The following is a 71,786-nucleotide window of genomic DNA, read 5'->3' on the forward strand; positions in this document are numbered from 1 at the left end:
TCGGCGGCATAGCCGGCTCCCACAACGACCGGGCGCACTCCAAGGCCTCGGCGTCCGTACATGCACCGCGCCCATCTCAGGAGGCGCGGGACTGGCAGTGTCATGGTACTCACGGTACCATTCGTTTGTTGGACCAAGATCGAGCCGGTGGATCTCGGAGTGCTCAGGACCAGCATGCACGCGAACATGCTGGCACGAGCGAGGCACGGTCGCCTGGACAGGATACTGCTCCTTCTAACATAGTTAGAAGTCCGAGCATATCCCGCTCCTTGCACCGTTCGCCACCACCACCCGCCACTGCAGCAGAAGCTTTGGTGCGAGCTCAACTGCTCCTAGACTACCCTCCAATAGCAGACAAGATCGACGACTGGAGGGCCACCATTCAGAATCTCATCGGCTTCGCCAACGGCGACACTCAGCGGCAGCCGAGCACGTCGCAGCCGCGGCAAGTCAGCCAGGCACGAGGCGGTGGCGACAAGACCGGTGGGGGTGCAACCACTGTGCACTCTCCGCCCCGAAGGCCAAGATTGCCAACTCGCCGGATCCACCTCGACAGCGACTCCACCGCGTCATCAGATCCACGAGCTCGTCGTGATCAGCGCCAAGTTCTTCACGAACGACAGCAAGAAGACGCTCGTACTCGCATCGAGCGCCGAAGAGAAGCGCGACGTCAATCAGACCAGTGCGCTGGGCCCTCTGTCGACATGCATGCGCCAGGGGAACCAGGCGACTTGCCATACGCGGTAGGTTGCCCTGCGTTCACTCGTGAGCTGCGGCAAGTCCAGTGGCCCAGCATGAAGAATTTCAAGCCAGACGTACCAGAGAAGTACGATGACAAGTCGCATCCGTCGGAGTTCCTCAGCATCTACACCATCGCGGTGCATGCTGCCGGGGGGCGGGACGACAAGATCCTTGCCAACTACTTCCCGCTGGTGCTCAAGCCCAACGTCAGGTCCTGGCTCATGCACTTGCCGGACAACTCCATATCCTCGTGGGCAGACCTATGCCATCAGTTTGTCGGCGCCTTTACAGGCGGCCACAAACCTCATGGCCAAGAGAGTGACCTTCATCTACTCGCCCAGAAGGAAGGAGAGCCCCTGCGCAAGTATATTCAGAGATTCAGCCGTGTGCAGCACAACATCCCAGATGTCCACCCTGCCGCGGTCATCAGCGCGTTCCATCAGAACGTGCGTAACCGCAGGATGCAGGAGGAGATGGCGATGTGCAAGATCAGAGACGTCAGTGAGCTGTATGCCCTGGCTGACAAGTGTGCACGTGCTAAAGAAGGGAGGAAACTCCCCGGAGAAAATACAGGAGCAGGAGGATCTGACAGTGAGGATGCTGCCCCGGCGAAGAAGAATCGGCGGCGGAACAGAAAGAAGAAAGGCAAAGATGTGCTAGTCGTTGAGTAGTCTGGCAACGAAGGTGACGCCAAGAAAGCCAAAGTTGGTAGCTCCGGCAAGGAGATTGCCGCATGCACCAACTGCCAGGCTGTGGCGGTCGCCGACAAGCAGGACGGCACCGACAAGCAGTACTGCAAGATTCACCGCACCAAGGGCCATGACCTCCAGAGCTGCAAGAAGGTCGAGCAGCTTGTCCAGCAGCAAAAGGCTGAATACGAGCGACGCGACAAGGAGAGGGCCCAAGGAGGCGCTGGAGAATCTGGCAAGAAGCGCGCCGGCCAGGGAGGACGCCGCGGCAAGGCCAAGCAGTGGCAAGGAGACAGACCTCCCCGCGGCCGCGACAAAGATGAAGACGACAACGACGAAGACATGGATGATGTTGAGACCAGTGAGCAGGAGTTCCAGAAAGCCATAGATGTCTTGTGCGTTGACGGAGGTGCTTCTCTGCATACTTCGCACCGTCAACTCAAGCTGTGGGTGCAGGAAGTCAATGCAGCAGAACCACCTGTCGAGTCATGCAAGCTTCTGAAATGGTCCAGCACGCCTATCATCTTTGATATTGAGAAAAACCCTGACCGCACAACTGCGGTCGGGTGCTTGCCGATGTTGGTTTCACCAACTATCCGCAACCTCAAGGTCACTACGATGTTAGTTGACGGCGGGGCCGGCTTGAACCTGATCTCCTCCGCTGTACTCCAGAAACTCCAGATCCCTGACAGCGAGCTTGAAGAGACCGGCACATTCCAAGGAATTAACCCAGGAAGGAGCAAGCCGAAGGGGAAGGTCACGTTGCCAGTAACATTTGGCAGCGAGCTCAACTTCAGGACTGAGAGGGTCACTTTTGACGTCGCCAATATTCCATTGCCTTACAATGGGATACTTGGCCGTCCAGCACTCGCCAAGTTCATGGCAACCTCTCACTACGCATACAACATGCTGAAGATGCCAGGCCCGATAAGCGTCATCTATGTCCCCGGCGACAAGAAGGATGCTCTTATCTGCGCCGACAAGATCTACCGGGAAGCCGCAGCCGCAACAGATCGCAAGTCACTTGCCGCTGAAGCTCCCGGGGGGAAGAAAAAGACCAAGTCCGGCAAGAGTTCTGATGCCCACTCTGGCAAGTGCACCTCTTCGGAGTGCTGCGCTGCCGTCGAGGACGCACCATCGAGCTCCACCGGCAAGTGTAAGAAGACAATGGCAGCTCCGCCAGAGACGAAGAAGGTGTCCACCAAGGAGGACGGCACTGGTGGTACCTTCACCATCAGTGCCACTCTCGACCCTAAATAGGAAAGCGCGCTCATTGCTTTCCTGCGGGCGAATGTCGATGTGTTTGCGTGGCAACCGTCTGACATCCCCGGTGTTCCCAGGAAAGTAATTGAGCACCACCTTGCCGTTTGTCCTCATGTGCGGCCCGTCAAGCAGAAGGTCAGGAAGCAAGCAGTAGAGCGCCAAGAATTCATTGCAGAAGAGATCAAGAAATTGGAAGCAGCAGGCCTTGTCAGAGGAGTGCTCCATCCTACGTGGTTGGCCAATCCTGTAGTCGTGCGCAAGGCAAACGGGAAATGGAGACTTTGTATCGATTTTACCGATGTTAACAAAGCTTGTCCCAAAGACCCATTTCCTTTGCCGCGCATTGACCAGATTGTTGACTCCACAGCCGAATGTGATTTGCTTTCATTTCTTGACGCATACTCAGGATACCATCAGATCTTCATGGCAGAAGAGGATGAGGAGAAGACCGCATTCATTACTCCATGTGGCACGTACTGTTTCATACGGATGCCTTTCGGATTAAAAAATGCTGGCTCAACATTTGCAAGAGTAGCCCATGTCGCCCTTGAGCCACAAATACACAGGAATGTGGAAGCCTACATGGATGATACAGTGGTCAAGAGCAAGGACAAGGCAACTCTGATCCAAGATTTAGACGAAACCTTTGCAAATCTGCGCAAGATCAGCCTCAAGCTCAATCCCGAGAAGTGCGTGTTTGGAGTCCCCTCCGGCAAGCTTCTCGGGTTCTTCGTGTCTCAGCGGGGAATTGAAGCCAATCCCGACAAGATCAAGGCCATTGAGCAGATTGAAGCACCAAAGCGCATCAAGGATGTACAAAGACTTGCCTGTTGCGTGGCTGCTCTCAGCAGGTTTATCTCTAGGTCTGCTGAGCGCGCCCTGCCATTTTTCAAATTATTGAAAAAGGCAGGTCCAATGAAATGGACTCCGGAAGCGGAGGCTGCGCTGCAAGACTTGAAGAGATACCTGTCCTCTCCTCCAATACTTGTCGCACCTAAACCACAAGAGAAGTTGCTGCTGTATATAGCAGCAACCAATCAAGTGGTTAGTGCTGCGTTAGTAGCAGAGAGGGAGGCAGATGACGAGCCAACAACCACGGCAGGCACATCCAGCGACAAGCAGGGCGCTTCCCCGACAAGCTCTGGTCCCGACAAGGATGGGTTTGCGCAGGCGCGTGAGGAGATACAGAAGAGAATGGTGCAGCGCCTAGTTTACTTTGTCAGTTCCCTTCTGCAGGGGGCTAGGTCAAGGTACTCTGGCATGCAGAAATTGCTTTTCGGCCTTTTCATGGCCTCGAGAAAGCTGCGCCATTACTTCCAGGCACATGAGATCACAGTTGTCACTCGCTTTCCGCTGAAGAGGATACTACAGAATCCAGAAGCGACAGGCAGGATTGTTGAGTGGGCACTGGAACTGTCAAGCTTTGGCCTCAAGTTTGAGAGTACTTCAACTATCCAAAGCAGAGCATTGGCAGAATTCATAGCAGAATGGACGCCAACACCAGATGAAGAAATTCCAAAAATGAGCATCCCCGTCGAGGAAGCAGGCAAAGAGTGGCTGATGTACTTTGATGGTGCCTTTTCGCTGCAAGGCGCCGGCGCAAGTGTGCTGCTTGTCGCACCCACCGGAGAGCACCTCAAGTACGTAGTCCAGATGCACTTTCCCAAGGAGCAAGCAACAAACAATAGTGCAGAGTATGAAGGCTTGCTTGCCGGTCTCAGGATTGCGGCAGACCTTGGGATCAAGAAGCTCATTGTCAGGGGTGACTCACAGCTTGTCGTCTGCCAAGTAAACAAGAGCTATTAGAGTCCGTTGATGGAAGCCTACGTCGACGAAGTGAGAAAGCTAGAAGAGCACTTTGACGGCCTACAAATGGAGCATGTTCCAAGAGCTCAGAACGCCATTGCCGATGGCCTGTCGAAGTGCGCCGCACTTAAGTTACCTGTGGAACCAGGGATCTTTGTGCTCAAGTTGACTCAACCGTCTGTAACGCCATCAACTGGACAGAACAAGAAGAGGAAGTTGATTTCTGGTGGCTATTTGCCGGCAGAGCTTCCCAAAGCCGCCGCCAAGAAGGTCCCCAAGATCAACGCCAAGAGTGCTGAGGAGCAGTCTGCTCCGGCAAGCCCTAGGGTTTGTTCCGTTGAAGCACAAGCCCCCGACAAGTTTTGCTCCGGCAAGCTTGCCGGGGAACGTCAAGCTCCGACAGAGCCGCAGGTTCTCGCCGTAGAAGCGGATGTTCCCGCAGCAGCAGATTTGCCTTTAGTCCTTGTTGTCGAGCCACAAGCTCCAGCATGGGCGCAGCAGATTGTCCGCTTCCTTCAGACAGGAGAACTTCCCGAAGAGCAAGAAGAAGCAGAAAGAGTAGCCCGGCAGTCAAGTATGTACCAGTTTGTCGACAAGACACTGTACAGAAGAAGACTCAACGGTGTGAAATTGAAGTGTATTCACCGGGAAGACGGACAAAAGCTGTTGGCAGAGATACATGGAGGCATATGTGGTCACCACATTGGCGCAAGAGCACTTGTCGGCAAAGCGTTCCGGCAAGGTTTCTTTTGGCCGACAGCCCTCCAGGATGCAACTGCACAAGTAACCAAGTGTGAAGCGTGCCAGTTCCATTCCAAGCAGATACACCAACCAGCTCAAACTCTCCAGACGATCCCTTTATCCTGGCCATTTTCGGCCTGGGGGCTCGACATCCTCGGCCCCTTTCCCCGAGCAGTCGGGCGCTTTGAGTACTTGTACGTTGCAATCAACAAGTTCACAAAGTGGCCGGAAGTGGAACCAGTGAGGAAGGTGACAGCACAGTCAGTAGTCAAGTTCTTCAGGTCGATTGTTTGCCGCTTCGGGATCCCTAACAGGATAATCACCGACAACGGTACGCAATTCACGAGCCGCACCTTCATGCAGTACGTCCAAGATCTTGGCGCTAAGGTCTGCTTCGCTTCTGTTGCTCACCCGAGAAGCAACGGTCAAGCGGAGAGGGCAAATGCTGAAGTGCTGCGTGGGCTCAAGACCAGAACTTTCGACAGGCTGCACAAGTGCGGAAGAAACTGGATCGAGGAGCTGCCGGTGGTTCTTTGGTCGATCAGAACGACGCCAAATCGAGCCACTGGCCAGACACCTTTCGCTCTAGTCTATGGAGCAGAGGCAGTTATCCCCACAGAACTCGTATACGGGTCACCTCGAGTGCTCGCTTATGATGAGCTCGAGCAAGAGCAGCTGCGACAAGATGACGCGCTACTCCTTGAGGAATACCGTCTTCAGGCTGTTGTGCGAGCTGCTCGCTACCAGCAAGCTTTGCGCCGCTACCATAGCCGCAAAGTTAACACCAGAAGTCTCGAGGAAGGCGACCTTGTTCTTCGGCGTGTTCAGTCCGCCAAGAATTCCAACAAGTTGACGCCGAAGTGGGAAGGCCCTTACCGGGTGAAACGAGTCACTAGGCCTGGCGCTGTCCGCCTTCAGACCGAAGATGGCATTCCGGTGAGCAACTCCTGGAACATTGAGCATCTTCGTAAGTTTTACCCGTAAGGCGCGGTTGCCGGAACCTGTTTCGGCAACCACCTTTTGTACAAGTCTTGCCGCTGTTGCATGTAATCCTTTGTACAAAGCCGGGCACAGACCCCGTGCATAAGTAAAGCTCATGTGCTACGCACATTTTGTCATTTTCATGCTTTCTATTTTTTGCATGTGTTATCTGACACTTTGTGCAGCACCTACTCCCCGGTAAGCAATAACGAGCCGTAAGGCTCCATGTCTTTATTTTCTCTTCTTTCTTTTTTCTCAAGGAAAGGAAGGTTCCCTCGCCCACAAGTTTGCCGGGGGGGAAAGGAGAAGATAATGGTATGGGCCAGGCGTCGTTCAAGAAAGTTTCGCCTTGCCGGGAAGCAAACAACAGAAAAGCTAAGTTGCCAAAGTTTGAGCAATCAGATTTTTTAAATTTTTAAGTTATCTCCCTTGAACGACCACACTTTGTATGGAAAAACCTGTGCGCGGAGGAACCAACTCGTAGCTAGTTGCGCCCTTACTTTGTTTCGAGTCCGGTCAACAACTTAAGTGAGCTGCAACTAGTTGCGACAAGGTTTCTTGTCGGTAGCGGCACCGCCAGCAGGCTGCTGACGTCCCGCACTCGGCGCTCGCGGCTCAGGTGCCTGCACCGGAAAGTTCCCTAAAAGCGTAGGGTAAAAATACATACAAAGGGAGGAATCAAGTAAAGGGAATAACATTGCAATCATTACCCAGAATAAAGTTATATTACAAAGATAGCTTGTCGCAGCTCTAACAGATTGTTTTCATAACATGATAAACAGTGACAAGAAAAGAAGAAATGGGCGGCCTAATCTACACGATCGCCCTCGACCCTCTTGATCCCGCTCACCTTGTCCACAATGGGTGCGACAAGGGCCTTGAGCGCCTCCAGATCAGCATCCGGTGGCAGGGTGTTGAGGACGTTGGTGAGGTTGAGGTCCGGATTGCGGAAGGCCACCTTCACCAACACTTTCTGAAGAGCTCCCGCGCAGATCTTGCGCGACTCGTCGGCCAGCTGCTTTGGGATCCTCTCCCGGAGTCGCTGGAGGGCCGTCGCCACGCCCTTGAAGAATAAGACGAGCTTGGCGCTGGGTTGGAGGTTCTCGTCGGAGGGATACCCGAGGTCCTCCATCCCCAGCTGCGCCAGCTCCTTGTCGATGTCTGTGGCAGCATTCACAAGACTCTCCGGCCAGTGCTCCATAGTCTCCCGGAAAGCGTTTTGAGTGGCGGCGACACTTTCCAGCAGCGCCTTGTCGGCCTTGATCTCCTCCTTCAAGGCCGCCTCCTGCTTCTTGGCGCCGTCCAGCGTCTTGGTCAAAGCGGTCAACTTCGACTCAAGATCTGCATTGGAGTCCTTGGCGGCGCTGAGCTCTTTGCCCTTCTCGGCGAGATCGACCTCCAGTTGCGCCACCTTCGTCTCCAACTCCTTCTTGGAGGCCTCGGCGGCGGCGGCAGCGTCCTCTGCTTGCTTGAGGGCTCCGCCGAGTTTTTCCTCGCGCGCGGCAAGCTCCTCCTCGTGGGCGTCAAGATTGACCTTCCGCTGCGCCAGCTCGCCCTCTTCCACGGATAGCTTCACAGCGACAAGTCGCTGTTGCTCTTCGACTTCGGCCTTCTCAAGGAAGAAGACCTTCTGCGCTTCGGCGAGCTGCTCTCGCTCCTTCGCCAGGGATCGGAGGGCTTCCCGGTGGAAACCCCCGAGCTCTTCCGCGCGCTTCTCGATATCTGCTCCCGCCTTCACGACAAGCGCCTCGCGGGATTCCAGCTTGGCTTGCCGCGCGCGGTAGAGCGACATCAACTTTCGCAGCAGCCGCTCTTCTTCGGGCTCGTTGCTGCTGCTGCTTGGCGCGTCAACCAGCGTCAGCCCCGCGGAGGCGAGCACCTCCCCGTCGAAGATCTCCCCCTCGACCGGCGCCATGGAGCTTGACGCCCAGGGGAGGTTGATGAAGATGCCTTCGCCGGCCTTTAGGTAGACGCCTGGCTGGGGCTCTTCGGAGCCTGGCGCTGCGGCAGCGGCGGACGGGTCGGCGGTCGGTGTAGCGCCTGGCGCTCCTGCGGCCTCAGGGCCGTCAGTGCGATCGCCAGACCCCTCACCAGTTGCTGCGGCGGCAGCCTTGGCGGCCTCTGCGCCGGCGGGATCGTCAACACCGGCCGCTTCTTCGGCGGCAACCTCGGTCTCCATCGGCTCCACAGCAGATGGGTCTGGCAGCCGGAAAGAGGAGAAGAGTCAAGCAAATATTCAACAAGAAGAAGAACCCAAGGGAAGCCTTGCAGCGAAAGGATTACCTGTGCCGGGTTCTGCAGTCGTGGTCTCCGCCGTCGGGGGGCCGCTGGTGCTGTCCCTTGCCGGAGAACCCTCCCTTGCCGGAGACTTCTCCCTTACCGGAAAACTCTCCCTTGCCGGAGAGCTCTCTCTTGTCGGGGGATTCTCCCTTGGCTCCTGGTGAGGCTGCTCTGCTCCTACACAAACCAGCAGTTAGATATCAGCAAAAACAGAGTATCCATGCGCACCTCACAGCGGAAAGCAAACCATATACTTACGCTGGGGGCTGCTCTGGAGAAAAGTTGTCGGGTCCGGCAAGGTTGTCTCGGGCGCACCCCCCGCTGTCGCAGTAGGTTCGTCCTCGATGACAATCACCGGGACCTTGGCTCTCTTTGCTACTCTCTGGGCCAGAGTCCTAAAAAGGAACAAGTTTAGTGCAAAGCAAATGAGATACAAGACAAACGGCAAGAATTGAAGAACAGCAAGTACAGCAAGAGAAGCTTACTCTTCTTCTTCTTCCTCGTCGGAGCTAAACACGGAGAAGTCGAAGTCCGGCGCGCGCCCGGCGCGAGGAGGCGGAGGAGAAGCTTCCCTTGGCCGCTTGACGGGAGCAGTGGCGGCGGTCTGAGACGACCCCGCTCCATCTATCGTCGCGGCATGAGAAGCGGCAGGAGCAGAAGCGGTGGTCCGGGAGGGCCCCGCTCCAGTTGTCGTCGCAGCGTGAGATGCTCCCGCGGCAACAGTGTTTGCCGCGGTGGAGCGTGTCACGCGGCGCGGCGACTGTTGACGCGCTTGCCGCTCCGCTACGTCACCAGCCTTGCGGAGACGCCTTCTTGGTGGGGATGGAGGCTCTGCTTGCGGCGAGCTGTCTGAAGATGAAGTGGAAGATGAGTTGATCTCCAGCGAGCCGCTCGTATCCTTGGCGGGCTCGCTCGACTCGATGTTCTGCCCGGCAAGCTCTTTCTCGTCGGCAGGCTCCCTTCGCTCGGCATGGCTTGCCGCCTTTGCTGCATCTGCCTCCTCCACGGTGAATCCAAATTCGCCCGCGGCTGCGGCTGCCGCCGCCTCTTCCAGCCTGGTGGCGATGAGTGCCATCTCCGCATCGGTGGTGTCGCGAGTGAGGCTATCCTTCTCGTCGGAGCAGATAGGCACTTCTACCAAGTCATCAAAGAATTGCTGCATGACGTCGTCAGCAGGCTCTTGCCAAGTTGGCACAATTCCATGCGAGTCACACAGCGGCATCATTGCACGGATGCGGTCGAGCGCGGAATTGTTGCACAACGGAACGACACCCCCCGGCAACCTGAACACTTCGGGATGTTGGGGGTCATACTTGAACAGTTCTTGGAGCATCGCGTTGAGCTCCAGAACAGTAAAGTTGTAGTTGAGGCCCGGCCGCAGCCTCATGATATCCGTCGCATTCTTGAACTCTCAAATGGGTCTCCCCTGTTCCTGCAGGGGGGCGATGCGGCGGCGAAGAAAATCTGCGCCAACGGCGCCTATAGTGAGCCCGGCAAGCCTGAGGCGCAGGATCCGGGTGACAGCAATCTTCAGCCTATCGTCTTCCGGGGCCACGTCACTCCAATCGCTGCCGCGTGCTACTGGGGTTTGGCGTCGGGTGGTGAATGGCTGCGGGTTCTCCTCGTCAATCCAGCACCAGTCTGCCCTCCACTCCTCCCACTTGCCGCAGAATTCTCCCTCTAGATAAGTTTCCTTCTTGCCGGCCCTTGAGATCCAGGCGATTCCGCCGGATAGAGGCTCTCCTCTCTCTACTCGGGGTATGAAGAAGTGGCGAAAGAGGGCTACATTGGGATGGACTCCGACAAAGTTTTCGCAGAGATGTGCGAAAACTGCCATGGTCAGAACGGCATTGGGGGTGAAGTCAAGGAGGTGGAATCCATAGGTATTCATGATGTCGCAGAAGAATTCAGAGAAAGGCGGGCAGAGCCCGCAGTAGAAGAACAAGGCAAAGAAAGGGTATCCGTTCGGAGCCTGCTTCCAAGCGGCGGCGGGAAGTACCTTCGTGCGCGGATGCGCTCGCGTCTCCACCGACCAGAAGAGGTAGTAGTTCTCCCTCAGCTCCCTCGCCGCAATCTTGGGGGGGAAGACTGCCCGCTCCTTCCACAGTGCCGCAAGCCGCTGCGCCTCGGTCGACTTCACGACCTTCCCCTTGTCGGCTTTTGGAGCCATGGCGGAAGTAGTGGAGGAGGTCGACGGCGTTGGTGATGCTGGTAGCGATGGGGGCAGAGCGCTGCTCTCTTTCGGCTTTGGGAAGACGAGGGAGCGGCGGAGATTTCTGAGATTGGAAGCAGCAACGGGCGAATGGGTGGACTGCCCCTGTTTCCCCTGCTTATAAAGAGGGAGGGGGCGGACGTTCCGCATTTCCGAATAAAGTAACCACCCACGATCTCTCCCACGACGCCGCATTCAACGCGTGCTGTTCGGGGAGGGCACGGTGGATACGGAGAGAGATACGGCGTAACCTAGGCCGCGCGTGCCCGTGCCCTGTTTTGGGCCTGGCCCAACAGCGCTCGGCACCGTGTATGGCCCAGGCCCGAGGGCTCCTGTCGGTGTACTAGAGTAGGGGTACCCTAGTATCCCGAACTTGTGCACGGGCAGTTGCAGCATCCCGCGGCAAGGCTTGCCGGGTGACCGCCAAGGTCCTCCGTGGTTCCCCTGGAGCCATTCAAAGACACAAGACCCCAGCAAGAGGAGCTTGCCGGGAAGGCCAACCAAGGCATCTCAAGGAACTTGCCGCGACGCACCCCGCGTCCCGGCAAGACCCGGTGAGCGACAAGCTCCCGGACGCTACAAGACAACGACCGCGGCAAGGCGCTTGCCGCGGCAAGCCACCACTCCGTGCCCACGCTCCAGCACATCCACCAACGTGTCGCTCTGGGACCCTTCCAGGCGTGCATGGCGGGAGGCTGTGCAGCTAGCGGTGCGCGGTGGCAAGCGGCGCTGACAAGATTGCCATCGTGACGAGTGGTGGCGTCCCTGACGGTCCCTTTTACACTGTTTAGGCGACGCAGATGGGCATTTAAGGCCCTTGTCCCCTGTCGTCAGGGTTAGGTATGATACACTGTAGCAGGTAGTTGTACCTACCGCATCACCCTTTCCATTTTTTACCCTTTGTCTCCGTTGCCACCTGTCGGTGACCCCTTGAGCATATAAAAGGAGGCCCATGCGCAACGTAGGGGGGGTTCGAACACTCACGCTCGGTCTCGTTAGCTGCTGGTGTGTACTGTAGCACTCAGCACTCCCGAGCAAGAACTCAATACAAACCACAAAGCAGGAGTAGGGTTTTACGCATCCGTGCGGCCCAAACCTGGGTAACTGCTCATGTGCTTCGCCTTGATCCGCTCTTTGCACGACCTCCGCCCCCGCCGAACCGAAAGGGACTTGGTCCGCCGGTCCCATAGGTGTTTGTGGATCGGTCCCCCGACACTAAGCGTCGCAACCGCACTCTTATGGATATGGTGTGTAGCATGCTTAGTCATGCAAGCTTACCAATAAGCCTTTGGATGGAGGCATTGAAAATAGTTGCACACATCCTGAATCTTGCTCCAACTAAGTCAGCACCGAGCACACCTTGTGATATGTGGGCGAGAAAGAAATCGAGCTTGAATTACTTGCATGTGTGGGGCTGCCCAGTTGAAGCTAAAGTATTCAATCCACATATTAAGAAGTTGGACCCAAAGACAGTTAGTTGTTTTTCATTGTGTACCCTGATAGAGGAAAAGGATACCACTTTTATTGCCCAGGTCATACCGCCAAGTTTGTGGAAACCAGGAAAGCTGTGTTTTTTAGGATAATGAAGTCACTAAGGTTAGGGCGATTGATCTTGTGGAGAAGTAGGTGTATGTTCCATCCCCGACTATCTAAGAGAATTTTATCCCTATGCCTAATATGTACGAGACACCTACTGGTGATCCCGAACCTGAAGTGGATCCTCAATCTGGTGAGGAGCCTCAGCATAATGAAGATCCTCAGCATGATGAGACCCTCAGCCAAATAATGGTCCTCAACCTTCTTGGGCAAGGAATGCACATAGTAATGAGCCTATGAGAAGATCACAACGGGAAAAGAAAAAGGCCATCTCCAGCGATTATGTCACTTTCATGTGTGAGGATGAAAATGACATAGGGAAGGTACAAGATCCGACCTCATATAAGTGAAGACTCGTCCAAATGGTTGGTCGCCATGGAAGACAAATTGAAATCTATGAGCTCGAATGATGTTTGGGACTTAGTAGAAGTTCTTGATGGAGCCAAAAGGGTAGGCTGGAAGTGGTTTTACAAAACCAAATATGATTCCAAAGGGAATGTTGAAAGGTTGAAAGCAAGAGTTGTAGCAAAAGGTTTTATACATAGAGAAGGGATCGATTATAAGGAGACCTTCTCGCCTGTGTTGGCCAAAGATTCTTTCAGAGTTGTCATCCAGAAGGTAGCTCATTGTGATTTAGAGCTGCATCAAATGGATGTCAATATGGCATTTTTGAATGGTGACTTAAACGAAGAAGTTTACATGACTCAACCTAAAGGTTTTGTAATGGAAGGAAAAGAACACATGACATGTCGTTTAAAGAAATCCATATGTGGCTTGAGGCAAGATTCAAGGCAGTGGTACCTCAAGTTCGACAAGATTATTAGAACTTTTGGTTTAAAAGAAAATGAAGTGGACAACTGCATATATATTTAATTTAAAGGCAGTAGGTTCACAATTTTAGTCCTATATGTGGATGATATTCTATTGGCTTGCAGCGATAAAGATATGTTGCATGAGACCAAGAGATTTTTGTCCTCAAATTTTGACATGAAGGATCTTGGTGAAGCCTCCTATGTCCTTGGCATTGAGATTCATCAAGAAGGTCCAAAGGAACATTCAGACTATCTCAAAAGGCATGCTTTGAGAGAGTACTAAAGAAATACATTTTTTTTGCGTAAGTGCTCTTCCTCACCTGCTAGTCATGGGTGATAAGTTTGGGACATTCTAATGTCCAAGGAACCAAAATGAAACTGATTAGATGAAGTCGGTTCCTTATGTTTCAGTTGTCGGAAGCATCATGTAGGCTCAAGTATGTACACACCCTGACTTAGCTTTAGTAACCGGGACGCTTGGCAGATTCCAATCTAATCCAGGATCGGACCACTGGAAGGCCGCAAAGAAAGTCTTGCTTATATGCAAGGTACTAATAATTTCATGCTTACATATAGAAAGTTCGATAACCTGGAAGTTATTGGGTACTCATACTCTAATCTTGTCGGGTGCGTGGATAGTAAGAAATCCACGTCCGGTTATATATTCACACTTGCTGGAGGAGCCATATCATGGAAAAGCTCCAAGCAAATGATAGTTGCCTCATCTACGATGCAGGTAGAATTTATAGCATGTTTTGATGCCACTGGGCAGGTTGTATGGCTAAAGAATTTCGTTCCCGGACTTAAAGTGTTTGATAGCATTTCCAAACCACTGACATTGTACTACGATAATGAATCTGCAGTTTTCTATGCAAGTAACAACAAGTCAAGTGTTGCTGCCAAGCACATTAACCTAAAGTATCGTGTTGTTCAATATAGCAAGGATCAAACTATTAATATTAAGCATATCAGCACAACAAGTATGCTTGCGGATTGGCTTACTAAAGGCTTGCCACCCAATATTTTTCGCAAGCATGTAGCAGGCATGGGTTTAATGGAAGCCTTTTGATCCTAGAATTATGGGACCGCTAATATAAACCACTCCAATTAAGTAAAATGTTTTTCATTTCAAAATAGGATGCGTGTTATGATTATTGAGGTTTAATGGACTTCCACCGGCTATTATAACACCTTACTCTGGTATATCATTCCTATGGAGAATGGGCAAAAGCTATTGGGCCTAATGATCAAGGGGGAGAATGTTGGTATTGATCTAAGGCCCAATGGGCCAAAAGGGATAAGCCAGAAATAAGTTATGTTAGGGGGAGGAGGTCACGAACCAACGTTCGTACCCCCTCGACCCCAATTAACGCACCCTGATCAGGGGCGACCCAAACCAACATGGTTTAGGTCCCCTGATCGCCATCACCACATATAAAGAGGGGGGCAGCTGGCCACGGACGATCCGACCTGTTCACGTGCATCTACTTTGCCCTCCTAAATCCCAACATCCTAATCCGATCTGAGGGAGAGTTGTGCGACGGGAAGGCCTTCTCCTACCTTTGCTTCGGTGCCAGTGTAGTGCCGCTGGCGCCCGGAGGGACACCGCTACCCGTTGCAAGCTCTACACCGAGCCTGCATCAAATTAAATAGGCACGCGACTTCACATCGACTACACCAATGGATGATTCCATTGGTGGTAAGATCCTAATCCATATCTCAGTTCATTAAGGCCGTGTTTGGTTGCCATTTGCTACAGGGCCTGCATCACATACACTTCCCAAACCAGCCTGCTTGAGCAAAAACAGGCCCTAATACACCATCTACCAGTTGTTTGGTTGCCTGCATCTAGTGTCCCTGCATTACGTAATGCCCAAGTGCACTTTGTTTGGTTGCCTGCATTGACCCGAGCGGCACATGAACACGGCGTTTGGTTGCATACAGCGTACATGTTGTGCTTACCTTGTACCCTAGTTGGTGAGCTTACCCACACCTAGCACACCAACGCCACAGCACAGCAATGGCGATGAACTGGGCGAAGATGATGAAGTTCTTCAGCTTCAGCCCAAACTGACGATCCACCTTAACACCTCCAACCTTGCGACTGTCAACACTGCTGCCGTGCATTCGCACCCAGTCGGAGTAAGCTTGTTCTGCTGCCTGCCTAGTCTTGAACCCTCTATGGGTGATGTTGTTATAAGATGCCACTTGTGCACTGGCCTCTTCCCATGAACTATAAACCCCTGGGACCTTACCGACGAACACAGCATACCACTTGCCCTAGCAATGCACAAGAGCAAGAGTTGAAGCAGAAAATCAATGGAGCACACAAGTAGCAAGTAAAGTAGCACACAAACAAGAAACAACAATGGAGCAGAAAATAAGTAAAGCATGCATGATCATACGGCATAGCAAGTTTTTCCTAGCACTACCTTGATGTTAACCTACCACCACATTCAAAAGAGGGTGTCGTCCTACCACCGCAAGTTCACCATCAACGTGAGGGGTTAGTATATACCACCTCACCAAAATATACAGACCATGAAATAGTTTTTGAGCCCTAGCTACACAAAATGTACGTCGTCATCATCATCGTCGTTGTCGTCGCCACCGCCATCGCCGTCGGGGATCATGCACGCTCACAGGCAGCACTACTCTAGTAGTAGTGCTTGCCCAGCCAACTCCTGAGCCACAGCACCCTATGAGCGTCGGCCATGGCAACGAAACCAACACCCTAGGCCTTGTTGTCAAGCAGGTGGCTGAGAGCTGCCATGAGAGCCTTGTCGCTGAAGCCACCCTAGGTCATGATAGCGCCATACAAGTCAGGGTGGACGTCGAGGGGCTTGCACTCCCTGATGGTTGTTGCCACCTCCTTCACTGCCTCGGTCATGCTGTAGAAGACATTGATCTCCTCCTCCATCAGGCCTCCTCTCTTCCTCTTCCTATCATGGACGGGGTCAAATGGCTTGTCGAAGGGCTTCGCAACGGGCTTGTCAGGGCCATCGAGGACCTCGACGTCCGGGGTCCCAGGGAAGTCTAGCATGGGAGAACCAAGAGGCTCCCCCGAGCCCATGGCATGCTTCCCAGTTGCCAGCCCGAAGGAGAAGATGTGCTACATCGGGTTGTAGTTCTGTATGGGTGTGTTGAGGAACTCAGTGTCCCTTGGGTGGTCCTAAGAATGAAACACAAGTGTTGTTAGTTGCGATTAGGAGTAGGCAATGGTGGACAGTATGAAAAGGAAGAGGGATGTGAGCTAACCGCGACATGGTCGGCGTAGTGCTCTACCTCCAGAACTATGGAGCAAGTGTTCTCATCCCATGAGGCACCGCTAAGGTCTCTCAGCCTGGACACTTGGATCCATCGACTTCTCCACTTCCTCGGGTGGTTGTACACCTGGGTGGCAGACACCTCTTAACCACAGAACTCGAACACCTGCTTCGCAACGGTGTTTAAGTGCACCTCCTTGAAGCCCTTGTCAGTCCTAACTCCACTAGAGATGAGCTCACACATCTTGTTCAGCACGAACGTGGACATGAACGGCTGCCACTTCATGTTGTTCGACCAACCATCCTTCTTTGCCTTTGTTGCTGCTAGCTTGAGTGCAGCGGCAGCAGCAGTAGTAGTTGGCTCAACAAGCACTACTGGCACATAGAGGGAATCAGAGGCAAACACCTCTGAATCAGGTGCCATCTGGGACATAGGCTGCGAGTCCTGGACAAACGATGGAGCAAACTGGTTGTCGAACAAGACAAGGGCCTGACTAAGATCTTGCGTCTGCGTGGTCATGTCCTACAATCGTAGCACGCATTGACAGTAAGCATAGCACACAACATACCGGACAATCCATGAAAGCAGAAGCACACATGTACATGGTTCATCACTATCATAGTAAGCACATGCTTCATCGCTACCCTACCAAGCAGACCGGACAATCTATGAGCAGGAACATACAACTACAACAAACAGCATGCTACAAATGGACAACCAATAGCTACAAATCACAGATCTAAGCATGATTCAACACAAGCACAAGGTTTAACTTCAAACTCTACTACTAATCTAGCCTACCACATGCTTGAACATCTAGCCCTACCACAAATTGCAACCGCGGCATAGCAATCAACCATATCAGCTCACAGATCAGACCACTAATCAACCATGCATCTAGATCAAACCCTAGCTGCAGCTCAGATCTAGCTAGAAGGAACAGAGAGAGGGGATTGAACTCACAGAGGCCATGGCTACAACTTGAGGACGAGGGGGGCGGTCATGGAAGATCAACGCCGGCCGATGAAGGAGCGCCGACGCCGTGGACCGCCGGCCGATGAAGATGCGCCGCTTACCTGCTCGTCGGTGCCGATGCGAGTCGGCGGGAAAGCTCGAACGGAGGGAGAATGATGGCGGGAGTTGGGGCGGTGATGGAGGGGCTAAATAGGGGTGGACTCGGCGGGAGGTGAGCCGAAATCCTCCGGCCGATTTTTCGGCGACGTGGGTGAGCTCGCGCCATCTCCCCTGCTCGCACGAGGGGAGAAGCGCGTCGCCCTCCCCTGCCTCGCACGAGCCAGGCTCGCGAGCTACTGCCGATTCGGGCGTTTCCCCTGGGCCTGGCCTGGGCGTGCTTTAAGTTCCGTGCGATGTGGGCCGCATAGTGAAAGCAGGCAACCAAACGGGCCACTTTATTCCCGCGCGGGCTAGGCTGGACCTAATGCGGGCAACCAAACACGCCCTAAGAAATTAGGTGATCTAGTGACTAGGCTAACGTTCCTGTTACATAAATTCTACGGGATTATTTCTAACAATAACCCATGATAGTACTTCTGCATGATACTCCCTCTGTAAAGAATAGTGATCCAAACGCTTTTATATTTCTTTACGGAGAAAGTATATTCTCAACAGATTTCAGCAATAGAATCCCGTCCTAATGTCCTACACACTGGGCCAACACCACGGATTAACTATATAGATACCGTTTCTTTAGCTTTAGGATTTTATTTTCCTTTTGTGGGAAGTTTGCTGTAACGGGTTGAGTGTAAGCAAACGAGTGCAACACAACATGGATGCAAACGAATGCCACACATTAATAAGCTTAGCTATTCAACTTGTCAAACAAAACAAAACAAAAAGTTGAGCTATTCAAAACTTCACTGCAAGAATCCACCCCGTCAATGGTGATACATACTCCCTCCTTACATCTATATAGGGCTTAATGCGTTTTTCGAGCCTAACTTTGACCAAATGTTAGAGCAATAATATATGACATGCAACTTACACAAAGCATACCAAATTCGTATGTAAAAGGAGCTTTCAATGATATAATTTTCACATTATACATCTCATGTAGTATTAATTTTGTGAATAGTCAAAGGCGGTCCTGAAAAACGGATTAGGCCCTATATAGATGGAAGGAGGGAGTGACAACTTTGGAAACAAAGGATAGTAGAACAATGCAACAATGATCATACATACTTTCCCGTATTGGTATCCTTTCATTCATCCATGGAAAACCAACCTGGCATCGTGCTTAATTGATATCGACGCAAAGATGCATATGCAAACTAACTATAGAGACATGTGTGACTTGCACTGAATTTGTAAGGAACGTAGAAACAGAACAACAGGACTAAACAGTTAACAAAGTACAAATAAAGAAATAATACTTTGAATTGAATAAAATCTGCATAAGAACCATCCATCGGTAACATCATTTACCCGTTTTACAGCATCACGTTCTGTACATACACCGACCAGAGCTTGTGTGGTTAACAAAAGCTGATGAAGTGAAGAACTCTTGCTAACATTGTCTTCTTCAATTCTTAGATCGAAAAAAATCATTTTTCCTAGTATATTACCCTTTTTTGTCTAATCTAGAATTCTGTACACATGTGTATGAGAAGAAAAGGCCAAGTGGCCAACTGACTGGTCGCTCAGATCTGCTGATCGCGATCTTCTTTCCTTTTCTTCCGAACAGTTGAGCAATGGACAAGCTATGGTGGGTGACTCATGTTACCTGGAGCAGCAGCTGCTGCAAGATCCTGGAGTAGGGACACAACTTCGCTTGTTCCCTTGAGATTGTACCGTGCTACAGAGTGTTCCCTACCAACAGTGCATGAGAAATAGTTCTTATGGTTGAGGTCAAACTTGATGCTTGAGCAATCCTCTGCTTGACACCCCTTTCCCTTTCTTTTCGCTCCAGGTTGAACATCAAAGCTGGGTAAGGTATAAATATCTTCATCCTGAAAAACGGTGCAATGCCATTCAACTTTGAGTTTGAGCATAGATAATGTTTTTATACTCCAGTAGAAATCCATCAAGGCACTGACTAAATAACATGACAAGCAGTGGAAGAGTGAACTGTAAGTGGGTTCCCACTGAATTCCCAGGATATCATACCATCCAAACTTCATATAATAATGCATAAAAGTTGGTTACATACTACTCCCTCCGTTTCTAAATATAGGAGTATTTGACTTAGGAACATGCTAGACACACATGCAATATATATACATATTACAAAATTACCATATTAAATTATACCATATCGCTGGAAGTTTATATATCTTCTACCAATTACATTTCCTAACTATGATACATGCAAAATACAGTATGTGTATGTGTCTATGAATATGGATTGCATTACTGGATCTTTGGGTATATTGCTACTGTGACACGACAGTTTTTAGTTTCTGCTGTTCTGCAAGGATCTGGACTTTAATGTACAACAGAAATGGGAGAAATGGTTTTCGCATCAAGTTGAACATTTGCCTAATTTTTTTCAAAAATAAAATTTGTTTGCTTTCTGCTGACAGGTTAAATGTTTGTGAGTGGGTACTCTCTTCTTTGATGAATAAACATAACCTGAAGGTGAGTTCATAGGTCTCATGCCTTCAATTCTTTTTTAGAACTCCTTTGACTCCAATTGTGAATATTCATATTAACTATTTATATGCTGTCTCTTTTAGTCTTTTTGTTGAACTGAGATAACATAAAAGACAACTCGGTAAAGAAAGTTCATTAATTACCTTTGCAAGGAAATGACCAATGCACAAGACATAGTCGATTGGAGTAGCCATGATATTTCTGAGATCCAACTCGCGAATAATTTCACCAACAGCTTTACCCTGGACAAACGAATGGATCAGTTTATACAACATTGCCAGCGACCAATATGTTCCCTCCTATATACAGAAAATATGGATCAGTTTACAAAACATAGCGAACAAGCATTATGTTCCATTCTTCGGGAAAAATATCTGCTTGTGCGACCAGTAAAACAATTACATTTTGATTAAAAAAGTGAGGGCAGACCTTGGTGACTCCCATAGGACGAACTTCAATTGATCGACTGCCTTGAACAACAACAGCGCTTTGATTTGATAATGAATATGCCCCCAAATGCTGCAGCAGATCTGTCGCTTGATTTCTCCCAAACTGAACATCTGTGGAACATTTGCATAAAAATTAGAAACATGGGCCATTTCGTTTGTGTTCAGAATGTATATTAAACACCTACCTGCATATTTATAGTTCCAAACAAGTGATGATTCACGCTGTTCAAAATTAGACCTCGGGGTTCTTTTGGTGAAGTATTCAAACACTTTCTGGAAAAAAATACCAGCATGCGTCAGGAGGGTAAACCAGAAATTGTAATAACAGTACACAATTCACCATGTAGATGCACCTTTACACTGCCAGCCCAGCTGATTTCATCCTGTTCATATCTAGTGGTTATCCATTCTTCACCAGGTCGCCGAAAGAACATCCCATTCTCTGCCGCTAACCACAATTTATAGTCTGCAAAATTCTAAACAAAGAAATGGGTGTCATTTTCAAATAGAGGTTTCACTATATAGTATGTATATAACATATATGAATATTAAGAGGTTACTTTATCGAGAATACTCTTGCCGTATCCACTGACAACAACGACAGTCGTATTCTCATTATCACAAAGTGTCTTCAGTGGTTGCTTAAATTCAGGGTTCAACTTGGGTTCAATGTCAGCCCCTTCCTCAAACAATTCGATCTGACCAGTCAATGTTGCATTGAAACCCTGTATAGCAACAAAGTTGTTAGCGCTATGGAGTAAAATATGTTATACCAGAGTACAAAAGAAGTTATTGGACGATGGAACAAACATGAATCATAATCTGAGGAACTCATCACGAAAATGGCTAGGCATCCAAGATCAATTAATCAGTATCATCTTTCTTTGTTCACAAGTGAGACACCACTAAACAATTTGTGCACTTCTGTTTCCTGAGCGAAACAGTTCTGCATATCTAATTTGACATAGGGGAAGGGGAACTTGTGGCTACACCCAGGCACATATTATAAGCTTTCTTATTGAAAGGAAATAAAATGAGGGTATCCAGCTAAACCTATCTATAAACCTTGTAAAAACTAATTTATAGTGAGTCACCCTCTGTTATTTTGAATAATTTCTAGAAGTGTGGCTTCAGCTTAATTTCGAACAAAAAATGAACAGGTTTGCAAAACCACATGTTCATTTAACCATGAGCGTCTACTGCACGCACCAGGAATTGTGTGTGGGGCCCAAGGCATCATGTAGCATGGGCATACACTTACCCACCCAGACAGACACACATGTGTACTCTAAATAAATAAGGCGCAGTGTAAGCCTTCAATTACAGTTGATAGAAGATGACGGGTGCAACACATATGACAACATTAAACATGTCTATTCAGAGGTTCCTTTGAATTGAAAAGGTTGCCGGTATAAGAAAGTTTTCAAGCAAATAATAGTGCAAGCAAGTTAAAAAAAATCGAACAGTCACCGGGGGGGGAGGGGTTCCCCGCCTGAATATATTGCTCAAAAGGCTGCCAAAGCCAAGAGTCACCCCTTAAGCTTTGGCTGATCCAGTTTATAAGGGAAACCGGATCAAAAACCTAAACAAATTGACCCCGTTTATGAGGGAAACCGGCCGAAAACCCTAGCAAGTAAATTTATAGTGAGGACATAAAAGAGAAACGGTGCACCATTACCAATATGAGCAAACGATTGTTGGATTGTCCATATTGTGCAGCTGCTTCTCCAATAGGGAGCACAGTAGTGTGTATTGCTCGTAGCGGAGCTTTACTAGTTGCATTATATAGGTCGCTGCAGGAAAATAAATACGATAATTGTTAAAATCACAATAGTAAGAATACTATGTGTATGGCCAAAAAGAAACCCAGTCATCTGATAAATACTAGTCTCCCAAACTCAACACCAGATTGTAAAGCATCAGCTCCTCACCAGACATAGTTTTCTGCCCAGTCTTGTGCGGTGTGTCTTGACACAAGTTCATAATTATGCCTGTGGTGCTTCTCCCTGTCTTCAGTTGGCATATCCAAAGCACATTTTATTGCGTCTGCTACTTCCGCAATATCCCATGGGTTTACAATAATAGAACCAGCCCCAAGAGATTGCGCTGCCCCTGCAAACTGAAAATAAGAATAACAGCAATTCATGTAACATTGACACCATATTTAAGAAAAAAGGGAAATGTGCAACATCCAAACATATAGTAACCACGTCAGCACCAGGAGATACCTACAAATATCGGCCAGGTCAAAAACAGCTTACCTCACTCAGTATCAGAACACCTTTATTTGATTCTTGACAGGCAACATATTCATAGCTTACAAGATTCATTCCATCTCTCAGTGATGTTATCAGAGCTACATCTGAGCAACACAGAACGGACTCACAATTAAAAAAGTAGACCATAATAGTAGAAGTGATAAACACAGAGGACTTATTCACAGGAAATGGTACCAGTGATTGCATAAAGAGCACACAATGAATCAAAATCGACGGTTTGATCCTGAAAATATAGGCAACATCAGAATTTCTCTCACAAATCATAATACACAACATACCAGAATTAAAACATCTCTATTGTAGTAGTGATGATTAAAATGCATTTCAATACAAACATTTCATTAGTACTAACCAAAATATAAAATTTGTGTGCATAGGGGAAGGGGACAAACCAGGTGTAGAATAGGAGTTGCTTTCAGTGTTCCGAATCGACCATTTACACGTGCAACCAGTTCATGCACTTGACTTGCTAGCTTCCGATCTGCTCAAGTGAACACATAAAACATTAACAAACCAGAAAACATCATTAGCTTAAGCATAGCTAGTCGAAATGGAAGCATTGTTACTATATTATTTTTTTCAAATGTTAACATATGAATTACAGTCAATAAAATATGTAATCCCATTTAGGATTGGATACCATGACTCCATGAGTGTTCTTGACAGAAACGATTTCTTGTAATCGCCTAATGGTACGTGCTAGCAGAAGTTAAATCTTGTTACTAGAAACTACCTATATAGACCATCATATACCTAAATGTTAAATCACATGCTTTTTTTAATACTGAACTGGTAGGATTCTACTAATCAATAGTCAATGAGTGCAAACTCCACTTGCGGATGTAAAATTCAAGAATGGCCGACTGTCGGTGTGTTTTAGACTGTTGGTTTAAAAATAAGAGAACAAAAATATGCATGTAAGCTTCTTATTATCTTGGGACTAGGGACCCTTAAATCTTAATGAGGCATTTTCATTTTGTCAATAAAAAGTAGAGAATTACCTAATTATAGAATAGTAATATGCGTTCAATGATTACTAAGAACAATACTTTGAAATTTTCTAAGGAACCCAATCGTGCAGAAATTTATGTTCTGGACACAACACTTCAAGCATTAGCGCATCTTCTATTTCATTCACAAGTGTCAGCAACAAATTTGGGAGTTTCATTACTTCAGCTAGTAGAAGGTATATTATTTCTGAAGCATGATATCACATTATTGTACTAAATTATAAACCCATTCAAGTAAGTAAATATTCTGCATGTCCACTATATGAGTTATTTGCATAGAAGGAAGCAAAAAATTATAAAACCATAGAAATGAATCTTACATTCGGGTACGTCACTTCTGGTTGGCACTGCAATCTGCAGTAGAACCACTTTGTATCCAGAATCCAGTTCCTCATTTTTCTCAAGAAATTTCTCAAAGGCCAACAACTTTTGCAGGAATCCTTTAATCATGTCTAGCCGGTCCACACCAAGTATTACCTATCACATTAGCAAACGAAAACGAATGAAATAACATAAAATGTTGAGAATCCAGATGTGTATATGATTGACCAAGCAAAATCAAAGAGCTAACTAAGGAGATGATACATAGAAAATATGTTCATACCTTTCGGCCAGCAAAAAGTTTCTTGAATTCGGTAATTTTCTCTTTCACTTTGGGACCCTCCAATGCTTTTGTAAAACGCTGAGCGTCTATCCCGATTGGAAACTAGATATTTTAGCAAAGTGAGTATAAAACAGAACCAATTCTTGCATGCATAAACAAATAATTTCAAATCTTCTAAATGGTGCTAAGATTCAGATATCATGATGAACAAGGAAATGAGTGTATACATAATGTTGTTGTATTAACAAGACTGAATATCATTTTGAAAATTTCAGATAAGATGATAAAAATAGAAATTACAAGTTTCCATACGTACAGCATCCACCTTGACAATCCTTCCGTCAAACTGAATGCTATCAAGGTCACCCTCAAGACCAAGCAGGCTAATGCAAGCACTCACAAAATGCCTTGCATAATCATACGCATGAAACCTGAAAAAGGAAACATCACTGCACATGAAACGACCCATGCTATATAGAGCTGATACTTCCAACAAATTATAATGGGATTAAATCACAAGGTTCAAAAAAGTAATAGGCATAAATTGTGTGTTGTCAGTGCTTAGCATCTAGCTTGCCTAGGAATCAGCAGGTGTCATGTGTGCCCAGGCATTCCGTAGAGACACTGTACAGAAGAGCTGCTGGCAGGGCTGGAAAGGTTGGAGAACAGAGAAGAGAACAATGTTGCTACAGGAAAAGATAACTTAGTGCGGACCAATGCACACCCAGTGATTCTAAACAACTGCTACACATGCATTTTGATTGTGTGGAAAACCTGGTTATAAAGAGATGTGCTCTACCTGGTGGAGAGACATGGAAAAAATCCCCAAAGCACTACATTGTATCCTAACTAGGAGCAAACAATAACAAATCATCCTCCGGAGGGTATCTACACCGCCTTGCAGGCAGGAGTGGGGACTGCAGCACCACCCGACTGGACTTATGTGGAAGCTGATCTGCTAGGAAGGAACCGGTGGCTCTCCATAACCCAAACAACACAGGTTGTGTTTCCTTTTCTCCCTTGGGTTGCTGTGTACTTGGGCTGCTCCCTTGATGTTCTGATGGGTGTTAAACTGCTGACACACTTCCAATACTGTGTGTGAGAACTGTGCTGGTGGAAGGAGTGTTAGATGCTTCCTAAATTTGAGGTGCAGAGAGTTTCCGTAGTTGTAGCAGATACACATGACATTATGATATATAAGCTCAACATTTGCAAGTGCTAACAGCGAACAATTTGAGACCATGTACAACAGCAAAGCCTTTATTCCAAACAAGTTGACGTAGGCTAGCGAGAAACCAAGTAGGAACTGCACACACCCACAAAAACAAGTTGAGGCTTGGTGGTGTGTGTGGCAATCTCTAGTAGAGAAGATGAGCACAAAAGAGAATGAAACAATGAAGAAAACAACAAAAAAGACTGCAGCTAAGGCCTGGATTTGAGTAGCAACAAAATTTAGGAAATAGAGTGAACTCACCCCACTAAGTCAGCTTTAAGCACCGCCTCCAACAACTCCGCACGGTTTGGCAGTGCCCGGTACATCTCGGATGAGGGAAATGGCGTGTGCAGGAACCAGCCTACCTTCATGTTGATATTATACTGCTTCAGCAACTTGGGAAGGCACATCAGATGGTAGTCATGGCACCATATGATATCTCCTTCCTTATAAATTTTGCACACTGTCTCTGCGAACATCTGATTTGCTTGAGTATACGCTTCGAACTGCGACTTGATACCCTTTGCCTTATTGATCTTGTACTCTTGCGGGAGCCCCAAGTAATGGAAGAGTGGCCAGAGAATTTTGTTGCAATACCCGCTGTAGTACTGGTCCATCAACTCCTCATCCAGGAACACAGGTACGCACCTCTTAAAAAACAATAACAATGTTGGTTAATAACCCAGCCAAATCACCACTTACCATCAACAACGTCAAAGACTACATGGGTTTGTGAGAATTTAACCAACCCGCTTGAATAGTTCCTCGGTGATTACTGTTTGATCGGTCTCATTGGGGACGCTGACGCCAGGCCAGCCGACCCACATCATTTGCACATCTTTAATACCTGTGTCATCACAGTTCACAACATTGCTTTAAAATTATGACTCGCAGCACATCACATTGCCAAGAAACAAATTCACTTATAATTGAGGGCTCAGATCACATCATATATAATGCCAGAAAAACAACATCATATCATGAGGGGACTCACAGCCTACGAAGCTCAGATACAGCAGAAAAACTAGCGTGCAGGGGTCATATCAATGATGATTTGTATATGACAACAGAATATATGAACGTATCACCATATCTGCGTTTTTGAAAAATGACATGTCACAGTATCCGTATGCTGGCAACCTAGCTCAGAGCATATCGCATCGCCAGAAAAAAGAGGTGGGGGTTCTCGATCAGGGGGATTACCTTGCAGGGCGCTGACGAGACCGCCAGAGCTGCTCGGATATTCCCACTTCTTAACCGGGTGGCGCTTGGCCGTGACGGGGAGCCGATTGGCCACGATCAGGACGCGACCATTCGGCCCGAGAAGAGCAGACAGGCGGCTGGCGGGGACTTGCTCCGTTGATTCGAGGGGCTGGTTGAGAGCGGTGGCGGGCGGAGTCCCTGAACTGCTAGCTACGGAGGTAGGGTCGGCGCGACCTGAGACAGGAACGAGGCCAGGGGCGGAATCCGCCGGGTCCTCGGGCTCCTTCGAGTCGGTGTCCACTGCGTCCGTCGACGAGGACCTCGGAGAGGACGAGGAAGTCAGGAGGCGGCGCGCGGTGCCGCTCTCCCGCAGAATCCTCTCGAGGAGGAACCGGGTGGTGGCCGCGTCGGCGTCGTAGAGCGCGGAGGGGTCGGCCGGCACCGCGCCATGGCCGCCGAGGTCGCGGAGGAGGCAGCGGCTGTGCGCGACGGGCGACCCGGCCGCCTCCAGCGGCGGCGGCGCGTGCAGCATTCCGCCGAGCAGTTGGCGTGCGACGGCGTGGGGGTGGGAGAGGGGCGGGTGGCGGAGGGGTTTGGCTTTGCCGCGGCGGTGGTTGTGGGGCCCGTCTCCGCGGCGCAAACGCAACGGTCTCGCCTCGGTATATACCCCCGTGGTTGTTCTGGAAGAAACGGAGACGGGTCGCGGCGCCCGGTTTCACAAATGATTGTTACGCAATTGGTAAAGAGGTATACACTAAACTACCGGTGTGGGACCGATCTGTCAGTGGCTGGGTCTGCCGCTGATCTGGTGTGCTGTTACCTTACGTGTAATTATGAGCCGGGAGGTTGCAGTTTAGTACTACTCCTAAGAAACATTTTTTACGCGATGGCTAGAGAGGTGTGCTAAACCATCTGCTGTGGAACCGCTATGTCAGTGGCTGGGTCTGCCGCTTGTTTCGGGTGATGTTATCTTACGTGTTATTATGAGCTGGCCACCAAACTTTATCAAAACAACCGGTGCGTTTTTACTTTTCCTTTTGCACAAAAATAGAACAGTACAACAAGTTGTTTCTATCGTGCCTGTATCTATGTTGTGGTTTAGTTTTCTTGAGCAAATCGAGATTGCTTTTGTTGGAAATTGATAATACTCCCTCCGTACCATATTTAGCACTTGAAGTGCTAAAATGACACATATTATGGTACAGAGGAGTAGTAACATGTTTTTTGGGGGATTGTGTACTTTTTCGAAGTCTAGTTAAGGACCTAAATCATTACAGCTGGATTCCCATTATAAGTTGTTTACCACACATATCATGTGATAACTAATAATAATGTGTTCAGAAAGATAGAGACCACACATGACATCCAACATTAATGTTGCATTATGTTTCTAAAATGATGTAGTCACCTTGAAAGACCACATGCTTTGGATGGAGATATTACCCTAAACAAAATGCACATGTACTTGAGATTGAACCATGCCCCTCCCCCCTGTCCCTCGCGACTGTTGTTTGCAAACTCCAGCCCTCCAAATGAAGGCGCCATGCATTCATTCGAACAAGGAGCCTAATGGTTCCTTGGTTAAAATGTACACCATAAGGAAAAAGAAGAAGAAAAAACATGCAGATCTTTAACATACACATGTAGAGACATAGTTATGCATCTGGAGCTTCAACTCAAATAACCACGAAGATAAAAAATGTTGACCATGCATCAAGCGAGAGCCCTCTCTGCTTTCGGGCAAAACTTGTGAACATGCGCATTGGAGATGCCTCTAGAGATGGAAGAAACAACCATTAGGGGTTCAGGCAAGCGTTGGAGTCCAGGATTGTACGAGATCACCAGCTGACTCCACCATTGACCAAATTTCGGCATGACGGTAATACGACCTGGTTGGCACTAGTAGGATGGCGAAGCCATCAAATCCTCAGTGCACTATGGTATAGCCACAAGAATGCTACTGGAGGCGGTTAGGGCATCTACAATGGGGACGCTAATGTCGGGCGCCAGGATCAAAATCATGTCCAGACTTTTTCTTTGTCGTTCTGTTATATTTTGAATTGTTGGAGCGCATGTTCTTTGTGGCTTTGCGTTGGAGGGGAAGACTCTAAGACAAGTGCTTAGCCAAAAATTTCTTCACTAAGACTTCCCATTGTAGATGCCCTTAGACCACCCAATATATCCAAAAGAGCTCGTGGATCGTTGGTGAGGCAAGTTCGTGGGCAAGATCTGTGTTGCCTTGAGATAGGGACGAGAGAGGGATAAAGGAGAAACCTCTACATTTACGGAAGAACCCATACCAAATTCACTCCGCGCTGGGCCGGACCATCTACCATTTTCTCTATTTTCAAACTACAAAAAAGCATGCATGTGTGTGGTTCATATCGAAGATGTTCTGGTTCAATGCACGCCTCAGTAACCACCCAATCACCACACGTTGATGTGATTACATACACTTTTCCGTGTTTTCTTCTTTCTTTTTTCTTCTTCATTTTCCTTTTATCCTTCCCTTTTTCCATTTTTTCTTTTTTTTTCTTCTTCCTAGTTCGATGAACCTTTTTAAATTCATGAACTTTTTTCTTCAAAATCAATGATTGTTTTCTAAAATCCAGGAACTCTTTTTCAAGTCTTTTTCAAAATCGATGAGTTTTTCAAATTCGTGAACTTTTCTCAAAATTGATGAATTTATTTTAAATTTTTCGAAATTGATGAACTTTTTTCAAATCAATAATGTTTTTTTTTTAAATCGATGAACTTTTTTCCATATTTGTGAACTTTTCTTCAAAATTGGTGTACTTCTTTCAAATTTATGATTTTATTTTTCAAATTTGATAAAAAGGAAAGTTGAGGGAGTGCGATCGAGAAAGGATGAGCGGTGTGCTTTTAAGGAGCCGGCCCAGTTGACCGCATGTGTGGGCGCCAAGAAGGTGAACTAGTGCTTAACACGTTGTATAGGAGCTCCCTTGTGAGATATAGCTACTCACGAGGATAACAACCAAACGCGCACCCTCGTCCGTGGTAATGGGCTGGTTCGTAGTATTTGAGTTTCCTCTGTTTGTTTGTTTCTCCTTTTGATTTTGCTTTCTTCAAATCAGTAATACTCGAATCGGTAACCTTAAAAAAACACATGCATTTTTTACGAAGGTTGGCCACACGTATTCTTTTGTTTTTGTTTGTGAACTTTCTTTTATGTCTCTTTAAATCAGCGAGTTTTTTAAAAACTCATGTTTTTTTAAGAATTGTGAACAATTTTTAAATTCATGGACATTTTGAAATTTAAAAACTATATTCAAATTCAAAAACAAATTTCAAATTCTTAAGTTTTTATATCAAGAATAATTTTCAAATTATAGATTATTTCTTCAAATTCGAGAACATCTATCAAACTCGTGATTTTGTTTTGAAACCCGTGAATGATTTTTGAGCTCATGAACATCATTTTGGAATTTATGAACAAGTTTTCAAATTCACAATAATTTTTGAAATCGATGAACATTTTTTGAATTTGCAATATTTTTTTATTTCTTGGGATATTTTTAATTAGCAAATAATTTTTGAAATTCGTGAATACTTTTTGAATTTCGTGATATTTATCATAATATTATAGAATTCATGAAATGTTTTGGAGTTCATAAACTTTTTGCGAATTCATGACTTTTTTGAATTCATGAACAATTTTTAATTTCGTTGACATTTTTTGAAATTCATGATTCTTAAAATTCCTGAATATTTTTGAATTCATGAACATTTTCTAAAATTTGCAACTCATGAATATTTTTCTGAAAATTGTTCATGAATATTTATATGATCATGAAGTTTTTTGGAATTCTTGGAATTGTTTTATTTTTCTTGCAAATTCTTCGAATTTCAAGTTTTCGCTAAAGAAGAAAGGCAAAAGCTGAAAAAGGAAAGAAAGAAACAAGAACCCCGCACCGGCAGTAGGCCAACCCAAAGCCGTGCGGGTGGGCAGCCGCATCGAGCATCCCCTGCGCATTTGCTCGGCCTCGATCGTTGTATGCAGGAATTAGGAGGTCCCACAATGAAAGAACGTGATATGAAAAACGATACGGGCGATCGCACAAAGGCCGCTAACACACGAGGCAGAGAAGCACGCTCAAACTCTCACGTGCGCCTGCACGAATCGGAAAGCAACTTGATCTAACGGTTTAACATGTGACAGAGACAATGGTTTAGCATGTGATAGAGACTTTGACATAGTTGTTTCTTTTATCCACTACCTATGATGAATCTACTGGGTAAAATGAGAATATGCAATTGGTCCACAAAAGAAACAACAGGGGATAACAACAAACTCAACATGCACATTTGTTTTCCAAGCTTTACCATGAGGCACAAGTAAAGTAGTATAAAAATACTTATATGTACATCTTCAAAGTGTTGTAGCATGCCAATACTGTCACTAAACTATGATAAGGACACCTTTGGTTGACATCTTCTACCGTAAATTTCTTTTTAAAAATAGACCACGCGAAAACAAAAAGGCCATCAACTTTGACAATTGACACTACGTACATTTTCTCCTTGAAAAAATGCACACACTAGTTGTTGTGGAAGTACACTAACCAAAGTTGGTGTTGTTACAATATATTACAACTAGGCAAGTGAACCCTAAAACCACGCCAGAGGCTCTTACATTTCAAGATGACTCATTGGGTCTGCATGTTTGTCTGGTGCAGGTGCCGTCTCCGGTTCTAGTTTGACGAAGCGCTTCCAGTACCAATGGTGTGCCCAGACGGCGCCCATGGCCTCTATGTGCATGCCCTTGGTCTCCGGAAGGAAGGCGATGAAGAAGGCGGTCATGATGACGACCCAGGTGGTGTTGTAGGCGAAGGAGCCATACTTGAAGCTGCAGAGCATAGCGAAGAAGGACTGCATCTGCACAAAGGTTACGTGAACGAGATGGACTCGCTCATGCTCTGTCTCCCGCCGACCTCACCTCCAACGGGAAGATCTCGCTAGGGATGATCCACTTGAGCGTACCCCAGGAGATGCCGAACCCGGCCACGAAGAGGCACACCAGCGCCACCACAGCCACCGCGTATGGGCCTCGGTATCGCCTTCCCGCCGTTGGTCCCCAGCTCGGCACCGAAGATCCACGTCATCCCCACCACGCGCATGAGCAGGACACCGACACCGAGCTTGAAGAGGAAGCAGCGGCCGGAACGGTCGACGGAGAGCGCGGTCACGAAGATGGACGCGTGGCTGGACGTTGACATGAGGATTGCTAGCCACTCCCGGGGCCCCTACTGGTATTTCTTCTTCCAATATTTTTTATTAATTTTAAAATAAATCTCCATAAATTTTTAGGTCATTTGGAGCTTTTCGAAGAATAGCTATCTCAAGTGTAGCTCTTTTCAGGTCCAGAATTCCAGCTGCCGGCAATTTTCCTCTCCATATAAATCTTGCATAATAAGAGAGAAAAGACATTAAAATTGCATCATAAAGTGAAATATTGACCCAAAACATTATAAATATCAGTAGGAAAACATGATGCAATATGGCCGTATCACCGTTGGTGTACCGGAGCATAAGGCTTTCGCCTGAATCCATTCACGCACCACACTGAGGAACCTCGACCACTTGCCTACCCAAGGGAAGACAATGCGGCCACCAAACAAGACCTCTAGGGCAAGATCTGTGACACCATTGCCGAGGCACCGCCAACACTATGATACCCACGCGCTACATCCTCTGTTGCCCACACAACCAAAGGATGCCACCATCACCGCCACTAAGACGCCTACTGAAAAGCTGACCCCAATGGACCGCCACCATAGACCATCACCATAACGAAAACAAAAAATACAAATAAAAACGAAATACCAGTGACAATAGAAAAAGGAAAAAAACTAAAAAACCCCGAAGAAACATGTGCAGAAAGAATGAAAAACAGTGAAAACTAATAAAGAAACGAAGAGGAAATGAGATTTTTTTAATGAAAACCATGAAACAAAAGAAACCAAAGAAAAGTAAAATAAAAAACAAAGTATAAGGACAAAAAGAAACCCAGAAATCGAGGAAGAAATAAGAAATTCAAAGAAAAATCCAAGGAAAAAAAAGACAAATATAAAGTATAATGAAGAAAAAAGAAAAACCAAGGAAGAAACAAAAGACAACCGAAGAAAAAAATAAAAAGGAGAAAAAAACCAGTGCAAAAAAGAAAAAGAAAAAGGAGAAAGAAAAAGAAAAAATAAAACGAATCCAAAGAAATACTAAAAGGAGAAAGAAAAAGAAAAAAAATGAAAAGCGGGTGAAAACCGATATAAGAAACAAAAAAATTAAAAGAAAAGAAAAATGAAGAAAGAAACGAAGAAAACAGTCTGAAAAAAACCGTTAGAGAAAACCAGAGTTAACACAAAAAAGAAAAAAAATCGAAGAAACCAGAGCGAAGGGTAGCATATATTGATTCGAATAAACCAGAGTTAACACAAAAAAGAAAAGAAAAACAGATAAAACTGGACTGGCCCAGTGGCAACGCGTGAGGAAAACTTATAGGCGAGTGTAGCATATATCTCGCTTCGCATGGGATAGCGAGCAAATACGGTAATTGGCTGGCCCGTTAATATGTTATTGCGTTTCTTCCATCTGCTTTCTGTATTTTTTTTGTTTTACGTTTTATGATTTTTTTGTTTCTTCAAATAACTGACTTTTTAAAAAAATCGTGTACTTTTAAAAAATGTGAACAATTTTCCAATTCATGGGCATGTTTTAAAATATCAAACTATTTTACAATTCTTGAACAATTTTCAAATTTGTATGTTTTCTTAAAATCAAGAATAATTTTCGAATTTGTATTTGTTTTCAGTTATTCAAACATTTTTTAATTTCGTGAAAAAATCAAACTCAGGATTCTTATAAGTTCATAAACATTGTTCTGAATTTGAATTTAGTTTCTGAACTTCCTGAAATTTATCAAACTTGCGGACATTTTTTGAAACTGATGAATGATTTTTGAACTAGTCAAGATTTACGTGCACATTTTTTGAATTTTCAACAAGTCTTCAAATTTGCTGTCATTTTAAAATCCTACAACGTTTTTGAATTCGCAAACCTTTTTTGATTTCATGAAGATTTTTTGTTAGCAGATACTTTTTGAAATTCGTGTCTATTTTTTGAAATTCGTGATTTTGATTGAAATTCACAATATTTTTGGAATTCACGAACATGTTTTGGACTTCGTGAACTTTTTGTGAATTCACGAATATTTTCCTGAATTTCTGAACATATTTTTATTTCACTGACTTTTTTGTATTCTCGATAATTTTTTAAATTCCTGAATATTTTTTAATCCATGAAAATTTTCTAAAATTTTCAAACAGTTTTTGAACTCACAAACATTTTTCAAAGCAGTAAACAATTTTGAGATTTCATGAATATTTATATAATTGTGAAGTTTTTTGGAATTATTAGAATTGTTTCAACTTTTCTTACAAATTCTTGAAATTTTTAAGTTTTCGCAAAAAAAGGAAAGCAAAAACTGAAAGAAAAAGAACGGAAAGGAAAAAAAGAAAAAAAAACGCACCCACAGTAGGCCGGCCCAAATCCGCGCGGGTGGGTGCGCATAAACCATGCGGGTTCGCAGCCGCAGCGAGCATCCCCTCTGCATTTGCTCGACCTCCATCGTTCTATGCGGGAATTGGGAGTTCCCAGAACAACAAGAAAAGTGAGGTGAAAAATGATACAGGCTATTATACATAGGCTTCTAATACACGAGATAGAGAAGCACGCTCAAACCCTCACGTGCGCCTGCACGAATCATAAATGTGACAGAGACTTTGACAAAGCAAACACATTTCTTTTATCCACTACCTATGATGAGTCTACTGGGTAGGATGAGAATGCGCAATTGGTCCACAAAAGAAAGAAAGAAAAAACAGCAGGGGATAAAACAAACTCAGCATGCACATTTGTTTTTCAAACTTGACCATGAGGCACAAGCGAAAACAGTAATAAAAACACTTATATATAACATGTTCAAATGTTGTAGCACACCAACACTGTCACTAAACTACAAACTATGATAAGTACACCTTTTTTAGGGAGATAAGTACACCTTTGCTTGACAGCTCCTACCATAAATTTCTTTTTGAAAATAGACCACGCGAAAATGAAGGGCCATCAACCTTTGACAACTGACACTACATTTTTTCTGAAAAAATATAGGCACTACTTGTAGTGGAAGTACAGTAACCAGAGCTGGTGTTGTTGCGGTATATTACAACAGGACAAGTCAAACCTCCTACAATCACGTCAGAGCCTCTTACATTTCAAGCGACCCGTCAGCCAGTTTGTCTGGTGCGGGCGTGGGCTCCGGTGCCGGTTTGACGAAGCGTTTCCAGTACCAATGGCGTGACCAGACCGCACCCATGGCCTCTATGGGCACGCCCTTGGTCTCTGGAAGGAAGGCGATGATGAATGCCGTCATGACGACGACCCAAGCGGCATTGTAGGCGAAGGAGCCATACTTGAAGCTGCATAGCATGGCGAGGAAGGACTGCGTCTGCACGAAGGTGAGCGTGAGCGAGATGGACTCACTCATGCTCTGCCCCGCGGACCTCACCTCGAGCGGGAAGATCTCACTGGGGATGATCCACTTGAGCGGCCCCCAGGAGATGCCGAACCCGGCCACGAAGAGGCACACCAGCGCCACCACGGCCACCGCGTAGGGCCTCGGCATCGCCTTCCCGCCGTTGCTGCCCAGCTCTGCGCCGAAGATCCACGTCATCCCCACTAGGCACACGAGCAGGATGCCACCGCCCAGCTTGAAGAGGAAGCGGCGTCCGAAGCGGTCGACGGAGAGCGCGGCCACGGAGATGGACGCCAGGCTGACGACGTCGGTGATGATGGAGCCGAGAATGGCCTTCTGGCTCGTGAACCCGATGGTGAAGAAGAGGAGCGGCGCGAAGAGCGTGACCACGATCATACCCGTCAGCTCGAAGAAGAGCGGGATGAAGATCGCCATGACCAGGTGGGGCCGGTACTCGCGCATCAGGATCCGTCGGAATGCGCCGGACTTGTGTCGGCCGCCCTCCTCCGCGGCACGCATGATGTCCTTGAGCTCGACGTCGACGTCAGCGGCCGGCCCGCGGATCCGACGCAGTGAGTGGCGGGCCTCGGCGACTTTCCCGCGCAACACGAGGCTGTTGGGCGAGTCCGGGATGAAGACGGCGCCGACGAGGATGACGACGGCCGGGATGATGCCAACGCCGAGGGAGAGGCGCCAACCCCACCCTGGGATTGTGTTGGCGCGGTAGTTGACCAGGTCGGCCACGAACATACCCACGTTGAGGAAGAAGTGGAAGATGCTCGTGAACGCCCCGCGCCACCGCGCCGGCGCGATCTCCGCCAAGTACACAGGTGCGGACTGCAAGAATCTCACAATCATTATTTTACGATTGATGGACTGGATGGAGCAAGCACACGAGGTGGTACTCCCTCCCTTCCATAATGTAGTTTTACAGATATTTTTTTTAAATCTAACCTAGCAAATGTTGACCAAGTTTATATATCTACGATGCAAGATATGTAAAATATGTAAATAAGTACATCTTATGATTAAATTACTATGTTTGGATTCTAGATAAATGTTTTTCTCCAAAAACTTAGTCAAAAGTTTGTGAGGTTGGACTTTGAAAAATTATATGCACGGTGTTAATATGTTATGAAGGCGAAGGCAATATCAATTTGCTGACGGACGGCCTCACCTGGTTGGTGAAGCCAACAGCAAAACCGAGGAAGATGCGGCCGATGACGAGCATGTAGATGTTGACAGCGGCGCAGTTGAGGATGGCGCCGACCAAGAAGAACGAGGCGCCGATGAGCATGGAGTTCCTCCGGCCCACCTTCCTCGTGACGTGGCCGGCGACCAGGCAGGCGAAGACGCCGGCGAGGTAGAGCGAGGAGACGAAGGTGGTGAGCACCTGGCTGTCGAAGATGCAGTAGGCGTCCTGCTGCGCGCTATCCACCTTCTTGATGATCTCCGGGAAGAAGGCCTCCAGGAACGACCGCATCTGCGTCAACCCGCCTGAAATTAAATTTTTACCGCATGAGTAACTTGTTAGCCAGCCACTTGACCATCAAACTACGCAATAGCCCCAGCTCCATCAATCAATGTCCACACATTAATTTATAATACATCACCAATAGTTCAGCTTGTAACTTATAACTGGACAACGTCATATATATAACTCGGCGTCTCTCTCTGCTACAAATAAATAAAGATGAAAAACCTTCTGCCATGCCTCCATCAACTCGAAAGGTCCAAAGACAATCAAGACAGATATCCCATACCCATTCAACAGGATGTATGACTCACAATCAAGTACAGTACTAGAAGAAGAACCTCGACTTTCGACTAGATGGCTCACAATCAACACGATGTACAGTATGACTCTCTCTCTCTCTTTTGCGGGTGGATGTATGACTCACAATCAAGTAGTAGTACTAAAAGTCAGCTGGACTGGATCTCAGTGAAAACAACTAGAAGAAGATCTTCCATGATTCGTTTTTGGCCGGATTCAAAGGAGTTAGCTCTCACAAAGCATATTACTTACTACAGTACTTGTCAGATACTCCGTCCGTAAAGAAATATAAGAGCGCTCTTATATTTCTTTACGGAGGGAGTAACATAGTACGTAGCTGTTTCTAAACATGATCATATTCATTTCCTTGCTAAGCGTCTCGGCGAGAAGAGGAAGAACTAACCAACGGAGAAGAAGAAGTTCATCGCAGCGCTGGCTGACCTGTAATACTGATGTCGTAGCCGAAAATGAGCCCGCCGGAGGCCGCCATGAGGCAGCTCATCACCACCGTGAACGTGATCTCGCTGCTGTAGCCGGAGGCCACGCCGGCGCTGACGCCGGCGCCCACCGCCAGAGCTCCTCCCCCTCCTGGCATATTCAACGGCGTGCAGAGCTCGAGTTTGACCAAGAGGCGATTCTACCAGGCCGGGGCGGGAGACAGCTCAACGCAGCGCTAGTGTCAGTTGGATGAGTACTTGTAGATGTACTAGTAGCCACTGGCCACGGAGTCAACCATCCGTGCTTCGACTGACGGAAGAAGCACAGCAATCCATTTCCATTTTCTAATTCTCTGGGTTTTCATTGATCCAGTTAGCAGCCGACGTCGCCCATATTCATTTTCCTTCAACCAGACTGCATGTGATCAGTATAGAGTACATAGTCTGAAAATGATGCAATGACAGCACCCTAGCGCCAGTAATACTGCGTTGTCAATGTACCATTTTTATTTTATTCCTAAAATGTTAGCATAAGAAAACACTTTCAGCAACATGTACTTGCACATTCATTTTCAGTTGTTATTATTTATTCCTAAAATACAACAAATATTACCTTCCACATTATCATTTAAAAACTTGTACAACCAGTAAGGGTGAACTGAGCATAGCTCAAATGGTTAGCGTCCTTGTGGTGGAGCCAGCACACAAGGGTTGAAGTCCTAGACTTGACACTGGCTCTCGCATTATCCTGGATTTATTTTAGCCTTTCTGACGGTGCGCGTTCAATGCAAGGAGACACTTCCGCCCACTGTGAGACGCTTGTAGTGACTTCATCAATCTCAAGAGCAATGTATGTGCCGGCTCAACATCTCGAAGGTGCTCACAGATGTTGTGTCGAGTTTGCTACGACTGGAGAATTTGTTATAACTTATATTTTATTGATTAAATCGGTAACTTATGTTAAGCTGAAAAATACTAGGGGAACTCTCGGTCCTAAGAGAGTAATATATTGTAGATGGTGTTAATTATTATTTGTCCAGATAAGTTCATGTTTCATATCCTGCAAAGTCAAATCTTGCAATTCAACTTGCATGACCATATCAAACTTGCATGGTCAAATATATGGCCGGATAAGTTCATGTGCGAGTCGGGTTTGTTAGGAGATTGGGTGAAGATATTGTCTTGGCCTTGGATCTGTGACCGGCGATGGCGGCGGCTACAGGTGTCGTAAACCTTCTTGGAGGCTCGTTGTGTTGCCGCCGCACCCCTCCCACATAGATCCTGCTCCGGGGGAAACCCCAGATCATGTGTTATTGAAAGATTGCGACGCATTGATGTCGTTTCCCCATTCGAGGGCTTCGTCTTTGGAGGTGGGCATCGGCAAGTGACCAGGGGAAGGCGTTGGTGTTGGTGTCGAGGCTTTTGTGATAACGATGGCAGAGGCGAGCGAAGTCGAAGGTGTGGCAATGGTTGCAGTAGTCGGCTCTTCTTCGGCGTGTCCATGGGATTACCTCGGGTTGTTTTGTTGCGGTCAAGTTGAAGCTGCGGCAGCGGGGCCCTATGGTAACAGGTCGCCTGTTCAGTAATCTTTTGCGGCGCCAACCGTGCATAGTCTCCTTTCAGAGCCAGAGCTACACTGCCCTCCGTGCGGGTGGCTTGGTCTGGCACGGGTCTTCTTGTGCTTCCACACGGCCTCTACAGTGAGGGTTGGGTCGAAGTTCATCTTCGACAAAGTCGGAGTCGCTTGCTCGGTGATTAGGAGAGCAATGACTTGTTGGGGAGAACTGATGACGATGACACCGGAGTGTATCTTGATGAGGCCATCTTTTTTTAGGTGTGTGATGACGATGACGCCAGAGTGTATTTTGATGAGGCCCTTTTTTGTTTAGGCGTGTGTGGCATATCATGTATGTGCCTCTCGGCGGTTTATGACAGTTTTTGTCCTGTTTTCCATTAATTAACTAAGCAACTCTCTTTTGCTTAACTAATAGATGAGGGAAATCTTTTGCCTTCATTTCAAGGGGAAAATTGTGTCCTCCGCTATCTTCACAAATCAACACAATTTGCACACTAAATAATCATAGATGAGCTGTACTGATGTCAGTTACGTTGACATTGTCACAAAGATTATGACGAGTAATACAGTATTTGATAGATAAGTTGATGTAGACACATCCCACATGTGATACATTATTTCCTCTACTTGTAAGCTCTACCGTATTTCTGGTACACCACATGCATCTTCTCTTTGAAAAGGGGGACTTGGTACACCAGCACATGACTAGCTACTGATTTGGTCTAGATAATGACAAGAAGACACATCTTGATGCCGTCATTGATTGCAGAGCACATAGAAATTTGAGATTCCACATTTCTGCATACTTTAAACTTCAGACTACCGCAGTGTTCTGTGGATGATTACTCTTGTACCGTGTGTTTGGGTATATTATACATTAAGTACTCCCTTTGTCCCATAATATAAGAGCATTTTTGACACTAGTATAGAGTATATTACAAGGATAGTCAACTTAGAGTTTTGAAAGTGGGATAATCTCGAACAAGAGCCATCCACATCAACAGAGCGGCTATCTCGATCTTCAGTTGATGAGCACACATAATTTTGCCACATTTCTGGATAGTTTGAACTTCGGATAATCAGTGTCTTGTAGGTGATTACTCCGTATGTGTTTGGATATAGTATAATAGTAGAAGCATTGGCACGCTTTGTTGTGCCGTTGGGCTGCTACGGTGGTCTGTTGAAGTTAAGCTTTTGCTTCGCTTGCAAAATTACAACTATCTGAGCTGCTACCATTTATTTATTTTGGCAGCAGTTCCAGTAAAGAGAGAGGAACAGTTTTGAGAATAGAGTTCTTTTTGAACAAGATTCTGTTATATATTCTTGGTAAAGGAGAATAGATACGAGCTAAGGAAAAGAAAAGATTATTGCTGCTAGAGATAGAAACTGGAAGAAAAGAACAAAGTGGACAATCATAGTAAACACTTACTCATTTATAAGTTTTAGTAGCAAATCCCTTTGAAATGCATCATGGAGAAATTGCAGATAATCCTCCATCTAGCACAATTACTCGTGTGCTTCGACAGGTCAACGCGCAAAATGGAGATAAATCCAGGCTTCACTTCATAACAGTTACCATCACCCTTCCATTTTATTTTATTCTGACAAATGTGAAGATAACATATTGTCATGAAGAACCAGAGAGATTAGCACTCTCGATGCCAACAATTCACCTGAGATGGTTGGTACACTATGCACATTGGTTGGGCATGTCAAGTGTGTCGAGGATGAGGTGGCGCTAGTTTCCTCCTCCATTTAGAAGAACAATGTTGTCGTCAGTTTTGCTACCATATCAACTTAGGGCAACCTGGTGCATGTAGCTCCCGCTTGCGCAGGGTCCAGGGAAGGGTCCGACCACTTTGGGTCTATAGTACGCAGCCTTTCCCTACATTTCTGTAAGAGGCTGTTTCCAGGACTTGAACCCATGACCTCATGGTCACAAGGCAGCAGCTTTACCACTGCGCCAAGGCTCCCCTTCAAAAATGCAGTATAAAGTCCATGGAAAAAATGTGGTAAATACTCCACTATCACTAAGTCAGTATATACAATATCACAAAAATATTGTTCTGGTATATACTGATTATTGACACCATACTCTGTCCCAAGCTCCCCAAGTTCACGGCAAAAACAGTAAAATGACCGCATATTTTCAAGAGTTTGCAATATAAGCTAACATTGTAGAATCCTTTCTATATACCATATGGTTGGTTTAGCACACACAGTTTAGTAAGACAGCATATAGAAAATCACAAATGTATTTAGAACTGAAAGTAAATATAAGAAAGCATGACTGTATTGTTGGATATTATTAATCCATGTCCTGTAGTAAAGAAATCTCAATGAAGTAGTGTGGTAGCCTTAGCTGTGGTTGAAGGCATAAATCTGATTGAGCAAACTATCAAATACATGCAGGTCCGTATGGCTGATGACATGAGTTCGACAGGAGCCTGAACCCCTAACTGGCGTTGATGATGAACATCCGGCACAAGCTCTGGCCAAGCTTTTGCTACCATATCAACAAAAGATTAAAATCCAATTGCCTTCTTTCTCTGCTTTCCTATGAAAAAAAATCAGATTGTGGCACATATCACGAACTGGATCCAGTGTCAAGGCAGTGCAAATTACTGGACTAACATGAGTGCTTATGAGATTAAACAATGACTAAATATTAACATGCATGAATTGATTGCATCAAGAATTGTAAGCACCACAATGAGATGGAAATATCTTGATACAGTACCTGATGGCAAGCTCCAAAATTGGAGAATCAACTCAAACAAAAACACCAGCAGTACAAGGTGGAATACAAGTTGTCTGTGGAAACAGATTATACTTGCTACTAACCGTGTCTCCCTTGACATATTGAACAGAACGTTCTAATATCACCTACAAAGTGGCTGGAACCACGCCTCAACCAATCTGCACCACATGAAGTACATCCAATGGCCCAGATCTCACACTAGTTATGCCCCATCTTTACTTAATACTGATGGCGCAGCATAATTTTGAACGATGTTGAAATCATAACACCGCCAAGGATTCAGTTAGAGCATCGCACTTTAAATTTCTCACAAAGAAAACACATCTTGACAGTGTTGCACTGGATGAGCACCTGACATACGCAAAGCAACAAGACGAGCAGTAACATCAGCAGCACAGATGATTCAACAAGTCGAGGACAACGTTAATCAGGTTAGCTGTTCATGACCTACATGCCACCATCCACCCCTGTCAAGTATGATGCATAACGACTCGACAGTCTGACACAAAACGCAAAAAGAAGCCTACGACAAGGATCCTACCACTGACACTGGTACATATATGTTAGCCTTTCATTCATCCGTGGCAAACAGACTTGGCATATATATCCACAAAAGAAACCTTCGTCACAGCCGATAAAGGAAAATATCTCTCGTATTAAGAAAGCTCTGCTTCGGTTAGCAGTTATCACCCCCTGGGACGATGCGATTTCCCTGACTTCATTGTCAGAATTAAGGCACTCGCTCAAGAGCTCAACATGGAAGGGCGGATCCTGAATAGATCTTTTGAGATCAGGATATCAGACCAAGTATGTCTGCGAGATCACTCAGGGCCGCAACCGCAGCCTTTGTCACACTCTCATCCCTGACAAATAAATACTCCCTCCGTCCCAAAATTCTTGTCTTAGATTTGTCTAAATACGGATGTATCAGGTCACGTTTTAGTATTAGATACATCGGTATCTAGACTAATCTAAGACAAGAATTTTGGGACGGAGGGAGTATAATGATAAGGGGGAAAACATAATACCCGTATAACGAAGAGAAAGCAGCGAGAACGATGTGCACCTGCTTGGGTCTTTGTAGACAGCTTCTGTGAACTGAAATAGATGGCTTGCATAAGGTAGCATCAGCTGAGCTTTTCCTTCATACCATGCAGTATACCGGAGTAAGCCTCAAATATTCCATGTCTCAGCTGGTTATGGTGAACAATCGTATCTTCGTTGCTTTGATCCAAAACAACGAGCTCAGCAGCTCCTTGAAGCACTGGCATGGCATATTGCAGGTATTTCTCGACATTCTCACCAATAGCAAGAGCAATGTCTCCAAAGCATGAGAAAATTGGAGGTCAGACAGACCGGTGAAGCATTGAACTTGCAAGATCCTTGAAAAGAACAGTCATAATGCAATCACAGAAAGGCTGCATTTTGTCTTCAATGGCACGGCAAATATCACCCATCACCCATACAGAAATGGAGCATATTTGGTATTCTTCCTTATTCTGCAAGCCTGCTTCACGAATGCCATAAGCAACTTGACAAATGGCAAGTATTGCTTTTTCATGTACAGTAGAACTGGGGCAAGCAAAGACACAGGGAAACAGAAACATCAATTGATCAGCAGTCTGGGAAATCACGGACATCACATCAGAGTTGCTCAGTTTCTGGATGATGACCTGCAGTACACCACACAACAAAGCCTGTAGATCACTCTGCTTCTCCCTGTCACCAGGCAAGAGTATTTGGAGTTAAAAATTTCAGGTTCAGTCTTTTCATGATCCCCTGACGTAGCTGGCCTATAATGTTTGAAGTTTCAGCTATGTTGCTAACTCTCATAACCTCATTTGACACTTCAAAAGCAGACGTGTGGAGGCTCAAATGGGTAGTACCAGCACGATCTGAAGCACAAAGGAGCACAGCGATGACATTAGGAAGATAGGGTGTAAGCAGAGATGAGCTTGACTCAGCATCTTCATAACCTTGGACAAAACAACATATGGCTCCACAGACATTCTTGGCCACATTTGAAACATCTTACTACTCTCCAGAAACAGTCATGATAAGAGGGAGGTTTGCATTTGTTATAACTGGAGTTCCACTGGCTGGAGAATGCAAAAGCTCAAACATCCACCGCAGAGTCCACGCGGTGGAGACTTTTACCTGGTTGTTTAGATCTTTCATTGAGTTGACCAAGAAATCAAGTCTAGCGTGCACCAGGGGGGTAAGCTTCTCAACAGAGGGACCTTCAAGGATAGAGCTAAATGTAAAAGTAGCTGCCTCGCGACAATGCCAATCCAAGTTTGTGATGTTAACCTTAACAAATGGCATCACAAGAGGGACAATTGCATCACCAACAGTTCTAGCGATGAGGCCAAGGCACTTTGCACCAATCATGGAAATGTTCCGCACATTGTCAGCATGCTCATGATAACCCTCTTCATTCAACAGAGTTTCGAGCAGCATTGGAACAAGTAAAGGGATGGCCTTTTCAATGAAGCATTAAAATTACACTAGAGTTCGCATCATCAGATACCTCGTACTCTTCTTGGAGTTTAAACTCTTAATCACAAACAGTTCTCCAGAACTCAATAGCTTGAACTGCAACTGATTCCTCATCTCCTTTGACAGTGCTCGCAGTTCAAAAGCTGTATGCCTGATCTCCACATCTTAAGATACAACAGTATCACAAATTACTTTCACTATATAGCTCCTCTCCATAACGTTTGCAAAGTTGCTTTCAGCAAAATCAAGAGTGTTATATAGAACTTTAACTGCTGCAAAGACAGACTTCAACACTTAGCTCTGCCTGGTTCACTTCACTGAACAACAGCAGGCACCTGATCCTGCTCCAAGTGCTCAGGAGGAAACTCCTCGCAGACATACCCCAGCACCTCTAGTATTCCTTGCTGCACTGCAGCAGATGCGCCGTGCTGTGCCATGTTGCCCAGTAATTTGGCAATGAGGTCTCAATGGATGCAACCTTTGAAATGACTTGTGATGAGGCCTGCCTCGCATGAGGCATTAAAAATTCTAGTGTTCTCAACAATGACTCCTTAATCTTTGACTTTGACAGATGGATCCAGGGTGACCCTCTGTTGAATCAGCAGCTCTTTCTTTGCAGAATCCGTTGTGTCCAACGAATTCTTAAGCATAATACCAGCAACCGTTCTAGACTCTGGTGGCCTTTCATCACTTGACATCTCTACTGATAGGGAGAGGAGAAAGTTGGGAAGATTCTGCTCCTGGAACAGCTTCAGATCGCCTTCCGCTACCGAACTAAGATTGCCGTCCATAGATTGGGCAGCTAGCAGAATCTGAGCTCTATCAGTAGTTGTAGTAACTGTGCAATCAAACATCAAGCAACATTCCTAAGGGCATCCATTAACTGAGCAGAATATGAGTTAGCAAGCAAAGTTCAGAAACAAAAATAATTGCCCACAAATAAATAAATAAAGGGCATCCGTGAGCACTCCTAAGGGCTAGTTTGACCTAGCTTAGTCTTAAAATGTATGTGACTTCATCTGGATTAAGCTCACCATTAATAAGATTAACCCTACTAGGTTGTGGAAGTGCTACTTGTACTCGCTATGCTTTCTCCAGTTCTCTTATCAATCAAACTCTCCTCATCTTATCTTATATATATACCTAAGAGAGTTATCCCCACTAACTTATTTATCTTAACATGCAAGCATGCCACATCACCATACAATTATGAATGGGATAATGCCCACCTCAACATGCCACCATGCATGAGAAAAAAAACCCACCACATTCTACAATGCATGGGGAATTTTTTTCCATTCTATTATTCTATTTATATTCAATAAATATTTTACAACTATACATAATCAAATATAACAAGTCGTATGTATTTTTAATTTTGGTTCACATGTTATTAATCTATAAACATTTATATTGCACACAGTTAAATCTCATTGAAATATATTGCAACCGACTCCCGCAGCAACGCGCGGGGTATCATCTAGTTTATTCAATTTACCAACAGAAGTAGGCGCCCCTGTCACTACAACAAAAAATTATAACCACAAAAACAAACCAAAAACAGGGTAGCTCAAGATATATCACCAGAAGTGCTAGTTTCCTGTCACTACAATAAAATATAGCATAGATTTTACTACCGAAAACAGGGTACAACATAAACTCTTCTGCTGACATAAGAAAGTTAGCCAAGTCCAGCAAGACAGGTAGGGAAGCTATGGATCAGCTGCTGCAGAAGGACCATCGCCACCTTGATGAGCTTCAGCTTGTGCCCTTTTTTGTTTGTCGCCGTTCAGCGCATGACAAGGATCAAGCATACAAGCTTTCATCTCACTAACTTCTGAAGATAAGACTGAGAAGAGAACTTCCATTGTGTAAAGTCGTTTCTCAATTGCCTCGAATCCTTTCACAACTTTCTCGTGCAACCCCTCTATCAGTTTTGAAAGTTGAGCATTGCTGGCAACTGTTGAATCAGGATTAACTGGTTCAGGATTAACTGGTTGCGGTAGCTGATGAGAATAGGACATGGGCTGCTGGTGCTGCACCTCTATAACTTCATGCTCAGCTGAGGCAGCACGTTGTTCACGATTCAAGCTTGCAAGGTGCAGGGAGTACTTCTTGAGGCAGCATTTGGTATCAATGTTTGTAAGGTCACACTTCAGATGGCGAAGAAGACAAAATATAAGAGGTGCATATGGCAGTGCATGATTTACAGTGTCAATGGCCTCACACATCTCACTGAGGAGGAAATGAGCAATGTCAAACTGCTTTCCGTGGTAAATGGCATAGGCAAGCTTGAGAAGCATGGTGGTGCATCCACCTCGATTTCCTGATTTAGGAAAAATTGTATGTCGATTTATCCTTTGGATGAGATCAACTTCAGTTTTAAGATCCCTAACTAGACCAATGTCGGGATTAGGTACTCGAAAGAGAGAATAAACATCAAAATCATCCCATGTGTGCAAAACAAGGCTGTCAGCTCTAGGCTCAATTAGCAAGGCCTTTTCAAGATCTTCCTTGGTAGCAAAACAATGCTGTGAGCCTATCATGAAATGCATTTCCCTGCGATCAGGATCAACATAAAGGGTGCCATAAAACTGTCTCACGACCTCTTCATTCCAAACCCAAGATGAATTGTTGCTGGTTAGACCTTTGAGACCAAGATCCTCATACTTAGTGGACAAATCAAAAGGGCATGTTTCAGCATCAGCTATATCTGACCACTCCACAAATCTATGCTTAAACACTTTCTTCTCATGACAGAACTGATCATATAGCTCTTTCTGTCTGTTGTCCCAGAAATTGCAGTCAGGAGAGGTAGATCTAGCAGCAACATAAGGGTTACGTTGCTTCTGCCTCTTAAGTTCAGGATACCTCAAATGGCCCGATGTCCTCCTCTTCCTCAGCTCCTTCCTTTCCCTATCCATGGCTTTATGCCTGTAAGTGTGAAAAAAATGCCAAGACTAAGTACTCCAGGTAACAGTTACTCACTAGATGGCATAACTTTGGAGCTATTGCACAGTAATTTGCCCTTACGAATTCAGCATTTATTTATGTACATCAAATCAAATATCATCTAGATGATGTGTATAGGATGAGGCACGGAGCAATTGTCAGCATTGGATGCTAGATGGTTGACAAGAGGTTAGTCATCTCATGACAGAAGTCGCAACTGGGAGCAACTAACAAAAAGGACCAAAACAGGGCATCGATGTAAGAGACTGTAGTTGTGTGTCAGCACAAGAAAATAGAGATGCCAGTCAAGTGAAAAACAGGAATTTCGCTTGGATTTCAACTTCTATTAAACCAGGACATCATACATTGTTCTTAGGGGGAACAGTTTCCAATCAGGAACAAATGCAGACTGGAAAACCCTTGTCTTCAGAAGGGGATTTGAGTCCCCCTACCCTAAACCTAGGCCATGGTCAAGATGGAAGAGAGAAATATGGAGAAGGGGGCAGGGATGTACCAACCAGAGAGAACGTTGGCGACGGCTCGACCTTGGAGTGGCGACCAGAAACTCCAACACGAGGGTATGAAGCCGCAGCCTTCGTACTAGCAGCAGCTAGGGTTTGAGAACGGAGACCCACCAAAGTCTTGCGCGGACGAGACGAGCGACGAGGGAGGCGCGGCGCGGCGCGGAATTCCTGCGGCGAAGCTCCGGCCTCACCCCAGGGGAGGGTTCGCGGCGGCGCGCAGCATAGGTGGCCCAGACTCGGAGAGGAGGCGGCGGCGGCGGCGATCTCAGAGCATCTCCAATTTCCAGCAGATCTCTCCTAACAAAAAAAAAAAACTAGCACTCCCCCGTCCCAAAATAAGTGTCGTGAAAAGTTGCTCCCCTCAACTACTTTCCGTCTGTTATTAGCCTTCTTTAATTGATAGGAATTTAGTAGAAATCATAAAGGATAGAAACTTTGTAAAAATAATTTTTTTAAAGCCCTTTGATTTGTAGGAAAGGATTTATATTCTTATGTAGAATAAGATTTAATCCTTCACATTTCAAAGTAAAAATAGCATTAACCTAGACTTAATGAAAAAACTCATGTCCTATGCATCAAATGCCATATCTTTCTTCATCCTATGATTTTTCTATTCTTAACTAGTACTATCCTATGAACCAAAGAAGACCTATTGAGGGCCTCTTTGATTGATAGAATAGGGAAATTATAGGAATAAAAAAGTTATAAAAAATGAGATGACATGTATCTCAAATCTTATGTGTAAGAATAGAAAAGGAGATGTCTTTTGATTCACATCATAGAATTTTTTTCCATTGAGTCTAGACTAATGTTTATTTTCATATGAAATGTGGAGGATAGGAAAAAATTCCTCCAAAAAAATAGGATTCCATTCATACATATTAAAGGGCTCTAAAGAAATTTTTTCTATAAAAATCCTACCCTATGGAATTTCTACAAATTTCCTTCTCAAACCAAAGGAGGCCTGATTTTTTTCTCTCCGCACCCTCTGTTTTTGTATTTATTATTTTTTATAATCTCAACCCATGCCGCACAAAAACGACATACATAGAGTTACTTGAAATAATTTAACTCAAATTAACACTTTTATTTCTTTGTTCTACTCATTTGCTCAAAACAAAAAATAACATTGTTGACGTAATAAAAAATAGGATTCCCGCGAACCAACCTATGATTGGATGGTTAGAGGGACAATGGTATCCCCAGCCCATCAGGGTTCAAGTCCTGGTGCTCGCATTATTCCTGGATTTATTTCAGGATTTCCGGTGTTACACTTTCAGTGAGAGGAGACGTTTGATACGTCTCCAATGTATCTATAAATTATGAAGTATTCATGTTGTTATTTTATCATTCTGGGGTGTTTTACAATCATTTTATAGCAACTTTATATCATTTTTTGGGACTAACCTATTGATCCAGTGCCCAATGCCAGTTGCTGTTTATTTCTTGTTTTTTACATCGCAGGAAATCAATATCAAACAGAATCCAAACACCAGAAACTTTACGGAGATTTTTTTGGACCAGAAGGAGCCCAATGGGCCAGAGCTGCACCTGGGGGGTGCCCCGAGGGGGGCACAACCCACTAGGGCGCTCCAGGGCCCCCTGGCGCACCCATGTGGGTTGTGCCCACCTCGGTGGTCTCCCGCACCCCCTCTTTGCACTATAAATTTCCAAATATTCCGAAACCCTTCGGGGTTAACCTAGATTAGAAGTTCCGTCGCCGCAAGGCTCCGTAGCCACCGAAAACCAATCTAGACCCGTTTCGGCACCCTGTCGAAGGGGAGAATCATCTCCGGTGGCCATCTTCATCATCCGGCGGCCACCACGATGAGGAGGGAGTAGTCCACCCTCGGGGCTGAGGGTTTGTACCAGTAGCTATGTGATTAATCTCTCCCTCTCGTGATCTATATCATGGGCTTTGTTAATATAGTCGGATCATATGATGTTTCTCCCCTCTATACTCTTGTTGTGATGAACTGAATCTTTACCCTTTGAAGTTTTGTCTTGTCGGATTGAATATTCAGAGATGAGAACACATGATAGATGTCTTGCGGTATGAATACTTGAGGTGACAATTGGGGTATCTTATTAATTCACTTGATATATGTTATGGCATTCAACTCGCAGATTCCCGCGGTGATATTGGGGTAATCTACGCATAGGGGTTGATGCACGTTTTTTATCTTTTCTCCGACAGAAACTTTGGGGTCTCTTTATAGTTCCTTGTGTGGATTGAGTATTATGAATATGAATATGCTTTGGTGTTATTCTAGTACGAACTCTTGAATAGGTCGAACATAAAGAATAGCTTTGAGGGGGTTTCGTACCCTACAAACAATTCCTATCTTTTGTTATCCGCTAATAGGAACTCGGGAGTGATTCTTTATTGTACTTTGAGGGATAATCATATGATCCAACTATGTTAGCACTGTTGAGAAATTGCACTGGCGAAAGTACGGACCCTAGGCCTCATTTTTAAGCATTGCAACACCATTTTTGTGCTCGTTTACTATTAGTTACCTTGTTGTTTTTATAATTTCAGATTACAAAACCCGATATCTACTATCCATATTACACTTTTATCACCATCTCTTCGCTGAACTAGTGCACCTATACAATTTGCCATTGTATTGGGTGTGTTGGGGACACAGAGATTTCTTGTATTTGGTTGCAGGGTCGTTTGAGGGAGACCATCTTCATCCTACATCTCTCACGGATTGATAAACTTTAGGTCATCCACTTGAGGGAAAATTGCTACTGTCCTACAAAAGTATGCGCTTGGAGGCCCAACACGTGTCTACAAGAATAAAGTTGCGTAGTAGATATCAAACTTTTTTCTGGCGCCGTTGCTGGGGAGGTGGGTGCTTGAAGGTATATCTTTAGATCTTGGAATCGAATCTATTAGTTTCTTGTTTGTCACTAGTTTGGTTTATAAAAAGAAAACTACAAAAAAATGGAATTTAGGTTGCATCCTATTATTGATCATCTTTATAATATCTTTCTTGAAAATGACGGTTCGGAAAGTTGTGCTCAATTGTTAGAAGAAGAAGTCAATAAAATGCTTGGCACAAAAATATTTGAATGATGAGCATGACTGCAATGTTGTTAGTATGAATTCTTTGAATATCCAAAATGCTAATGATGATTGCACAAGTCATGACAAAAATGTTTCTTATAAGCATGTCACTTTTTGCGGAGTGAATTGGGAGTGTCTTTGCACACCAAAAAGGGAAGATAGATTTTGTAAGAAGCATAAATATTTAGAAACGAAAAGGTTGCAAGAGAGGCTAGATGATTGTGCTGAAAGATGTAATTTTTTTTCGCCACCCTTGTGAACTTTGCAATGAATGTGGTCATTTAAATCTCCAATGCAAATTATTTCATAATCAAATCGTGTCCAAAATTGTGATAACTTGATTACCCTTAAGCATCATAAAGAGCTTAGTCTTCTTTTGGGGTATGAATAAATGAAACGTATAACTAAGGGTTTTCCAAATCCCAAGAGATTTCTTGGTTTTGATCTAGAAGAAACTTATATGTTTTGTGCGGTAAATTGCATTGAGAATCCTTATATTTTCAACTATCTAAAGTCAAGAGAACAAATAGAATATGAATAGAGTACTAATGAAAGGGAAAATATTTCCCAAAACCCTCCTAGTGTTTATTATGATGAATCAGGTAACAAGGAGGAGCTTCCTATCTAACCAATCTCATCAATAAGAAGCTTGAAAAGATTAATTGAACCCACACATGATGTGGTGAAGAAGAAGAAAAGAGGAAACAAAAGAGGTAAAAAGGTATCTCTCCCAAATAATGTTGCCCCTATTATTGTTGTGCCTCATGAAAATGAATCAAAGATAATTGTGGAAGATGATGCACTTGATGATGATTTTCTTATGCCTATTGCTTGTTGTGATGATTATGATTAGGAAGCTAATGATACTTATTATAATATTGGAAATCTTTTTGGCACCAACTTGGGAAATTATGATGATAGCATTTGTTACACCGTTGGTGAAGGAAATATGCCCTAGAGGCAATAATAAAGTTATTATTTATTTCCTTATTTCATGATAAATGTTTATTATTCATGCTAGAATTGTATTAACCGGAAACATAATACATGTGTGAATACATAGACAAACATAGTGTCACTAGTATGCCTCTACTTGACTAGCTCGTTAATCAAAGATGGTTAAGTTTCCTAACCACAGACATGAGTTGTCATTTGATTAACGAGATCACATAATTAGGAGAATGATGTGATTGACTAGCACTTGATCGTTTAGTATGTTGTTATTGCTTTCTTCATGACTTATACATGTTCCTATGACTATGAGATTATGCAACTCCCGTTTACCGGAGGAACACTTTGTGTGCTACCAAACGTCACAACGTAACTAGGTGATTATAAAGGTGCTCTATAGGTGTCTCCAAAGGTACTTGTTGGGTTGGCGTATTTCGAGATTAGGATTTGTCACTCCGATTGTCGGAGAGGTATCTCTGGGCCCACTCGGTAATGCACATCACTATAAGCCTTGCAAGCATTGTAACTAATGAGTTAGTTACAGGATGATTTGTTACGGAAGGAGTAAAGAGATTTGCCAGTAACGAGATTGAACTAGGTATTGAGATACCGATGATCAAATCTCGGGCAAGTAACATACCGATGACAAAGGGAACAACGTATATTGTTATGCGGTTTGACCGATAAAGATCTTCGTAGAATATGTGGGAGCCAATATGAGCATCCAGGTTCCGCTATTGGTTATTGGCCGGAGACATGTCTTGTTCATGTCTACATAGTTCTCGAATCCGTAGGGTCCGCACGCTTAAAGTTTCGGTGATGATTGTATTATGAGCTTATGTGATTTGATGTACCGAAGGTAGTTCGGAGTCCCGGGTGAGATCGGGGACATGACGAGGAGTCTCGAAATGGTCGAGACGTAAAGAACGATATATTGGACGACTATATTCGGACATCGGAAAGGTTCCGAGTGATTCGGGTATTTTCGAAGTACCGGGGAGTTACGGGAATTCACCGGGAGAAGTATTGGGCCTTATTGGGCCATACAGGAATAGAGAAGAGAGGCCAAAAGGAAGGAGGCGCGCGCCCCCCTCTGGTTCGAATTGGACAAGGGGTGCAGCCCCCTTTTCCTTCTCCCTCTCCCCCTCTTTCCTTCTCTCCTACTCCGGAAAGGAAAGGGGAATCCTACTAGGACTTGGGAGTCCTAGTAGGACTCCCCACACTTGGCGCGCCCCCTCTAGGGCCGGCCTCTCCCTCCCTCCTTTATATACGGGGGCAGGGGCACCTCTAGACACACAAGTTGACCTGTTGATCTCTCCCAGCCGTGTGCGGTGCCCCCCTCCACCATAATCCACCTCGATAATATCATAGCGGTGCTTAGGCGAAGTCCTGCGTCGGTAGAACATCATCATCGTCACCACGCCGTCGTGCTGACGGAACTCTCCCTCAAAGCTCGGCTGGATCAGAGTTTGAGGGACGTCATCGAGCTGAACGTGTGCTGAACTCGGAGGTGCCGTACGTTCGGTACTTGATCGGTCGGATCGTGAAGACGTACGACTACATCAACCGCGTTGTGCAAATGCTTCCGCTTTCGGTCTATGAGGGTACGTGGACACACTATCCCCTCTTGTTTCTATGCATCACCATGATCCTGCGTGTGCATAGGGATTTTTTTTGAAATTACTACGTTCCCCAACAGTGGCATCCGAGCCTGGTTTTATGCGTAGATGTTATATGCACGAGTAGACACATAAGTGAGTTATGGGGGATATAAGTCATACTGCTTACCAGCATGTCATACTTTGGTTCGGCGGTATTGTTGGATGAAGCGGCCCGGACCGACATTACGTGCACGCTTACGCGAGACTGGTTCTACTGACGTGCTTTGCACACAGGTGGCTGGCGGGTGTCAGTTTCTCCAACTTTAGTTGAACCAAGTGTGGCGACGCCCGGTCCTTGAGAAGGTTAAAACAACACTAACTTGACAAACTATCGTTGTGGTTTTGATGCGTAGGTAAGAACGGTTCTTGCTCAGCCCATAACAGCCACGTAAAACTTGCAACAACAAAGTAGATGACGTCTAACTTGTTTTTGCAGGGCATGTTGTGATGTGATATGGTCAAGGCATGATGCTATATTGTATGAGATGATCATGTTTTCTAACCGAGTTATTGGCAACTGGCAGGAGCCATATGGTTGTTGCTTTATTGTATGCAATGCAATCGCTCTGTAATGCTTTACTTTATCACTAAGCGGTAGCGATAGTCGTAGAAGCATAAGTTGGCGAGACGACAACGATGCTATGATGGAGATCAAAGTGTCGCGCCGGTGACAATGGTGATCATGACGGTGCTTCAAAGATGAAGATCACAAGCACAAGATGATGATGGCCATATCATATCACTTATATTGATTGCATGTGATGTTTATCTATTATGCATCTTATCTTGCTTTGATTGACAGTAGCATTATAAGATGATCTCTCACTAAATTATCAAGGTATAAGTGTTCTCCCTGAGTATGCACCATTGTGAAAGTTCTTCGTGCTGAGACACCACGTGATGATCGGGTGTGATAGGCTCTACTTTCAAATACAACGGGTGCAAAACAGTTGCACACGCGGAATACTCAGATTAAACTTGACGAGCCTAGCATATGCACATGTGTCCTCAGAACACTGGAGACCGAAAGGTCGAGCGTGAATCATATAGTAGATATGATCAACATAGTGATGTTCACCATTGAAAACTACTCCATCTCACGTGATGATCAGACATGGTTTAGTTGATTTGGATCACGTGATCATTTAGATGACTAGAGGATGTCTATCTAAGTGTGAGTTCTTAAGTAATATGATTAATTGAACTTTAATTTATCATGAACTTAGCCCTGATAGTATTATCATATCTATGTTGTAGAACAATAGCTCGCGTTTAGCTCCCCTGTTTTATTTTTGATATGTTCCTAGAGAAAAATAAGTTAAAAGATGTTAGTAGCAATGATGCAGATTGGATCCATGATCCGAGGATTATCCTCATTGCTGCACAGAAGAATTATGTCCTTGATGCACCGCTAGGTGACAGACCTATTGCAGGAGCAGATGCAGACGTTATGAATGTTTGGCTAGCTCAATATGATGACTACTTGATAGTTTAGTGCACCATGCTTAATGGCTTAGAATCGGGGCTTCAAAAATGTTTTGAACGCCACGAGCATACAAGATATTCCAAGAGTTGAAATTAGTATTTCATACTCATGCCCGTGTCGAGAGGTAGGAGACCTCTGACATTACTTTGCCTACAAGATGGAGGAGAATAGCTCAACCAGTAAGCATGTGCTCAGATTGTCTGAGTACTACAATTGCTTGAATCAAGTGGGAGTTAATCTTCCAGATAAAATAGTGATTGACATAATTCTCTAGTCACCATCACCAAGTTAGTAGAACTTCGTGATGAACTATAGTATGCAAGGGATGACGAAAACGATTCCTGAGCTTTTCATGATGATGAATCGATGAAGGTAGAAACAAAGAAAAGGATCAAGTGTTGATGGTTGACAAGACCACTAGTTTCAAGAAAAGGGCAAAGGGAAGAAGGGGAACTTCAAGAAGAATGGCAAGCAAGTTGCTACTCATGAGAAGAAGCCCAAGTCTAGACCTAAGCCTGAGACTAAGTGCTTCTACTGCAAAGGAAATGGTCACTGGAAGTGGAACTACCCTAGATACTTGGCGGATAAGAAGGATGGCAAAGTAAACAAAGGTATATTGGATATACATGTTATTGATGTGTACTTTACTAGTGTTTATAGCAACCCCTCGGTATTTGATACTAGTTCAGTTGCTAAGAGTAGTAACTTGAAACAGTAGTTGCAGAATAAACAAAGACTAGTTGAGGGTGAAGTGATGATGTGTGTTGGAAGTGGTTCCAAGATTGATATGATCATCATCACACACTCCCTATACTTTCGGGATTAGTGTTGAACCTAAATAAGTGTTATTTGGTGTTTGCGTTGAGCATGAATATGATTTGATCATGTTTATTGCAATACGGTTATTCATTTAAGTTAGAGAATAATTGTTGTTCTGTTTACATGAATAAAACCTTCTATGGTCATACACCCAATGAAATGGTTTGTTGGATCTCGATCGTAGTGATACACATGTTCATAATATTGAAGCCAAAAGATGCAAAGTTAATAATGATAGTGCAACTTATTTGTGGCACTTCCATTTAAGTCATATTGGTGTAAAGCGCATGAAGAAAATCCATGCTGATGGACTTTTGGAATCACTTGATTATGAATCGGTTGATGCTTGCGAACCATGCCTCATGGGCAAGATGACTAAGACTCCATTCTCCGGAACAATGGAGCAAGCAACAGACTTGTTGGAAATAATACATACTGATGTATGCAGTCCGATGAGTGTTGAGGTTCGCGGCAGGTATCGTTATTTTCTGACCTTCACGGATGATTTGAGTAAGATATGGGTATATCTTCTTGATGAAACATAAATCTGAAACATTTGAAAAGTTCAAATAATTTCAGAGTGGAGTGGAAAAATCATCGTAACAAGAAAATAAAGTTCCTATGATCTGATCATGGAGGAGAATATTTGAGTCACGACTTTGGTCTTCATTTGAAACAATGCGAATAGTTTCGCAACTCACGCCACCTAGAACACCACAGCGTAATGGTGTGTCCGAACATCGTAACCATACTATATTAGATATGGTGCAATCTATGATGTCTCTTACTGATTTACCACTATCGTTTTAGGGTTATGTATTAGAGACAGCTGCATTCACGTTAAATAGGGCACCATCTAAATCCATTGAGATGACGCCATGTGAATTGCGGTTTGGCAAGAAACTAAAGTTGTCGTTTCTTAAAGTTTGGGGTTGCGATGCTTATGTGAAAAAGTTTCATCCTGATAAGCTCAAACCCAGATCAGAAAAATGTATCTTCATAGGATACCCAAAGGAGACAGTTGGGTACACCTTCTATCATAGACCCGAAGGCAAGGCATTCGTTGCTAAGAATGGATCCTTTCTAGAGAAGGAGTTTCTCTCGAAAGAAGTGAGTGGGAGGAAAGTAGAACTTGATAAGGTAATTATACCTTCTCCCGAATTGGAAAGTAGTTCATCACTGAAATCAGTTCCAGTGATGCTTACACCAATTAGTGAGGAAGATGATGATCATGAAAGCTTCGAATCAAGTTACTACCGAACCTCGTAGGTCAACCAGAGTATGTTACACACCAGAGTGGTACGGTAATCCTATTCTGGAGTTCATGTTACTTGACCATGACAAACCTACGAACTACGAGGAAGCGATGATGAGCCCAGATTCCATGAAATGGATTGAGGCCATGAATGTGAGATGGGATCCATGTATGAGAACAAAGTGTGGACTTTGGTTGACTTGCCCGATGATCGGCAAGCCATAGAAAATAAATGGATCTTCAAGAGGAAGACGGACACTGATAGTAGTGTTACTATCTACAAAGCTAGACTTGTTGAAAAAGGTTTTGACAAAGTTCAAGGTGTTGACTACGATGAGATTTTCTCACTCGTAGCGATGCTTAAGTCTGTCCGAATCATGTTAGCAAATTGCCACATTTTATGAAATCTGGCAAATGGATGTCAGTTAAAACACATGTTTAGGGTTTTTGCGTGGGTGGTTGACATCCAGCCTCACGTCTCAATATATATATAGACGATCATAATTACAGTTACATACATATACAAATACGTGTACAAGGACAATATATTAGACCCTACTTTACATGCCCCCTCAATCTGAACTACATACAAGATTCAAATTGGTTCTAAAACGGTCTAGCATCTGTCTAGTAGAGGGTTTAGTAAATACATCCGCTAACTGATCATCTGTAGAAATAAACCTGACTTCCAGTTCACAAGCAGCTACTCGTTCTCTCACAAAGTGGAAATCAATCTCAATGTGTTTAGTCCGAGCATGAAACACTAGATTCGCCGTCAGGTAAGTTGCCCCTAAGTTATCACACCACAATATAGGAGTGCGCTGCCGTGGGACTCCAAGTTCTGTGAGAACTGAGCCTATCCAAATGGCTTCAGCCGCGCCATTGGCCAATGCCTTATACTCTGCCTCGGTGCTTGATCTCGAGACTGTGGGTTGCTTCTTCGAGCTCCAAGATACAAGGTTAGGTCCAACAAATATGGCAAAACCACCAGTGGAGCGCCTATCATCAACACAGCCTGCCCAATCTGCATCAGTGAATATACTCACTCCAGTAAATTTGGACTTACGAATCCGTAGTCCCATGTCTAGCGTACCTTTGACATATCTCAGAATACGCTTGACTGCTTCCCAATGATCCTCCGTTGGCTGAGACAGAAACTGACACACTTTGTTCACTGCGAAGGAGATATCAGGACGAGTGAGGGTCAAATACTGAAGTGCTCCAACCACACTGCGATACCGAAAGGAGTCATCTCTACCCAGTAGTGCACCACTATGACGTGAGAGACTCTCGGATGTAGCAAGCGGAGTGGAAGTGGCCTTGCAGTTCTCCATGTTGACGCGATGAAGAAGATCCAAAGCATACTTTTTCTGCGTCAAGGTCATGCCCCCTGAATGAAAGGATGCTTCCAAACCAAGAAAGTACTCGAGGCGACCCAAATCTTTAATGGGACAGCTAGCAGACAACGACTGCACAAGATGATCCACCATGGCGGGGGTAGAGCCAGCAATCACAATTCATCAACGTACACCAGCATGTATATTTGTATAGTACCCTGGGAGAAGATGAACAAAGATGCATCTGATCTGGAGGCAACAAAACCGAGCTGCGAAAGGCGCTGACTCAAACGAGCATACCAGGCACGGGGCGACTGCTTGAGACCATAAATAGACCGCTGAAGTTTGCAGACATGAGAGGGATAAGTGGCATCCTCGAACCCAGGTGGCTGCTACATGTACACATCTTCGGCCAGGAACCCATGTAGAAAGGCATTGCTCACATCAATCTGTCGGAGGCTCCAGCCACGAGACACAGCAAGAGACAGAATCATGCGAACCGTGGCAGGCTTCACCACGGGGCTAAAAGTATCTCCGTAGTCAATCCCATGCTGTTGAGTAAAACCGTGAGCAACAAGACGAGCTTTGTGCTTATCAACAGACCCATCTGGACGATGCTTGGTTTTGAAAATCCACTTGCAGCTCACAATATTAACACCAGGTGGTCGAGGCACCAACACCCAGGTGTTAGTGTGACGGAGAGCAGCAAACTCCTCGGACATGGCGGCACGCCAGGCAGGTTCGCCTAGAGCATCATGATGGGAAACTGGCGCGGCGAAGAAGGCACGACGGCGAGAGTCATACCGAACCGTGCCATCAGTGTAAGACTTCTCCTTGCGCGTATGATCATGATGGCGCGTAACCATAGCATGCGCCGGAGCTGCATCGCCAGTAGGAGAAGACGACGACGATGAGGGCTCGACCGAGGGTGTCGCGGCTGAGGGGACCTCAGCAATGGGTGACACAGGCCTAGAGATGATGGTGTGCTGGACCGGCACAGGCGAGGGTGGCGGCCCGGGCGACGGACCGGGCGAGGGTGGCGACCCAGCCGCGTTCGCGGTCGTGTCATCGGGCGAGGCAGCCACGCCTGCGTTGGGCGGCGCGACATGCATGTCGGGCGCATCAGGAGGCGTCGGAGCAGCAACATGTACCTGGGGGGAACTCAAAGCAATATCACCTGCAAAAGACAAGTTAGATGACAAATAGGACATGTCATATTTACGCACATGGACATCCGGAACTGGTTCATCGGAGGGAAAAGTGAGTGCATGTTCAAGAGAAGCAGGATCAACCGAAATGCCGGGTTGAGAGTAAGGGAACACAATCTCATCGAAAACAACATCACGAGAGATGTATATCCGACCAGAGGTACGGTCAAGACACTTATAGCCCTTATGCAAAGGACTATAGCCAAGGAAAACACACATCTTGGACCGAAACTCAAGCTTGTGAGCATTGTACTTGCGGAGACTAGGCCAGCAAGCACACCCAAAAATCCGAAGGGAGGAGTAGTTGGGCTGAACATGAAACAGACGGAACATAGGTGTGTCCTTGTTGAGAACCGGAGTGGGCATATGGTTGATGAGGTAACATGCCGTAAGAAAGGCCTCATCCCAAAACCGAAGTGGAAGAGAGGAGTGTGCTAGCAAGGTAAGACCGGTCTCGACCAAATGTCGGTGTTTGCGCTCGGCAATACCGTTCTGCTGGGAGGTATGTGGACAGGACACTCGGTGAGAGATGCCCGTGCGTTGAAAGTAGCGATGGAGTTTGTGGTATTCACCACCCCAGTCGGACTGAACGACCTTGATTTTATAATCCAGAAGGCGTTCGACATGAGCCTGAAAGTTGTAGAAAACTTGCTCAACATCAGACTTGTGTTTAAGCAAATAAATCCAGGTGAAGCACGTGTAGTCATCAATAAAACTAACATAATACTTGTACCCTCCCGGCGAAGCAAGAGCGGGACCCCAAACATCTGAATGCATTAATTCAAGAAGTACAATAGTGATATGAAATGAAGTAGAATAAGTGAGTTGATGACTCTTAGCACGCTGACAGGCATCACAAACTAATGGTGAATTATTTGAACTAGAACACGGAAGGTCATGACTCCGAACAATGGAAGTGACCACATTATTGGTACCAAGACGTTGATGCCATTGCGACGACGAAAGTCGAACACCGGAGGAGGCACGGCGAGATGACGAAGATGATGCACGAGCGAAGGGGACCGGATAGACCCCCCCCCCCGTAACTTCTACCGTGAAGGATGACGTGCTTGGTTGCTTTGTCCTTAACAAGGAAAAAATGATGGTGAAATTCAACAAAGACGTCATTATCACAGTGAAGATGATAAACAGAGAGAAGATGTTGGCTGATGTGTGGAACATGAAGGATGTTATGCAGTTGAAGAGATGAACCGGGTAAACGCGAATGACCAATGTGTGAAATAGACAAAGCTGCACCATTGGCCACCTGAACCTAATCCTTGTTGTCATAGCGCTCATGAACCTTGAGGCACTCAAGATCATTGGTCAAGTGATCCATAGCCCCGGTATCCAGCACCCAAGGGAAGTCGACGGTGTTGGTGGAGGCCGAGTTTGCAGTGCAGGAGTTGTGATCCTGATCATAGCGCTTGCGGTAGCCATCGGCTTCATGGCCCCAGTTCTTGCAAATTTGGCACCGGGGACGCCAGCGATTACGACGCCCACCTCCTCCGCCGTTGTTGGTGCCGGCGTTGCCCCCTCCACCTTGCCGGCCATTGCCGGCATAACCAGCGTTGCGGTCACGGCCGCCGGTGTTGCCGCCATTACCGCCCTGGCGGTTCTACCCTGGCTGGCCATGTCCATCAGTTGGGCGCCCCCACCATGGGAGGGATAGGGATCGGAGTAGGGCGCACGTCCGCCCGTGCCGTACGAACCCGAATGGGTCACGGCGTTCGCGGAGGGAGACCAGCCCTCCACCGCACTCTGTTGTGCCTGCATCGCCTCGAAGGACAGAACCAATGAGTAAAAACTAGAGTAGGGCATGGGTGCGTTACTCATGCCCAAGGAGGCGGCGATGGAGTTGTAGGCGGAGCCGAGGCCGGTGAGGATGTGATCGATAAGCTCATCATCGCGGATCGGAGAGCCGGCGGTGGCCATAGTGTCGGCCAGGGCCTTCATCTTGTGCATGTATTCCGCGGCAGACATATCGTCCTTCCTCAGCGACTGAAGTTGCCGCCGGATGTGGCGGACATTGGCGCGGCTCTGGGCGCCGAACATGGCAGCGACGACTGTCCATACCGCATGCGCCGACTCGTAGCCAATAAGTTGGCATGCAATATCCTCATCCATGGAGGTGAGAAGAAGCCCCTTGATGTGCTGATCTTGAACCCACCATTGGTGGTACTCCGGGTTGGTGATGGTGGTAGAAGCGTCGCCGGTGCCGACAACGAGTGTTTTGGCCGGTGCCTCCTTGGTGCCATCGAGGTGTCCGTGGAGGTTGGCACCGGCAAGAATGGTGCTAGTGATGCCCCCCCACAGCATGAAGTTGTGACGACCGAGGCGGACGGAGATCATCGGGACGGCGAGCGCGGCGGGGATCGAGGCGATAGGGGAAGAGACAATGGCGCCGGAGGTTTGGGCATCGGACATTGCAGCGGACGACATCGCAATGGCGGCGCGGATGGGGACAGCGCGCGGCGGCAGCGGAGCAAGATGCGGCGGCGGCGCGGAAGATGGCTCGTGCGGCGGCAGCGAACGGAAGCAGTGGCAGCGATCGGAAGCGGCGACCGCATATGGGCAAAGCTAGCCAGCTAGCAAGCAGCTGGATGGTTCCCGAGCGTAGCTAGCTAGCGGCGGCGGCGACGCGGAAGCTAGCTAGCGGCGGCGGCGACGCGGAAGCTAGCTAGCAGCGGCGGCGACGCGGAAGATGGGATCGGGCGGCGGCGGCCCGACCTGGCTGATACCAAGTTAAAACACAGGTTTAGGGTTTTTGCGTGGGTGGTTGACATCCAGCCTCACGTCTCAATATATATAGACGATCATAATTACAATTACATACATATACAAATACGTGTACAAGGACAATATACTAGACCCTACTTTACAATGTCAAAACTACATTCCTTAATGGATTTCTTAAAGAAGAGTTGTATATGATGCAACCAGAAGGTTTTGTCGATCCTTAAAGTTCTAACAAAGTGAGCAAGCTCCAGTGATCCATCTATGGACTGGTGCAAGCATCTCGGAGTTGGAATATATGCTTTGATGAGTTGATCAAAGCATATGGTTTTATACAGACTTACGGTGAAGCCTGTATTTACAAGAAAGTGAGTGAGAGCAGTACAACATTTCTGATAAGTATATGTGAATGACATATTGTTGATCGGAAATAATGTAGAAATTTCTAGAAAGCATAAAGGAGTGTTTGAAAAGAGTTTTTTCAAAGAAAGACCTCGATGAAGCTGCTTACACATTGAGCATCAAGATCTATAGAGATAGATCAAGACGCTTGATAAGTTTTTTCAATGAGTACATACCTAGACAAGATTTTGAAGTAGTTCAAAATATGAATAGTCAAAGAAGGAGTTCTTTCCTGTGTTGCAAGGTGTGAAGTTGAGTAAAGAATCAAAACCCGACCACAACAGAAAATAGAAAGAGAATGAGAAGTCATTCCCTATGCCTCAGTCATAGGTTCTATAAAGTATGCTATGCTGTTTACCAGTCCTATTGTATACCTTAGCATTTTTCTGGCAAGGGAGTACAATGGTGATCTAGGAGTAGATCACTAGACAACGGTCAAAATTATCCTTAGAGGACTAAGGAAATATTTCTCGATTATGGAGGTGATAAAAGAGTTCGTCGTAAAGAGTTACGTCGATGCAAGATTTTTACATGGATCTAGATGACTCTAAGTCTCGATCTGGATACATATTGAAAGTGGGAGCAATTAGCTAGAGTAGCTCCATGCAGAGCTTTGTTGACATAGAAATTTGCAAAATACATACGGATCTGAATGTGGCAAACCCGTAGACTAAACTTCTCTCACAAGCAAAACATGATCACACCTTGGTACTCTTTGGATGTTAATCACATAGAGATGTGAAATAGATTCTTGACTCTAGTAAACCCTTTGGGTGTTGGTCACATGACGATGTGAACTATGGGTGTTAATCACATGGTGATGTGAACTATTGGTGTTAAATCACATGGCGATGTGAACTAGATTATTGACTCTAGTGCAAGTCGGAGACTGAAGGAAATATGCCCTAGAGGCAATAATAAAGTTATTATTTATTTCCTTATTTCATGATAAATGTTTATTATTCATGCTAGAATTGTATTAACCAGAAACATAATACATGTGTGAATACATAGACAAAGATAGTGTCACTAGTATGCCTCTACTTGACTAGCTCGTTAATCAAAGATGGTTAAGTTTACTAACCATAGACATGAGTTTTCATTTGATTAACGGGATCACATAATTAGGAGAATGATGTGATTGACTTGACCCATTCCGTTAGCTTAGCACTTGATCATTTAGTGTGTTGCTATTGCTTTCTTCATGACTTATACATGTTCCTATGACTATGAGATTATGCAACTCCCGTTTACCGGAGGAACACTTTATGTGCTACCAAACGTCATAACGTAACTGGGTGATTATAAAGGTGCTCTACAGGTGTCTCCGAAGGTACTTGTTGGGTTGGCATATTTCGAGATTAGGATTTGTCACTCCGATTGTCGGAGAGGTATCTCTGGGCCCACTCGGTAATGCACATCACTATAAGCCTTGCAAGCATTGTAACTAATGAGTTAGTTGCAGGATGATGTGTTATGAAATGAGTAAAGAGACTTGCCAGTAACGAGATTGAACTAGGTATTGAGATACAGACGACCGAATCTCGGGCAAGTAACATACCGATGACAAAGGGAACAATGTATGTTGTTATGCGGTTTGACCGATAAAGATCTTCGTAGAATATGCGGGAGCCAATATGAGCATCCAGGTTCCGCTATTGGTTATTGGTCGGAGACATGTCTCGGTCATGTCTACATAGTTCTCGAACCCGTAGGGTCCGCACGCTTAAAGTTTCGGTGACGATTGTATTATGAGTTTATGTGATTTGATGTACCGAAGGTAGTTCGGAGTCTCGGATGAGACCGGGGACATGACGAGGAGTCTCGAAATGGTCGAGACGTAAAGATCTATATATTGGATGACTATATTCGGACATCAGAAAGGTTCCGAGTGATTCGGGTATTTTTGGAGTACCGGGGAGTTACGGGAATTCACCGGGAGAAGTATTGGGCCTTATTGGGCCATACGGGAATAGAGGAGAGAGGCCAAAAGGAAGGAGGTGCGCGCCCCCCTCTGGTCCGAATTGGACAAGGGGTGCAACCCCTTTTTCCTTCTCCCTCTCCCCCTCTTTCATTCTCTCCTACTCCGGAAAGGAAAGGGGAATCGTACTAGGACTTGGGAGTCCTAGTAGGACTCCCCACACTTGGCGCGCCCCCTCTAGGGCCGGCCTCTCCCTCCCTCCTTTATATACGGGGGCAGGGGCACCTCTAGACACACAAGTTGACCTGTTGATCTCTCCCAGTCATATGCGGTGCCCCCCTCCACCATAATCCACCTCGATAATATCGTAGCGGTGCTTAGGCGAAGCCCTGCGTCGGTAGAACATCATCATCGTCACCACGCCGTCGTGCTGACGGAACTCTCCCTCGAAGCTCGGCTGGATCAGAGTTCGAGGGACGTCATCGATCTGAACGTGTGCTGAACTCGAAGGTGTTGTACGTACATTCGGTACTTGATTGGTCAGATCGTGAAGACGTACGACTACATCAACCGCGTTGTGCAAACACTTCCGCTTTCGGTCTACGAGGGTACGTGGACACAGTCTCCCCTCTCATTGCTATGCATCACCATGATCCTGTGCGTGCGTAGGATTTTTTTTGAAATTACTACGTTCCCCAACAGTTGGTGCTATTCATACTATTAATAATGAGAGTGATTATGCTTATGATATGCCAAGCCACAAGCTTGGGGATGCTATGTTTGATGAGAATGACATGTTTGAGAATTTATTTGCTGCAATTAATGTTTGTCCCAAGCTTGGTGAGGCTATGTTTAATGTAGATGATCTTTTTAGTCCCCCTACTTTGAATGATCAAACTTATTATGATGATAGCATGTCTCCGATTTATGATGATTATATTGATGGAAGTGGGTTTGGAAGAGTGTCAACTTTAGGTAGTAGTGATCCCACTATTTTGGAGGGTGTTGAATCTTATTACAATATTGATGAAAGTGGATTTGTAGAGGTCATGACTTTATTTAGTGATACATCCACTATTTTGGAAGATGTTTCAACTGACTATGGCAATAAAGTTGCTTTCTATGATAACTATTAATTATGATGACATGTATGCCATAGAGAGTAATGAATTTTCTATGCTTGTGGATCATGAAAAGAATGCTTTATGTAATGGTTATATTGATGAATCTATTCATGATGCTACTGAAAATTATTATGAGAGAGGAACTTATGATGCATGATGTTCTCTTTATGTTTCAATTCTTATCTTTTATACGAGCATCATTGAAATCATTATGCCTACCTTAAAAGGCATAAAAGAAAAGCGCTTGTTGGGAGATAACCCAACACTTTTACCTACTATTTTTGTCTCTTCACATGCTTATGCTACTGTAGTAATCATGTTTTATTGCTTTCGATTCAATAAAGTGCCAAGTAAAGCCTTTAGGATCTTGTTGGGTGATAGTTACTTTGATCTTGCTGAAAAACAGTAACTTTTGCGTTCACGAAAATAATTCTAGTTTTTAACATAAGATTGCATTTGAGTTTATTCTTTTTGCAGAATATTAATATACAAATTGCTCAGGTTTTCCTAATTTTTCAGAATTTTTGGAATAGCAAAAGTATGGTTTGAGTACAGATTACTACAGACCATTCTGTTTTCAATGCATAGTTTGCTTGTTTCCTAGTTTCTATGGCTTATATTGCTCAATATAAATTGTAGAAATGATATTATATAGTAGGCAATGTGTGAGAACAATTATGAATCTTGTCTTTGGCAGTACCAAAAGTGGAATGGTTTGCTCTTTATCATACTAATCTATCTCACAAAGTTCCGTTAAGTTTTGTGTGCGAGAAGTTTTCAAGTTTTGGGTGAGATATCGATATGAGGAGAATAAGGAGTGACAAGAACCTAAGCTTGGGGATGCCCAAGGCACCCCAAGTTAATATCCAAGGAATATCCAAGCAACTAAGCTTGGGGATGCCCTGGAAGGCATCCCCTCTTTCGTCTCCAACATTTTCGGTAACCTCACTTGGAGCTATGTTTACATTCGTCACATGTTATGTGTTTTGCTTGGAGCATCAATTTATTTTGTTAGGATTTGATTGATGTTATTTATAATAATGTTTTGCATCTTTTTTTTCAATAAAAATATCAAGTATAGCCTTTGACATGCTTATTTTGCAAGTATGCATGTTGCTGTTTGAAAACAAAAAGTTTGCCGCTGTTGCAAAAATTCCCTAGAAAAGTCAGAATGTGATAAAATGTTAAAACTTTTTGAAAAATTAGCTATGATAAATTTTCTACAGTGTGGTAAATTTTCATAACTTTTGGGGTTAGGGAAGTATTGATACTCTTGCATTCTTTATAGACTGTACTGTTTTGGCAGATTATTGTTATGTTTGCATTGTTTGCATATGTTTGCTTGTTTAATGGTCTTATTTGAGAATAGGAGTATTAAATATGCAGAGGCATTTAGTATGCAATGTTCAATAATAATTTTAGTGATTTTCTACAGTAGAGAATGATAAGGTTTTTGCATTGGTTTATACTGACTTGTCTCACGAGTTATTGTTGAGTTTTGTGTGGATGAAGCTTTTGAGATTTAGGAAAACCGTGATATGAGAGGAATTAAGGAGACACAAAAGCTCAAGCTTGGGTATGCCTAAGGCATCCCAAGATAATATTTCAAGAAGTCTCAAGCATCTAAGCTTGGGGATGCCCCGGTAGGCATCCCACCTTTCTTCTTCAACAATTCTCGGTTAGTATCGGTTGAGCCTAAGTTTTTGCTTCTTCACATGAGTTGTGCTATTCTTAGAATGTCATTTTATTTTTGTTTTGCTTGATGTTTTAATAAAATACTTAGATCTGAAAGTTTTAAATAAGAGAGAGTCCACATATAGCTATCTATTTACTTAACTACTCATTTGATCTTCACTTATATCTTTTTGGAGTAGCTTGTCATTTACTCTTGTGATTCACTTATATCCTATGAGTAAATTGTTGAATAAATTGAATGTCATGAAGTTGAAATCATATCATGCCTAGTGGTAGCTTCACATTGGGTTTAGAAAGTGAAATATTTTGAGGCTTGACAATCACAATATTGGTCATACAAGCAATTCAGGAATAATTAGTATAAGGAAGAGAACTTTCACATGCAAATACACTATCATGGAAATCTTTTGTGATTGTGAGCCCCCATCAAAATATTATATGCCAAAATTGTTGACGTTGAACAAGGAAGACAATGTAATGGTTTATGTTTGTTCATATTCATATAGAAGTTATATTGTCATAGATCCTTCAACATGTGGTGCTTCCCCCCATCTTTGCTAACCAAAAATTCCGCACCAAGTAGAGATACTACTTGTGCATCCAAAAACCCTTAAACCCAAATCTTATTTTCAAGAGTCCACTATATCTACTATGCGGTATTCTTTTATCGTTCTAAGCAAATTTGTATGTGCCATCTCTAATATTCAAAATAAATTTCTCTTTTGTGTGCTCGTACCGCTCGCGAGGTGGTGAGGGGTGGTCAATATTTTCCATGCTAGATGTGTTATTCTCATGATGAGTGTTTATTCACTTGTCATTGCATGAGAGTAAGGCAAAGGTATTAGGGATGCCTAGTCCTGAAATGAAAAAATGAATTTACTTTATGTTGTCAAATAATAAATTCCTTGGAAAGTGTTGGTATGGAGGGCACCCGTGGATACGGTTAGCCATGGAAGTGAAAGTATGGTGGAAAAAGGAATAAACTTTATTTTGTGTTTGGGAACCGCCTATGATATATCTAGCATGGAAAGTATTGGGAACTCTAAGTCGTTTTCGTTGGTGGGATGGATACACCTCCCAAAATGTTTTTATCTCTCAATTTTCGCTTTGAGCTCTGGCACCTCTACAAATCCCTTCCCTCTATGAAGGGCCTATCTTTTACTTTTCAGTATTTACTTTTATGCAAAGAGTCAAAGTATTTCTCTCTATTCCCTTTTTATTTTTTCTCTTTTGGCAAGCATCATGTGGTGAGGAAAGATCTAGGCACATATGTCCAGTTGAATATGGGTAGCATGAGTTATTATTGTTGACATCACCCTTGAGGTGAATACGTTGGGAGGCAAAACAATAAGCCCCTATCTTTCTATGTGTTCGGTTGAAGCGTTTTGCTCATGTGTATGCGGTGAGTGTTAGCAATCATAAAAGACTATATGATGATTGAGTATGTGGAGCTCTTACTTAAACTCTGTTGAGTAAGTTGAATTGCAATTGCTTGGTGACTAAGAACATAGGTTGTTGGGTTTCAAGAGAATTCATTGTTTGAACCTTAACATGTGAATTGGTTGCCACTGTAACATGAGAAGTTTCATAAGAAAGAATTGTTGTTATGATGCTAGGAAAAGTGATTGAAAAAATCATTGATCAAACTTATGCACTTTGCTAGCATTCACACTTCATAAATTATTTATTTTATCATTTACCTACTCGAGGACGAGTAGGAATTAAGCTTGGGGATGCTGATACGTCTCCAATGTATCTAAAATTTATGAAGTATTCATGCTGTTATTTTATCATTCTTGGGTGTTTTACAATAATTTTATAGCAACTTTATATCATTTTTTGGGACTAACCTATTGACCTAGTGCCCAGTGTCAGTTGCTATTTTTTGCTTGTTTTTTACATCGTGGGAAATCAATATCAAACGGAGTCCAAACACCGCGAAACTTTACAGAGATTTTTTTGGACTAGAAGGAACCCGATGGGCGATAGCTGCACCTGGGGTGCCTCGAGGGGGCACAACCCACCAGGGCGTGCCAGGGCCCCCTAGCACGCCCAGGTGGGTTGTGCCCACCTCTGTGGCCTCCCGCACCCCCTCTTTATACTATAAATTCCCAAATATTCTGAAACCCTTCGGGGTTAACCTAGATCAAAAGTTCCGCCGCCGCAGGGCTCCGTAGCCACTAAAAACCAATCTAGACCCGTTCCGGCACCCTGTAGGAGGGGGGGAATCATCTCCGGTGGCCATCTTCATCATCCCAGCGGCCACCACAATGAGGAGGGAGTAGTCCACCCTTGGGGCTGAGGGTTTGTACTAGTAGCTATCTATCTATCTATACCTATACCTATACTAATTAGAGACTCCCTAATAATTATCACGTTAATTAGAAATTACTGGCCGTTAATCTTGTGGGACCGAGCTCACGTGGCTGGACTCTCAAGTGATAGATCAGAGAACAGTCCATGCGTTCCTGCTTCTCCCCGCTTGAGGAAGGTCAACAGGGAAGATGTAGGGCAGAGGATATTAGAGGAACATGAGATTGTGGAGAGGATTGGGTAGAAGATGTCGAGATGCCGGCAGGTAAAGTAATTGATGTAATCAAGAAGGTTTGATCTAGCCAAATACTGGCAGCGTAAGCGGCAGGAAGAAATCCATCTGTTACATGTACTTTACTTATGATGCTAGCGCATCTAGCCGGAATTGATCAACCTCTTTGTGAAAGTTAGCCTTCTTTTCTTCTGTGCAACTCCCATCTCGCTCCTTTCTCTCTTGACTACTGCTGCTAGCTAACTACAATGATCTTCTCGAGCTTTTTATCACGGATTGTGAGATGGCACCACTTTGCATATACCTGATGATCGGCGCTAGCGGTGCTTCAGCGCAGAAGGCAACATCTCGTGGCCTTGAAACTATCAGCGTTGCGGTGCAGGTCAAGGCGGGATGGTGAGATGCTTCGGATGTGTCCAAGTCAAGTCAGGTTTGAAATTTGATAGGTAAATCATGTCCTATGAATTATGATACATTAATTCTCTATCATGCAAATTAAAACCGATACCATAGCAAAGGAGACCCTGGGTATTACCATAGCGGGATTCAGATTTCATAATACACTAGTGTCTTCCTTAGGGAGCTCCAGAAGAATAACTGAAGTACTCCTTAATTAAGGAGCTCATGTGATACCTGAGTTGTTTTCCCTTCAATAGTAGAACAGATCCAAAGCACACAGGTGAGCACATGGTGGACCGAGACAAGCCATTCTTTTTGGAGGACTGCTTCTAGGGTTGATGTCCTATTGCTGGAGAAAGAATAGTAGCAACATCTTTTTGTCCAGAGATAATATCATATGTGGTTCATACTCGAGAAAGGTACTCGCTGCTTTTTAATAGATGTACAGTTTTATTTCTATAGCTGTTTATGGATGAAACTGATAATGTATTACATGCATGACTCATGTCTATGTATTTTACACATAGTGTCTTGGACTGCTATTTTGTTAGACGATGTTACATTGTCATGTCAGATCTTTCTCTTTGTTAGTTTTTTTGAAGATAATTGTGTGGTTGATTGCTGTCGAGAGTGCAAACATTTTGATCCTAAGCTTCAAATAGGCAAAAATTTCCAAAAAATAAATAAATCAAATCACTCTAAAGTGCTGGAAAATCCTGATTTTTTCCTACATGTAAATGTCCCTACGTATATATATGTAGGATCAAAAATATATTTAATTAACCTTTCAGTGTAACATACAAAATAAATTCTAATAAACTTTAATGTTACAGAGTACACATCTAAATGTACAATTTTTATGGAACTAAAAAGCACCTTTTTGTATTTTTTAGCCAAGCTCAAAGAAGAAATTCAGGGTTTCTACTTTTTGCCCAATATCATCATAGATTAATGTGACTGAGTAGTAGACGGTGGAGTTGGCAAGCACACAAAGTTTTTGATTGCACTGTTAATGAAACGAGAAAGATAGTATTTTTGTGATGAAAAATACAATTAAGCTTCTTAGAGCAAGACATGTTACCAAATAAATTAGGGCTCGAGGAGATCGAATTACTACATATACAGATGAAAAAGTTGTTGAATATCGTACTATTATCGAAGCAGGTGTGAGATTTCATGTTTTATCTTTAATATAATAGGTCAAGCGTGTGTCACTTGGAGGATAAAGAAACCTTTCAACATGCAGGCACCGAACGCTTCAGCTAGACATTTCCATCGATGATCCATGGAGGCTAGGCAGCAGCACCTTCACCTTAAAGATAACCTTAAATTAGCTCGGTGATCA

At 45.0% G+C, this 71,786-nt stretch overlaps 3 protein-coding genes and 1 pseudogene across 7 annotated transcripts; all 4 read right to left on the bottom strand.

Moving 5' to 3' along the window:
- Positions 1–18,802: 18,802 nt before the first annotated feature.
- LOC123189016 (alpha,alpha-trehalose-phosphate synthase [UDP-forming] 1) lies at positions 18,803–27,353 on the bottom strand. Of its 4 annotated transcripts, none has more exons than XM_044601338.1 (17): positions 26,756–27,352; positions 26,302–26,399; positions 25,814–26,202; positions 24,665–24,770; positions 24,340–24,441; positions 24,056–24,212; positions 23,118–23,206; positions 22,900–22,948; positions 22,708–22,808; positions 22,378–22,565; positions 22,125–22,239; positions 21,007–21,171; positions 20,800–20,922; positions 20,632–20,719; positions 20,427–20,557; positions 20,141–20,296; positions 18,803–19,354 (listed from the first exon to the last, which is right to left on the bottom strand). In XM_044601338.1, exons 1-17 carry the CDS (start codon positions 27,285–27,287, stop codon positions 19,106–19,108), a joined length of 2,838 nt encoding a protein of 945 aa, XP_044457273.1. In that variant the 5' UTR covers positions 27,288–27,352; the 3' UTR covers positions 18,803–19,105. The 4 variants fall into 4 exon arrangements, 3 of the variants coding, with proteins under 3 accessions (XP_044457273.1, XP_044457281.1, XP_044457268.1); XM_044601346.1 differs by having other exon boundaries at positions 20,141–20,239; positions 24,656–24,770; positions 26,756–27,351; XM_044601333.1 differs by having other exon boundaries at positions 24,656–24,770; positions 26,756–27,351.
- Positions 27,354–34,726: 7,373 nt separating this feature from the next.
- LOC123189048 (sugar transport protein MST1) lies at positions 34,727–40,678 on the bottom strand. The gene is made up of 4 exons (XM_044601368.1): positions 40,520–40,678; positions 37,519–37,929; positions 36,481–36,800; positions 34,727–36,140 (listed from the first exon to the last, which is right to left on the bottom strand). Exons 2-4 carry the CDS (start codon positions 37,670–37,672, stop codon positions 35,037–35,039), a joined length of 1,578 nt encoding a protein of 525 aa, XP_044457303.1. The 5' UTR covers positions 37,673–37,929; positions 40,520–40,678; the 3' UTR covers positions 34,727–35,036.
- A 634-nt stretch (positions 40,679–41,312) lies between these two features.
- LOC123189037 (importin subunit beta-1-like) lies at positions 41,313–45,204 on the bottom strand (annotated as a pseudogene).
- Positions 45,205–45,902: 698 nt separating this feature from the next.
- Positions 45,903–48,166, bottom strand: LOC123189058 (uncharacterized). 2 transcript variants are annotated; one of them, XM_044601380.1, is made up of 2 exons: positions 47,817–48,166; positions 45,903–47,284 (listed from the first exon to the last, which is right to left on the bottom strand). In XM_044601380.1, exon 2 carries the CDS (start codon positions 47,272–47,274, stop codon positions 46,063–46,065), a length of 1,212 nt encoding a protein of 403 aa, XP_044457315.1. In that variant the 5' UTR covers positions 47,275–47,284; positions 47,817–48,166; the 3' UTR covers positions 45,903–46,062. The 2 variants fall into 2 exon arrangements, with proteins under 2 accessions (XP_044457315.1, XP_044457310.1); XM_044601375.1 differs by having other exon boundaries at positions 47,821–48,165.
- Between the last annotated feature and the right edge of the window lie 23,620 nt (positions 48,167–71,786).

This window comes from Triticum aestivum, chromosome 1A, assembly GCF_018294505.1.
Source record: "Triticum aestivum cultivar Chinese Spring chromosome 1A, IWGSC CS RefSeq v2.1, whole genome shotgun sequence".
Lineage (NCBI taxonomy): Eukaryota > Viridiplantae > Streptophyta > Magnoliopsida > Poales > Poaceae > Triticum > Triticum aestivum.

Coding starts and splice junctions, on each gene's coding strand:
- LOC123189058 (XM_044601380.1), bottom strand. CDS start 47,274: ATGGATAGGGAAAGGAAGGAGCTGAGGAAGAGGAGGACATCGGGCCAT.
- LOC123189016 (XM_044601333.1), bottom strand. CDS start 27,287: ATGCTGCACGCGCCGCCGCCGCTGGAGGCGGCCGGGTCGCCCGTCGCG. Junction 23,207..24,055: donor CAGAAGTGACGTACCCGAAT/GTAAGATTCATT, acceptor TCACTTGAGCAG/ATCGGAAGCTAGCAAGTCAA. Junction 22,809..22,899: donor TGCTCTTTATGCAATCACTG/GTACCATTTCCT, acceptor TGTGTTGCTCAG/ATGTAGCTCTGATAACATCA.
- LOC123189048 (XM_044601368.1), bottom strand. CDS start 37,672: ATGCCAGGAGGGGGAGGAGCTCTGGCGGTGGGCGCCGGCGTCAGCGCC. Junction 36,801..37,518: donor CTACGACATCAGTATTACAG/GTCAGCCAGCGC, acceptor ATTTAATTTCAG/GCGGGTTGACGCAGATGCGG. Junction 36,141..36,480: donor CTGTTGGCTTCACCAACCAG/GTGAGGCCGTCC, acceptor AGATTCTTGCAG/TCCGCACCTGTGTACTTGGC.